The sequence below is a fragment of the Lytechinus pictus genome, chromosome 11 (assembly GCF_037042905.1).
Source record: "Lytechinus pictus isolate F3 Inbred chromosome 11, Lp3.0, whole genome shotgun sequence".
NCBI classification, from domain to species: Eukaryota; Metazoa; Echinodermata; class Echinoidea; order Temnopleuroida; family Toxopneustidae; genus Lytechinus; species Lytechinus pictus.
This window is the reverse complement of record NC_087255.1, coordinates 18,386,751-18,458,839: the sequence shown is the minus strand read 5'-3', so window position 1 is coordinate 18,458,839 and position 72,089 is coordinate 18,386,751. Positions and strand designations below refer to the sequence as shown.

At 35.8% G+C, this 72,089-nt stretch overlaps 1 protein-coding gene across 1 annotated transcript; it reads left to right on the top strand.

Annotated features, from left to right (window-relative positions):
* Positions 1-19,062: 19,062 nt before the first annotated feature.
* On the top strand, positions 19,063-64,511 carry LOC129270924 (uncharacterized). Its single transcript, XM_054908261.2, has 19 exons — positions 19,063-19,087; positions 23,223-23,577; positions 27,637-27,809; positions 30,386-30,503; positions 35,694-35,811; positions 43,124-43,290; positions 43,793-43,956; positions 45,164-45,314; positions 45,987-46,072; positions 47,421-47,550; positions 48,766-48,864; positions 53,950-54,091; positions 55,288-55,436; positions 56,597-56,782; positions 57,490-57,651; positions 59,218-59,499; positions 60,011-60,370; positions 61,615-61,760; positions 62,424-64,511. Exons 2-19 carry the CDS (start codon positions 23,283-23,285, stop codon positions 64,509-64,511), a joined length of 5,016 nt encoding a protein of 1,671 aa, XP_054764236.2. The 5' UTR covers positions 19,063-19,087; positions 23,223-23,282.
* Positions 64,512-72,089: the final 7,578 nt, after the last annotated feature.

Here is a 72,089-nt window from a genome sequence, read left to right as displayed (position 1 = left end):
ACTGATCTCAAGACCAGCTGCATACAGATGAGGGGTCTTGGAACCAATTTCGGGGGGGGGGGGTTATATTTTATGCATGTTAAGCCCTTCCCCAACTTTCAAATTCGTTCAGTGGTTCCTTCCTGTGAAGGGCGGGTGGCCGCTTAGCCCCTCCCAATGAAATTTAAAAAAAAATGTAGTGCTATAGTCAAAATATCGTATAATCATATTTTCATCATAATGAGTTTTAAGCACGGTCATTAATAGGCCTGTATGTAGATAATGGATGATTGACAAAATGATCACTAAAATCGATAATATTAATAGGCCTATATAGATCATGTAGACATTGGATGATTGACAAAATGATCACTAATCGATTACATTAATATGCTTGTATATAGATCAATCATGTAGATAATGGATGATTGATAAAATGATCACTAAAATCGATAATATCCTTCTTAAAAAAAAAGTCTGACAAGTTTGTTCAGCATCGTACATGTAAAGGTCGGTTGGAAAGTTTGTATAAATTTTGGGCGCGTCGTGGTCTAGTGGCTCTGACTCTCGCCTTCCAAACAGAGGGTCGTGGGTTCGAATCCTTGCCATGGCGTGTTTTCCTTCAGCAAGAAATTTATCCACACTATGCTGCTCTCGACCCAGGTGAGGTGAATGGGTACCCGGTAGGATTAATTCTTTGAATGCACGAGCGCTGAAAGGCAGCTCGAGCTAAAGCCGGGGTAATAATAATCATAACAATGCACCTCGGAATAGATGTTTTTAAATAGATGGCGCTATATAAATGCCTATTATTATTATTACATTTTCAGTAACTTTTTTTTTAATACAGTGTTTTCTTTTATTTTTGGGAACACATTTTTTTAAAACTGATCGTCCATTAGTAAATATTAATATAAAAAAGAAATAACTTTTTGTCAAATTCCAATCCCACTTCAATTCAATTTTTATTTGATTTATTATTTTCTTCTACATTCATATAATTCGCAGGGGGCGGATCTAAGACTTTCCAAAGGGGAGGGGGGGGGGAGCACATTTCGTCCGCAAAAAAAATTGACAAGCCAAAAAAGAGAAAAAAAGGTCCTCGCTTTCAAAAGGGGGGCACACTAGGGTTAAAATGGCATATTTCATTAAAAATTTTGATTATGACTCTCAAAGGGGGGGGGGGGGAGCACTTGCCGGATGTGTCACCCCCTGGATCCGCCAGTGATAATTTGTATAATGCATCTTTCATTACATAAGAAACAATATGTGTTGATTACTGTTCTTGAATAGTAAAACAACTGTACTATAAACATCCTTGTAAAGGAATATGATCTAATACAACATTCACAATTTGCAGGGGGGTTGTCATCATAAGACAGATTGCTTGAAAAATGACAACCTTGACCAATCTCTGGATGCTTTTATCTGAGAAGACATTCTGCAATTTTTGTGTGATTTGAAATGAAAAAAAAAAATAGCACTTACATTTTCATATCATTCCCAAATAGCCCCAAACTGACCTGGATTTTTATGAATACCCCCCAAGCCGGGCCCCAAAATACGGAAAATTTATTTCCGTGCCCCCAACAGTGCCTACTTGAATTTCTAACATTGGTCGTGAGCGGGCAGTATGACATTCTATTTAGTAGTGTCCCTGTATAGTGTCTAGTGATACAGGGACACTAACTATTTAGGGCACACACAGGTGCCACGCGCGTAAAACATTCCCCATACTCCCATATACATGTGTGTTAAAATGGCACTTAAAGGGATGGTCCGGGCTGAAAGTATTTATAGCTTAATAAATAGAGTAGAATTCACTGAGCAAAATGCCGAAAATTTCATCAAAATCGGATAACAAATAATAAAGTTATTGAAGTGTTAAGTTTAGCAATATTTTGTGAAAACAGTCGTCATGAATATTCATTAGGTGGGCTGATGATGTCACATCCCCACTTGTTCTTTTGTATTTTATTATATGAAATTAGGTTTATTAAAAATTTTTCCTCCAAGAACTACAAAAATTGGATTGACAACTCATTTGGTGCATTAGATATTTATTGCTGCAACTTATTTCATGATAAGGGAGATATATTATTCACACAAGTAAAATAATGAAAAAAATTATGATTTCATGTAATAACATAAGAAAACGGAAAGTGGAGATGTGACATCATCAGCCCACCTAATGAATATTTACGACGACTGTTTTCACAAAATATTGCTAAACTTTAAACTTCAATAACTTTATTATTTTGTTATCCGATTTTGATGAAATTTTCGGCATTTTGCTCAGTGCATTCTACTCTATGTATTAAGATATAAATATTTTCAGCCCGGACCATCCCTTCAAGATCTTTCCGATGTTTCTTATGATCATGTAATAACATAAGAAAACGGAAAGTGGAGATGTGACATCATCAGCCCACCTAATGAATATTCATGACGACTGTTTTCACAAAATATTGCTAAACTTTAAACTTTAATAACTTTATTATTTGTTAGATATGTCGTATCACGTGAATTTATAAGAAGTTGCGAGCGAGCAAATATTTTGACATTTTTATAACGAAAATTCAGTTTTGTGATAGATTTTGACAATATTCAGAAAATAATATCATATCTCACCTTTCTCTCTTTCCTTTTCCTCTGCTTATCTACCCCACTCACATGACTCATGAAGCTTAAGGCGCGTAGGATTATCCTTACAAGTTTTGTAGTAACATAAAAAATGAGAATATTGTTTTCTCGTTTCAAAGGGGGCACTCATTAACAACAAAAAAATGGGTCCTTCTCAGGTGAAAGGGGAAAAGAACACGTTCGTGTGAAGCATTTTTCTTGGGTAAAAAGGGGAACTGATACGAGATAGGGCACTTACAAGAAGGCAAGGGGGCACTTGCTCAGACATAAAACGGGTCCTTCTCAAGGGGTACAGGTCACGTTCGTGAGGAGCACTTTTCTTGGGTAAAAAGGTGCACTGATTCGAGAAAGGGTACTTACAAGAAGGCAATGCGGCACTTGCTCACACAAAAAACTGACACTTCTCAGGTGAAAGGGGCACAGAACACGTAAGAGGGGGAATTTTTGCTATAAAAATGACACTTATACGAGAAAGGGCACTTGGTAACACATAAAACGGGTCCTCCTCAGGTGAAAGGGGCACAGTACACGTTCGTGAGGGGGCATTTTTCTTGTGTAAAAAAAGGCACTTTTCAGTGCTTAAAAAGTGGGGGGCACTGTGTCCCCGCCCCCAGGATCGCTGCCCCTTGATATGATCTAACACGTGAGTGAATGGGGGTCTGAATTACTCATGTGTGGATATCGATGGTATGACATGAAACGAAAAAAAATGCAAGAACTTGCAGTAAATCCGGCAGTGAATACTCTGTTCAACGTAGAATATCAGGACCTCTCCCATCAGGAAAACTCGGCCGGATGAAATTCGCCCAGTTCTCTAGCCATGCTAGAAGAAGAGCTGTCCTTTAGCCATGATGTCATAAAAATAACCAATGCGATGGTGAATGACAAAAAATTCTTAAAATTAACCAATTTATTGGTTAGAATCTATCCGAATTTTTGTTAATATTGACCATCTTATCGGTCGGAAATTTTCACAAACTTATTTGTTACTCTGACAATGCAAGCAGTAGAGCCTATTATTCAGAATATTCTGATTTATCTTGCTAACACAAAAAAGCAAAAAAATCCGCACTTTCTGTTGTGTTATTTCATCTGAACCACGTACGCTTCGCAATTTTCGACTCTTAATCCTTTGCTCATCAATTATTTTCAGTCTGGTTATTTATTCAGGGAATTTTCTGGGTTATCATCATGAAGCATGAGGGTTGACAATAGTTTCGAAGTAATTTCTTTAATATAATACCATGAATACTGGGAATTTTCCAGTCCCAGTTTCCTATCTGTAGGAAAGTAGCATCCGAAGTTATTTAGAGAAATAAAAGCTAGCTATGATACATTAAAATAACAATAACTTATTAATAGATTTTGTTTTGTATTCTGAAAGTATTTAAGAATAAATTATGCATGCGTATTTCCTTTCATCCAATCGAAGTTCCTTGTAACGCAATAATTGTATCAGAAAATCCAGACAGAAGATTATACGCTACAACTAGGGGCAAATCCAGGATTTTTTTTAAGGGGGGGGGGGAGGCCCCGTAACATGCACCGATGCATCGGTGCGTCCTACAGCGTTTCTGAGGTCATTCACTCCATGTAAAAAATTATCGATTTCATTAGTAAAATGTGCGTTTTGATGACCTAAAGTTGACGCTCGGGGCTTGACTGAAATAGACGGGGGGGGGGGGGGGGGGGTATTGCCCCCCACTCTTTGAAGCACTGAAAAAGTGCCTTTTTGAGTAAGAAAAGAGCCCCTCACGAACGTGTTCTGTGCCCCTTTCCCCTGAGAAAGACCCGTTTTTTGGCTGAGCAAGTGCTTCCTTGCCTTCTTGTAGGTGCACTCTCTCGTATCAGTGCCCCTTCCTAAGAAAAGAGCCCCACGAACGTGTTATGTGCCCCTTTCACCTGAGATGTGTTAACGAGTGCCCCTTTGCCTTCTCATAGGTGCCTGTTCTTCGTATCAGATGAGTTGTCCTGAAAAACTACTGTTTTCGTGCCCGAGGAGCGCCCAGTTTCTTTATTTAGCGCCGTTCTGCTTTCTTCTGCAAGTGCTAGTGCATGAAAAAACTTGTGAAAATAATCATACGTGTCTTAAGTTTCATGAGTCATGTGAGTAGGGTATATACTATAATAAGTCATTTTTTCTTTGTTTTAAAGGAGAATGAAACCCTTGAAACCAGCTGAATCCATATCAAAGAGAAAAATCAAAGAAACATATTGTTGAAAGTTTGAGGAAGATTGAATGAATAATAGGAAAGTTATGAGCATTTGAATATTGAGATCACTAATGCCATGTAGATCCTCCCATTGACAATGCGACCAAGATCTGTGATGTCACACACGTACAACTCCCTCATTACTTTAGTACTTATTTCACTTAATATTCTCACTTTTATAGAGTCTATCACAAGGTGAGGTGTTCTGTTTATGAGAGGACAAGTACAGAGGTTTCACAACATTTTATCATTGATGAATCGTTTGTCATATGATTAGAATGAGCAAAAAGAGATGTTTTGGGGTATATTTTCAGTGTCCAAAAGGGGAGAGTTGTTCATCTGTGACATCATAGATCTTGGTCGCATTGCCAATGGGAGGATCTCCATAGCATTAGTGATCTCGACATTCAAATGCTCATAACTCTTCTATTGCTAGTCCTATTTTACTCAAACTTTTGTTGATCTTATTCTCTGATTTTTCTGCTTTCACAACAGCTAACTTGCTCCAAGAGTTTCATTCTCCTTTAAGGTCATGGCGGTAAGCAGCGGGGGGGGGGGGGGGGGGGGGGGGGAGCAGGGGGCAGTTGCCCCCCCCCCCCGAAATTTTGAAAACTCACATTGTTTTACTGCAGATTTTCACAAAATTCACCAAAAGTATACACAAAATTCATCAATTTCACTTAACAAAATATGCAAAGCTCTTCTGATAAGCTCGGTTGCTCACTTTTGAGTTTATTGAAAAAAGTTTAAACGTGCTGCCCCCGGCGAAAAATTTCTGCACACGGCCATGTTTAAGATAGTGCCCTTTTCGAAAGAAAAAGTGCCCTTTTTTCCCTGTGCCCCCCCCACTTTCAACTTCACTCCCGACCGGCGCCCCTGGAAATAGAAAAGTGAGATTCACGCATAACATGTAGATTCGGTAGAGTTACGTTGCGTGGTTTGCGTACATGTTTCCGGGACATGTTTTATAAACCAACGGAATGCGGTGCCACCGCAACCGCGTAGCCAGGATTTAATTTTGAAGGGGGCGGTAAGTGCACGCGAAGCGTGCCAATACTTACAGAGCGCGCGAAGCGCGCTCCCTAGGGTGCAGGGAGGGGGAGTTTCCCCCCTCCCGCGCGGAGCGCGAAGTTTTTGATATCTCGTCAAATTCAAATCAAAAGAAGGCTTCTCTAGTACCCTTATCAACTCGAATATTTACTTGCTGTGATTAAAAAAAAAATCTTTTCGAAAGAAATTATAAGCGCCCCTAAATGGGAAAAGATTGGAGAATTTGAAATAATTCCTCTTACCGCGCGAAGCGCTGAAGCTGAAAACGTTTTATTAAAATAGAGAACAGAAATGATACAATTATGCCTACCTTGGTCACATCAGATTTGAGTGTAAAAAGTTTGTCCCCATTAAATTCCGTTAACATATCGCAAAACAGAGTATATACATGAAGTAAAGAGGCCCAATTCCTTCCCGAAAATGGCGTTGAAGCTCTGATTTTTAGAAAATTCTCTGAAAGTTTAACCTGTTCTAATTTTGATATTACTTAGATTATATATAACTCGATTAAGAAGAAAAACGAGCTCAAAATGTGAAAAGGATGATGCAAGCTAGAAGATGGACATTTTTTTTCCCATGCTAGAGAAGCACGGAAACCTCTGTAATTTATTTCAGAAGAAAAAAATCGCTCATATTAAGCTCAGTAATATTCAAAATTTAAAATCAATGGCGCAAAACAAGACAGGAGATATATGTGCAGTGATATAGAATAAAGTTTAATATCGTACATACTTTTGCATATACTTTGCCAAAAATTACTTGCTGAAAAACGGAAGAAATAGCATTTGGGGACTCGGGGAGTGACGGTACTGTTTACCCGCTCCGAACAGAAGAGCCAAAATTTTGTGTCAATGCAATATAAAAAAAAAACTTTTCATACTCTTTACACGCATGTATACTTCATAATTTCTGGCAAGAATATACGATTCCCGTAGCCGGGAAGGGGAAAAGGTGTGGGGAAACAAAAGGGAATGGCAATTTTGATATTTTTCCCGTGCGGAGCGCAGAAGCAAAATTTTTAGCATGAAGAGATAAGAACGCCTCGTTTAGGTTGTTATTCTTTTGACCAAAAAGGAAGTAAAAAACAACAAAAGCTATACCTTTCTTCCCTTTTCTCCTTTCGCTTTTTCTTTTTCTCCTTTTCCCCTTCTTTTTTTTGGGGACTGTTTATTTATTTATTTATTTTTTTTTTTTTGGGGGGGGGGGGGGCGGCGACCGCCCCCACCGCCCCCCCCCTGGCTACGCGCCTGTGCCACCGCGAGAAGGCCTATGGGGTCGGGCCGGCGGTTATAACGAAGCCGTAAATTAAACATGGGTATAATACCTCTTTCTTACTTTTCTTTCTGTTTTCAAGCGTTTCTCTCGAGTTAAAAAGGACACTTTTTTTCTGCAGGTTGTCCCAAAATAGGGAGCCGGGGCCGGATAGCCCACCCCCCCCCCCTTGGATCCGCCCCTGTATACATCGAGTTTATGAAGCTGATTTCCTTGATTAGTTCTTGGAAATTTCTCCACTCCTCAATAGTATTTTTGTTACATAATACTCTCCAGAAACTGGATTCCGTAATTCGAACACGTAATGAATATGCATCAGCCTATTTACTTATGACCAATCAAGATGAACCAACAGGCTCTCGAGCTAGTCTGCTTGCACAAACTTTTGAGCGGATCAATATAAATCGGGATAATTTACTGCGTAGACACAACAAAAAGCTGCAAATTTAATCTGCCCAAATATTGAGATATTATTAGCGATTGAAAAAGCGATATGCTTTGTATCTATGTCAAGTTTTTAGGTGCTGTGGTATAATAGTAATGAGTTTATTATGTGTAAGACTAGGTTACGCGTTAGATTGCCGAATAAGAAAAAACATAGGGGGTTTCCCTGAATTTTGCACACGAGCGCAGATCAAGTTGCTTCCACCTGTACTAGCAGTGGTCCATATATCTCATGCAGAATTACCAGATTGCAGAATGTTGCATGGACTGTTATCTCGGCAAGTCCTGTTTACTAAACCACAAATTGGTGACTTCTGGTGACTGGCGTTCCGTTGTCGTAACCCAAGTAAACCAGGATCTAGTTTCATGATAGTGAACATGTGTTGAACCATGGACCTATTACATGGATGAACTGTGAAAACTTTCACTTCATAAAGTTCGAGGAGCGAGGAGGTCGAGGAGGAAAGAGTCCCCGATCTTTTTCGCCACGCGCCTGTGACCTCCTGCTGATGATGCGGAGCGGTACTCGCGTGTGATGACAAGCGGGTACTGGCCGATACATGTGGAGTCATGCTTTGCTGATATTTTGGGTTTGATGATAGGCCCACATGGCCCAGTTTCAATCTACACGCCACCACTCAGAACTTTCTCGTAATGTATTTTTACTTTAGAACTAACTTTTGTAATTTATCAATTTTGTATGAATTTGGTATTGCCTTTGTTTGACTTTGGTTTCTGGTCAATATTTTGAGTTTCCTGGACTGTTTGCGAAACAAAACATCTTTCTTCATGAATTGAGAAAGTACACGACGAGGCCGAGGAGCTAGGTGTCCACTCCAGACTCCAGAGTCGAGTCGAACATCTAATTCCAACTTCCAAGTCCAACCAAGAATAAGGGCTATTTCTAAGGTAAGTGAACAAAGTCAAAATCTCACAATAATTGAAAAAAATATGTAGATCTAGTCTACACATTTACATTTTGTTTGTTTGAGAATATGCAATGTTAAAAGAACTAGATCTAGTAGTAAGTACTACAGTTTTCATGATTTTTGTGAGTTTTTTTTACTATCTAATCTGGTGCAGGAGGGGGGGGGGGGGGGCTGGGGTTGAGAGGAAGGAGCCCCAAAGGTCTCCACCCCCAGTCTGCTTTGAGGTGTTGTTGAAGAATGAAGGGGGGTTATGTGAGTAGTGCATTGAAAAATTTCGCCAAAAACCCAAAGAAATATACAGTATATACATGTATACGATATGGATATGGAAGCTCTTGGTTCTAATAGATTTGGAGGAGGGGGGGGGGGGGGTTATCTCTCCCATCCCCTGGGATGGGCCGGGCCTCGGCCCTCTATGGACTTTGAATCCAAATCCTGTGAGAACTTTTGACTACTACATTGTACTTTATTGACCCTCTTCCCTTTCCCCTTTTAGTACTTCATTTTGTCTCATCCAATTTCCCTGTTTCTTTTCTTTTTCTTCTACTTCCCTCTAGCTCCTCTTCCTCCTCCATTCTCTTCTATCATCATGTCTATTCCTCCTCTTCCCTCCTTCCCTCCTACTTGTCCTTCCTTTCTTCTCCCTCCTTCTCCCCACCCCCTCTTATTCTTCTCTTCCACCTCCTCCTCTTCTACTTCTCCCTTTTTCCTATTTTCCTCCAGACCCTCCCAGTCACTTTCTCCATTGTTCTTTCTCTTTCTCTTTTTCATCATTATTTTGACATCAATTAATTGAATGGGTACTCCGGGCTGAAAATAATCATATCCAGAAACAATTCACCGAGCAAAATGCTTAAAATTTCATCAAAATCTGAAAACAAATAACTAAGTTATTGAATTTCATAGTTTATTTGGTGAAATGTTCAGTTATAAGCAACTAGTCATGAATATTCATTAGGTGGACTGATGATGTCACATCCCCATTTTCCCCTTTTTTATCAAATGAAATCATTTTATTTTTCATACATGTGTGAATTTCTCCCTTATGGTATAATAATTTGTAGCAATGAATATCTAATACATTAATTCATAACGTTGAGGGTTACAGTTCACCATGTGTAATGTGGAGAAGGGAAAGGAAATACAGGCAGAAAGATTGAAATTGAAAGACGAGATAGGATGAAAAGAGGAAATTAGAAGTATTCTTTTTTTGAAAGTGAGTAAAGTCCTGAAAAGGACTGTAAACCAGATGAGATGAGCTGAAAATGGCTTGAGTAGCGATGCTAGTACTATAGCAGGATCATCCTACTACTCAAACTATCGCTATACTCAAGCCATATTCAGCTCATCTCATCTGGTTTACAGTCCTTTTCAGGACTTTACTCACTTTCAAGAAAAGAATACTTCTAATTTCCTCTTTTCATCCTATCTCGTCTTTCAATTTCAATCTTTCTGCCTATAATTCCTTTCCTTCTTCATATTACACATGGTGAACCGTAAACCTCCACGTTATACACTCCACCATGCAAACCTACAAAGATCATACATTAATTCAGTTGTTAAACCAACTTCTTTAGTTCTTGGAGGAAAAAAATACAAAGCTCTAAACAGAATTTCATATAATACACAAAAGAATAAGTGGGGATCTGACATCATTTTTCTCATTGAATATTCATGAAGACATGCATAGAACTGTTTCACCGAAATAATGCAAAATTGATCTCTAAAATGTCATAACTTTGTTACTCCTTGTCCGATTTCGATAAAGTTTTCACTTCATTGTTTTGTTTGTCTGATTTTTCTTTATCTGTTCAAATCATATGTTAAAGCCTGGACTCTAGAGTACCCCTTCAAAGCAAACTTACAGAATTAAGCCAGCAGTTGTGATTAAAAAATTTCAACACCCAGATGTTAAATTTATCCCATGTGTTGAAATGACATCATATGATGAGATATTACAATTGATTAACCGACCAATAAATGGGGGATTACTAACTCCTTTTATGGTATTAAATGTTTACATTTCTTGAATATAATCTATATGTAAATGTAAGATATGATTGACTTATAGGCCTTTATAAAATATCCCACAAAGGCACACAAGTGGCATAATATCTATCTAGCTCTGGAGCAGCAAAATATCCTTAACAGTTAATGATTCAATAATTGATTTCACTTTTGGAAAAGGGCGGTTGCAAACACTTTCACTATTACACTGGATTGTAAGATCCTGTTTTGAGTAGTTATAAATCCATTAGTTTCAGGGTGTGTTTAAGCGACCCAGAATCACCGTTGTAAACATTTAATAGACCTTTTCCAAATATGATACTGCGGAAAAGCCTTTCAAAATGCCCCTTTTTCCATGATTTTATGTCTGTGATTTGAAACACCGTTTTGATCAAACCCCACCGTGATTCTGCCGAAATGTCTTCAAAGCATGATTCTACGCTTTAGAAGTGGGGTTTAAACACACCCTTAGTGTACCCCTCTAATGGCATAATGAGTCAAAAGTTTTCAGAGTGCTGAAGTCAGCATGCAAAGCAAGCAAAGAAAATATAATATAAAACAGACATTTTAAAAGAATAGATTAGTGATGGATTTGGCATTAGATATGGAAGTTCATTTGATTTTGATTTAGAAAAATTGTGTAGGGTATCTGCAAAGAAAAATAACATTGACTGGAGGTAAATCAGAACCACGTTATTGAGCAGGTGCAGTGATCATTTTGAAATTTCTTGTTCCACGACTGGAGAACTGAAGCAAATTGGTGTGGTCTCAGAGGATGAATTTCTTTTGAGAGATTGAGGAGCCGGAATTACTTCATTTACCATCAAAACTGTTTACTTGACCACATTTAGTTTTTCTGCTTTCCTGGTGCACTTTTACTACTTTATCTATCTCTGGTGACTGAAGTGATATATCACCCCACTACCAGGAGAAACTGATTATTTTGATCTGTTTCAGGGCAATGGCGGGTCATATCCGTCCCATAAGTTGAAAATCAAACGAAAATAGACATATAGTGTAACGAAACAAACGTGTGTAGCTTTCCCCAAAAATATTTTGTCTTTTCAATTGAAGTAAACATTTACTTCTTTAAATTGACATATTTCATTTGAATTCGTACAAATAATTGTAGTACGATAGAGCTATATAAGGAGAAGTCCATATTGATGTGATGTCACATTGGTTTGATATTAGCAACAAAACAAAAAAAGAATGAAACATGTGAGTGAAGGTTTATTCAAAATCACCAACTAAACAGAGCTATGTTTTTCAAGTTTTGATTTAGTGATGATGCACCTGCCCCTTGGTCATTCCATAAATTTCCATTTCTAATGGTTAATGATCACTGAATTATGAATATATTATATTTCTCATAAAATCATCTTGGCCATACAAAATAATGTGTCTGATGAAAAGCATGTGTATGCCCTAAGCGGTAAAATGATTTCCAATTTTCCCAGAAAATGGGATTTCATTAAAATAATGTAAAATACCTGTTATTTAGAAGCTGCTTGCATATATGAATTTACCAAAGTCAAAACTTAAATCAGTCTGAAACTCTGCCTCTGATGAATTTTTGCTGTCTTCATGGATCAAATGATTAAAACAGGAATCATATATATATCAAGAAGACCATTTAACATTAGCATGAACCTCCCCTTTACCTTTCTTTATATGAAACCTGAAGATGTTGAATGATGTATGTATCAAATGCTTGAAAATTTTAAGAGCACATAATCACCAGAACAAAATCATCTGTTAAATTTGAAATAATTGTGTTACTTAGCAGGTTTTAGTGTATTCATGTGGTGTGCGAGTTTCAACTTGTTCCTATTACAGCATCGTGGGTCAGGGGGGAAAAAAAAATCAATATTTTTTTTTCCACCAGCCCAATTTTGTTACATTGTATTAAAGTTTATATTGGACCCTATGGGAATTTTAAGGGCTCTTCAGTTTTCCAGGGCTCTGTAGGGTAATTTCAGGGGCAAATTCACCCAGAGCCCCATGTATTTTTATCCCTATCAATCATGTGTACCCTTTTTTCACATTTAAATTCAAATTGTGCTAGGTTTTTGAGGTATCGTGCACCTCACTGTAGGATATTTATGGCTGGATTCTTTATTTCAACCATTGACAGCCATGATCAAAGCAGGGATGGAGATATCAAAAGTCAACACACAATCACAATTTTTTCATCCTTCTCCTTATATGTTATTTTTCGTATGTTTTCTTGCTGGCTCATTGTCAACTTTTGAAGTTGGTGTTGGGAAATGAATACAAATATTGTCTGACTGCGTTTCCTTGATGCATTGTCATAGGGAATTGTACACAAGGGATTCTTTCATGAAAAGCCTGCCAATTAATAATACCTTTTGAAGATTTTGACTTCCTTCCTTTTTGAGCTAAGTAATTTTAGATTATGAATAGTATTGTTTTTCCCTGAATATGTGAATAGGGAATAGTGCCATACCGTTTGACTTAGTTTTGAGAACATGTAGGATACTAAGATATTAATTAGCTTAGGCTTTGAATTGGGTATCATAAAATGAATGAGAAATATATAAATAATCCATTCCACCTACTTAAATCGTGGAAAACTACATTCAAATTAGGTATTCTCCTGAGTTATCTTCAATCTAAGTATTTGATGTTATGCTATTAATGAAATGTGTAGGACTAGGCCATGTAATTCCAAAGAAGCAGAAGTTATCTGTATGTATACATGCCTTTTTCAGTTTCAGTTTTATTTTTTCTCATTTCCAACTAAACAGTAGACACAATCCATAAAAATACAGTTATAACATTTGAAATGTAATAAAGAAACGCAATACATATATATATATATATTCATCTTAATTACACATTTGAAACTTAATATGGATCATTAAATATTTGTTACTGAAAATAACATGCTGGAAATGGAGAGGTCCACTGTGAAGCTGTGCTTTTGTTGTGAACAAAAAGTGAAGCAATTGAGGATTTTTTTTCTAGAAATTAATATTCTGAATTAATGCATACCTTGAAAGAAGCACACCAAATATTGGAATATGATACCGTGCATGAAATAATTCATATTATTGAAGATTTATTATTTATCAAATTATATTTGCTATATTCATGTAGATTATGCCTACAAGATCAAACATCATAAAAACTGTATGTAATATGAATTAAGTCAACAATATACTTGTAGACTACATAATATAGGCCTATTCTGACAAAGCATAATTTGTTTAAATTCAGACTTTGAACTGATGAGAGCAGTGCAGGCCATCAGAGACCATGATTAGACAGCCATAGTTTATCAGCTTAGGTGCATTTGATAAGATAATGAAAACAAATATACTGGTGTAGCATAAGTCCGTAAGCAGAGAGTAAAGTTTGACACTTTAACAAATAATAACATGTCTAGGATTGAGACTACACCCCAAACCATGTCGTCTGCTGTGCAAAACCTTCTCTCGAGGTAAGGGGTCTGAAAGTGCAGCCTATAATGCCTTGTGTACTGGAATCCCTCTTGCTAATACATTAAGTTTAATGTGCTGGTCTTGTAGATCAAAGCAGGGACTGCTCTCACGTCCCTGATCAAAGATACAATCAGCTAGGGTCTGTGCCTGTAGACTAATCCATACATGTGTCAGAGAAGAAGCAGACATGTATGTTCATTAGAGAATCTAGTCTCCTACTTCAGACTCTGCATTAAACACATCGTAAAAACCAAAGGTCTGTGCTTGAAGACTACCAGTAATGCCTGACTCGAGATTTTGGAAACTTTACAAAACTTATATCTTATTTGTTGACTAAAAAGGGGTTTATCATTCGACTTAATTAGGATGACAAACTGAGAACATGGGAATACTGAAATTTACTTCAATGTCGCATTCTGGGAAAATTTGCTGGTGCCCACAAAAAATAAACATCATTTTATTTTCCCTGTCAGGAAAAGTATGAAAGCATGTGCAAGCAATCATCTCCAAATTGGAATTTTTTGTCTCTCCCTCAACTCATTAGCTATGCCCAATGCATTTCTGTAGAGTATCTAGTTGGTGTATGATTGCATTTTTCAAGAAAATTAATGCTGCCAAGACTCATCGCTTGTATTCTTGCCATAATGCTGATGAAATTGCTTTTAATGATTTCAAATTTAAATTCATTTTAGGCCTGTCCTATTCACTAAAAATGTTTAGAAAAAAACTTTAGATTTCGGTAGTTTATTCTCAGGTTTTGTTCTGTAAATATGCCTATGAATTTGAAAGTGATGTAGATGAGGAATTGACATCAATTAAATATGATTTTAATTAGGAATTTAATTGGCCTTATTTCTGGAGCAGCTTATATTCTTGGGCTTTTATGGACATCAATGAAAAAAGTGATAGTAAAACCAAGGAGATATCTCCTTGGTAAAACCAAATTTTAGAAGGCCTCAAGTTTGTTGACAGACCAATCCTTGTTTTTTGTGTTTGATATGATTCGTTTGACCTAAACAGCAGCAACAATCACAATATAGGGATCTGGCTGCCAAGTCAAGTGGCTTTTCCATATTGCTCAAGAGCATATGGAAGAGAAATAACATGAATCAACACTTGTGCTCTTATTAGAATGACCTTGAATAGAAATCCTGATTATTCCATCCATCAAAACAGGAGAAGTAGGCAAACCGGTCTTGCGAGATTTGTTATCTCCTCATGCAGGAGTCAACCCTGACCTCCGAAGGGTATTGGGGCCACTTGTCAGTTTTTACTACTCTCCATTCATTCTTCAGATCTACGCCCATCCATTGGCCATTCATTCATACCATGTTAGGTGGTTTCAGACCACCTCGAAGTTCGTCAGTTCCAGGTATTCTCTGATCGGGAAATTTACCCTGATCAGAAAATACCAGGTATTTTGGTAATGTGAATGCAAAGTTGCAAACTACGCGTAATTTCCCCGAAAGAAAATTCCCGCTAAATAGTAGGTACTTGGCGAAATTACGAGAACTTTCGCGGGGATTTTTCCAAGGTCGCAGGTATTTTGGCAATGTGAAAGCAATTTACGGGAGCTTTTAGCCCAGCGTGTCGTTGGGCGCGGGCGCCGTGGGTGGCTGCTGGGCTAGTGATTTTGAATCTCGCGCCTTGCCTGCTTATACAGACCATACTGCGCATGCTCGTAACTTCAGGAACTTATCCCGAAGGGTATGTTTCGGGGCGGTGTGAATGCAGGAATAATTAATGGGTATTTTTTAGCCTAAAAATGTTCTCGTAATTTAACGGGGATTCTTGTGATCGAGGCGGTTTGAAACCACCTGTTGATACCAACTTGTTGTAGGTGATGTTCATAGGAGAGTCTCTCAAGTCTCTTGAGGCTCATTTATGTTCATACCAGACTTGTACATCCTGTTTAAAGGACAAGTCAACCCCAACAAAAAGTTGATTTGAATAAAAAGATAGAAATCCAACAAGCACAACACTGACAATTTCATCAAAATCGGATGTAAAATAAGAAAGTTATGAGTTTTGACATTTTAAAGTCTCGCTTAATTTCACAAAACAGTTATATGCACATCTTGGTTGGTATGCAAATGAGGAGACTGATGACATCATCCACTCACTATTTCTTTTCTATGTTATTATATGAAATATTAAATATTCTGATTTTCTCCTTATTTTCAAGTGAAACAACGATTAATTCCTCCCGGTACATGTGGCATTAGCATTGTTTAATACATATGGTTCAGTCAAGTTGGTCCTTATTGTCAAATCTGTAAAAAAATGAAATATTGTATAATTCAAACAATATAAACAAAAGAAAAAAGTGAGTGATGGACATCATCGACTGTCTCATTTGCATGTCACTGAGATGTGCATATCACTGTTTTATGAAAAATAAGCGAAACTTTACAATGTCATAACTTTCTTATTTCACATCCGATTTTGATGAAATTTTCAGCATTTTTCTGGGTGGACTTGGCCTTTAACCAATACCATCACATCTTTCGTCTGACAAATAATATGTATGATTCCATATGCTTATAAAGGAAAGTTGATTTAGAAATTGTTAGGTCTGTGTCCAGATACCATTTTAAAGTTTGCCCTTCTTCTTCGCCTGTAATATGGAAATTGGAAACTGTTAGTATCGTTGAAATCGTTGTAGACCTACATCATGAAAATCAGTTAAAATTAACAGAATTAAGGAGAGTTGGTGGTTGAAGATTTGAATAAAATCTGACAAAAGTAAAGTAATAATTTGATTTACTGACTGGCATTTTTTCCTGGGGATCTCTTGCTGATGTGAAATGTGATTAGCTTTGTTACCATGGGCAGTTACCAGGATGGCAAAGTTATATACTACATGTATAAATAATCTAGTAACTTTAATGCAACCAGGCCCTGCTTTTTCTAAGCTCCTTGCCTGTATGCATATAGCCTATTTAAATGCTCTTTATACTTGGTATTTTTTAAAATAAATGTTTCTCATGTCCTGTGTCAGTGTCAGAAGCAGTGTCTACAGATAATATATATACTTTGCTCTATGCATGGAGATGGTTTCCTTTCAAACCTGATGCTCCTGTATACTTGTATGAAGGCTGAAGGACATTAGAATGTCGGGAGGGGGCTAGTCTGCAGGCTCAGACCCTGATTGAAACTTTGATCAGCATTCAGCAAGTGTGTCTCCAAGCAAAGCCTAGCACATACAAAACTTGCTGTTTCAATTCAGTACACAAGGCATGAGTAGGCTGCATATTCAGACCCTTAACTCGAGTGAATGGTTTGCACAGCAGACAAGGGGGGGGGGGGATGCATGTAATTTTAGCACAATTATTCAATTTTGGCAAACAAGATGCATTAAACAAGCTCTGCTGCAGAAAGAGTTGAAATAAATGTACAAACGTAACTCAATTGATCAGTCACAATTCAGTCTCAAATGCATGCTTCTGATTGTTTTTTAAAATCAATCAATTGATTGTTGAATTGCGCTTGATTACAACTCTCGATGCAATCTCTCCCAGGTGGATGAATTTAGAAGAAATTCAAGAAAACCAGTCAAACTTCACATGGTAATTGCGATTGATTGTTACCAAGGGATTTGATTTTGATAGGAATTTGTGAGCCACCCACCTATGACGTCAGGGATATTCGTTCACAGCCCATGCCTGGCACCAGAAGTTCATCGCTGTAAACGCTTCCTATATAAGGACTACATTAACACTCAATAGCAATAAAAGGGCATGAATGTATTAAACATTTGATCTAGCGACTGTAAAATAGGTCAACTATTTTGGGTATACGACTGCATTTTGATGAATTTATTTCATTTTGGTCTTTAAAGCTTTTAAATGTCATTTCTTTCAACAATGAATGACCAATATTAAATTGTAGAGTAAAAAGTAAATGGAAAATTCATGTGACTGCCTAGAAATCAAATATCTTGGGGCCACATAAATCTGTTTGAATTAGGGTGTGTTTAATAAATTTGTTAAAGCTTGAATAACAGATCTAAAAGTAAACACAAAACATGATTATTTCAGGAGATAAAAAGGTCATTCAAGATAAACCCAGGTAGTTTTCAAATTCACTTGAAAATGAGCATTTGCGATTTGATGATTGTTCTATAAATTTCTTTCAGAATAATCTTTTCATCTTATCCACTGAAGAGTAACATGTTTATAGCCAATGTGCCAAAAGATCAAAGGGGAGCAAACAAATGATTTCTGAATTTGATCACTGATGTAACTATTCTAGATAGTTTCCTGATCAATGCCATGTCTTTCTTTCTTAGAATTTGAATACCACCGGATGCTATGTCGGGAGAGTTTATGCAACATCTTTTTTTGAGCTCCCTCTTATGTCCCTGTTCTAATGAAAAATAACAAAGGTCATTCGAGATAAGGTGATCCCGGGGCAGATCCAGGATTTTTCAAAAGAGGGGCAGGCACATTTTCCCCAAGGAAAAATTTGACAAGCAAGCAAAAAAAAAACCAACTAAAAAGTCTTAACTTGCAAAGGGGGGGGGGGGCACACTTGTGTTTTAATGGCATTTTTACATTACAAATTTTAATTATACATGTACCTCTCAAAGGGGGGGGGGGGGGGGCATGGGCCGGCTGTGCCCTCCCCCCTGGATCCACCTAGTCTGCAGGCACAGACCCTGATTGGAACTTTGATCAATAAGTGTGCCTCCACGCAAAGACTACCACATGCAAAACTAGCCTTCAGTACACAAGGCATGAGTAGGCTGCACATTCAGACCCTTAACTCAAGTGAAGGGTTTGCCCAGCAGACTAGGATCCACCAGTGAGTTAATCATTAGATAAAACTGTGAAGCACTTATTGGAGAGGTCAACCCTGGGGAGGAGAAGCTTTTGAATAGCATTGGGCTGAGGCCCAGCTCTGGTCCCTTCTCCCCAGACATGCCTACACAATATTTGACTCATGCATGTTTGTAATGGAAGAGAAAAAAAATGTTCAATTTCTTATCTTTGCCAGTATTTTGGAGAATGTGAGATGCATTTTTCTGGTGAATTGGACCAGCTGTTACAGCTGTTACATGTAGATCTATCTATAAATCCAGGTAGGAAAGTAGATTCATGCAAAATTATTAATGGTTTGTTGATTGCCTGATATTTCATGAAAGTGGTAATTGAAGATGGAAATTGAAATCATTTTTGTTCAGTAGAGCCTGCAATTTCAATATGTCTTGTTGATTGAAGTTTGAACAATAATATAGGCCCTACTAATGACGTCGAGAAATCAAGGAAATTTTTCTCATGTGAGTGGTATTGAAAACTGGTATGCAAAGGATTCAACAAATAATTTTCTGTTCATGAAATTAGTGGGATTATGAATAAGCACTAATATGAAAGTGATTTTTGAAGATTACCAAAAATTGCATTTTCAATACATTTAATTAACGTTTTGTAATTTCAAGAAAATCTTCTTTGCACAGCCCGGCCTCTAGACTGCTTGCCTGTTTTAAATAAGTTCTCTACCTCACTTAATCTTATGAATTTATTAATGAACTGTAACTGTTGTTGTTTGTCAGTATTGTAGTAGGATTTTTTATATATGAATGAATAGGCCTATACTTGATAGCTCAGGCTTCAGAAGTATCTTTTCCTGCCATTGTTTACTCTAGTGACATCCTTTGTTTTGGTGCAGATGACCTGTGGGTCAAGTAAGGTATCTTTAAAAGTAAACTTGTGATAAAAGATGACAAAAGAAAGTTCGCATAACAGGAAATGTTTTCCACCTCCCACTTAGTCTTCTGTCCAGGTACTTGTCCACACCCCTGTAAATGACCCTTTTCTCAGTTCCCCCCCAAAAGTTTTACAGGGTATCTATTCAAATGAAGATCGAGTTTAAAGATATCAATTTATTACACAGTGAAAATGCTGTTTAAAATTTTATACAACACTGTAGTATGAGAACCTTACAGTAGTTGCTTAACAGTTGTTGTGTAAGATTTTAAACACTTGTTTAAAGATAAATTCCAGTTTTGGTAACGATCTAAAAATGACTTTTTACAGAATCTAATATAATGACCACCTAAGTGTCTGTTTGTATGAATAAAAAATATGTGCCAAAGGATTCTGGAAGAAATTGTGTGATTGCTGAGAAATAAGCAAAATAAGCGCGGATTCGGTCACTTCCGTCGGGTCTTTATTTTAGCAATAATAATACACTGTCCCACGTGTGCCTATCTGTGTTGGTGATCTTCAGTGTGAACATTTTTCAGCGTAGATTTCAAGATTTCACAAAGTTCAGTTTATGTAACTGTACCAGATCTAGATCCTCGATGATATACTGACAATTAAGCCTTGATTTACAGACTTTCTCATGAAATCAGTGTTTACTGCAAATACTGGAATTTCTCTTTAAACTGTTTAACTGTTTAAACACTTTAAAGATTAAGAAAGTTATTTTAATTTCAAGTCTTTGATTTGTGACTTCATGAACGAGCAGCTGCCCCATACAATGTATATGTTATGTAATATAAAATGCATAAATTATATTTTTTTAATGGTTCGTGATGACTTTTTATTTGTTTACTGTTTAGGAATGGGTGTGAAATGATTTCTCTATTGATATACTGAAGGCACAATAAAACTATTTTCAATTTTCTGAGAAAATGGCTTTTCATTGATTTCTCGCCATTCAATTATGTAGGAGAGCTTCTCCCATGTGATGTCACAAATCCAATAATTAGAATTTTAATAACTTTTTTAGTTCTTTGATGGATTTTCCTCAAACCTTCTCCAATATTTGATATATTTATTTTTTTACTATTTTTACAATAAACATTTTGTCAGGGTGAACTTTCCCTTTAAACTGTTTAAACAACTACTTTAAGGTTCATATAGCAAACAGTGTTGTATACAAAATTAAAAAAACATTTTTACTGTGTAGTGCATCATTTTATTATAGTGTGTATTCCCATTTATCCATGACTATTTCCATTATGAAAATTCAATGTTGAAACAAAAGATTTATTTTTAAACTGGCAGATGTGGGTCCAGGATTTCAAAATTGGAGGGGGGGGGGGCAAAGAACAAAAACATCCCTTGCATCATAGCATGGACCCACATAAAGTAATTCTGGTAGGCCCTTATGCTTGAAGTAGAAACGAACCTAATACTGAATGGCACTGAACTAAATCTTTTTTCAACCAGAAAATGAGCACAAACAGAAATGTAGAACTATATTTCTTGCTTTGGAAGTAACCCAATATTTGTCCCAAGGCTTTTTTTCCCTCCCGAGACATACTTTTCCATGAAAAGTACATCGAAGCATTGAACTTCAAAGCACAGTTAGTTGACAGAAAGTCTGTTGAATGTTGACTAAACTCACAAGGGAAAAATGTTGTTTGCCAGCAAAACGTGAGGTCGGCTGCTTCTCCCCTTGGTTTTGTATGTGAATGGATGTTGTATGATAAATATGTTCCTTTTTATTCACCCTCTTTGGGCCCTTTTTTATTGTATAATTCATTGATTTTTGAAAGACAAATATTTTATGTTTAATGAAGAGATTTTGCCCTGAGTCTGTTTGAAGTTTTAACAGAAATTTTCTTTTCATCCTGAAACAGATGAAAAAAATAGTTTTGTATGACTCATTAAAGCATTTTGTTTGCAACTGAATCAATTTGAATTATGAAAAATTAAATGAAGTATGAAAAATATTGAGTCTGACACTGGTTTGATGTAGGCTACTTTGACTCCAGAAAGTATTTCGCCTTACAGAATTATTTTTTTTCAATTCAATTCCATTTCTTTATTTAATTACAATAAAACTTGATTTCCTTTAATGAGCAAAACACACAAAGCAAAATAAACATTTTAAAAGTTTTTTAAAGGAAATTCGTGCTCAATTTTTCTTCTTCTGAAAAATGGACCTAGCAGAAAATGTTGAACGAAACCAATATGCTGGTTCTGAAATGTAGAGAATTATCTTGATTTTCATGATTAATTTACTATTTGTTTTTGTGCCACTGAATTCTAACATTGAAAGGGGAGTTGCTCTGAATGATGTTTGGTTGATTAATTTCAATAAAAGTAGAGAAAATGAGAGATGAATATTACCATGGAAATTTTTTTTTCTCTGATATTACTGAAGGCCTGCAGAAATTTCACCAAGAATAGAGTGTTGACTTGTCAAACTTTCACACATAACAGCAATATATTCTTTATAATGTCATGTTCTCAAAAATAAAAGTTGAAAATAATTTTACTAGAGCATAGGTCCATATATAATTATTTTGTTTGGAAAACACACATTGAGTATAGTCTGCTGTGCAAACCCTTCACTTGAGTAAAGGGTCTGAATTACAGCCTACTCATGCCTTGTGTACTGAAGGCCCTCTTGCTCGGAATGTTTTGTATGTGCTAGTCTTTGCGTGGAGACACACTTGTTGATCAAAGTTTCAATTAGGGTCTGTGCCTGCAGACTACATTGAGTACAGGGTAGACCTATAGGCCTATGTTTAAGAACGGCTGAATTTCATCCCCATATCAGTTTGTTATGAAATCCAGTAAAATGAAATCAATCCAATGCCCTGTTTCCAGAAGACAATGAAAGGTTGTATAATCAGGGGATTGTTCAAACCCCTTAGCTCTCACCGTGCCTGCTCAGTCACATTTGCTTTATGGCGGGCGTACGACAAGTCGAAAAAAACAGTTTTATTCAGTTTTATTCAAACCCCCTATATGTACAGTAGCTATTACAAAAAATGTTAAAAAGGCTGTTTTCGACTCGCCATACAACTGCCGCAGAGCAAATGTAACTGAGGTATCAATCTGTGAAATAAAAAGAATTAGTACCATCAAATTGTGATACAATGCTTGTTCAGCCCCCCCCCCCAAGAAAAAAACCCACAACAACCAAACTTGAACTTCGAACTTATTTTGAGTAGATCTAGGGTTATGTACTTTCCTTAGTTACATCTCTTTCCTATCATACGTTGGTCATGTGTACATTTACCATCAAAAGTCTTTGTTCCATTTATATGATCATCATATTTCTGTCAAGGACATATAACAAGACAAATTGTGAAGTTTATTTGCAATAGCTAACAGCAACAGGCTTCAGATATCACAGGCATAAACAAGGGGAATGGAACACCCTGAGGAAATTAGATCCTTATCTTCAACAACCATCTGTTACTCTACTCCAATGTATTTTTTCTTTTCCATTTTTTTTTCTTCTGTGTTTAGAAAAAAAGTTAGTAGCCACCTACACCCAAGGCCACTGGTGAGTGTGTGAAAGGGAAAGGAATGAGGAAGTGTATGGCAGGAAATCGGGCAGTGTGCCAAGACTGCCCACTGACCAATCAGCTGCGAGGAAGTGAGGCTTGTGCTGGGCTTTTGACCAATCAGATGAGAGGGATGCCACTCAGTGAGGCAAGGAATGCTGACCAGCTGGTGGTTGGGGGAGGAGCTTCCAGTCACAGTGTTGTAAGGAGGAGGAAAGCAACAATGGTGGACCAATGCCCTGGATTTTGGACTTACCTGGGATTGACCTTTGCTCTCATGACCTTTATCTCATGTCAACCAGTAATTGGAATTGATGGTAATTATTATTATTATTAAAAAACTGTGGATTGCATTAGTGCATACAAACAGATGTTTACACAAACTTTTTTTGCCTCCATAAATGGCTATATCCATGCTTTTCATGCTGAGGTATTTTGGAAGTGACCATTAGGAGCACATCCCTTGTGAAATTAAAGGTACTGCTTTTTTTATAGAGATAATCTACTTTCCAGATTCATACATAATGAAACCAACAAACAGAAATGGTTGTTTTTCAAACTAGGCTAAAATTAGATTAACACAACTTTGAATATGATAGTTAAGTATGACTACCAGATGATATGTATCACCTGGAAATTTATTTTATTTGAAAAGTCTTATGCTGTTAAATTCCCATTCATCAAAAATAGGTATACTCACACAGTACTTTGGGACATTACGATCCTGTTATATCAATATTGCTGTAATTGAAAATGTCTTTTCATATTTAAGTTAGCAAAGGCTAACAGTAGTTTTGGCAAAACAAACACTATAATAATAATAATATACTACTTCTGCTGCTGCTGCTACTACTACTACTACGATGTACGATGACGACAACTCCTACTATTACTACTACTACTACTACTACTACTACTACTACTACTACTACTAATAATAACGGCTTATTTACCCAGGGTAGCCACTTCAGTTCCGAAAACTGTTCTCCCAGCGGGCCCTGCTATTATTATTACCCTGGCTTTAGCACGGCTACCTTGATCGGGCACTCGAGCATTTGAGGAATTTCTTCCTACCGGGTACCCATTCACCTCACCTGGGTCGAGTGCAGCACTACTACTACTACTACTACTACTACTACTACTTCTACTACTACTACTACTACTACTACTGCTACTACTACTACTACTACTACTACTACCACTACTACTACTACCACTACTACTACTACTACTACTACTACTATCACTACTACTACTTCTACTACCACTACTGGTAGTACTACTACTACTACTACTACTACTACTACTGCTACTACTACTACTACTACTACTATTACTACTACTATTACTACTACTACTACTACTACTACTACTACTACTACTACTACTTCTACTACTACTACTACTACTACTACTGCTACTTCTACTACTACTACTAATACTACTGCTACTACTTATACTGTGGACCTATTACTACTAGTAATAATGATAATGGTAATAATGATGATGATAATAATAGCAATGTAAATGATATTATTTCTAAACACAATTTCTATTAGATCCAAAGAATTCTCAAGGTATTATAAGGGAAGTTACGATGTAAATTGTGTTTATTTCAATGCAAACATTTATATTAAATTCAATTCCACCCATTTATTTGTCCACTTCAATTTTTCATGTATTCACATAATTATAATAATATTTTTTTTTTGAAAAATACATATTTTACAGTTCTATGAAATATCTTGTTTTGAGTCAATCAGAAATTTGACGCAAACTTTTCTCTTTGTCATAATTATATCTTTAATTACTGTATGCTATGGGGAATGGATTTAAAACGCATTTACATATATTATTACTTATTAAAAAATGGTAAGTAAGAACAGTTTGCAATGCACATTTTTATAGTCACACAAATAAGTTATTTCTTGATTGTAAAAATATTGAAAATTTGTGACTTGGCTCATATGTATACTATATATATTCATGTACAATTACCATTCAAATCTCTTGCCAAATATTTTAATAATCTTTTCAACACAAAACCATCTTACCATCCATACTTTACGCGTCATTCAGCAGATATCCACCAAGGCACCAATATCTTTCAAAAACTAAAATAACCCAAAATTCTCTATGTTGTAGAGGAATCAAACTATGGAATGATTTTATGATATTGAAGTGAAATTCTAAATAAGTTTTAAAAACTTCTGAAAGTTGAATTTTTCTCTCAGTATGAAAATCCTGCCAAAATACACCACCCATTTTTTTTGTCATTTAATCTTATTTTGACATTGTAGTGCTTTGTTGACTGAAGATAGCATGGAGTGTTACTCCTCTTGTAAAGCTGACATTTTCAGTGCCAATATGGGGAATTCCCAACCTCTCTGACATGAAACTTATTAGGTAGCAAAAGTCAGTTTTGTTAGTGTTATTAAAGTTTCACTTTTTGCCTGAAGTGGTTTAAAATTGCAATCCAAACTTCAAATAACTTTACTGGACGGTGGAATGGAGTAACAAAATTGTGACTGTTTTGGGAAATTTTGGATGAGTGATAATATATGTTTTGAATATTTTTTTCTAATGTAAGATTGTCAAAACTAGACCTTTTTAAATTTTGCAATTTGGTTGAAGTATTTGACTAAGTCAATATGTAACATTCGTTTGCAATTCACGACAGACTATCATCAATTATGTAGCCATTGAAATAAAAACGTCTCAAATCTGATCCAATCTGATCCTAAATGCTAATAAAGCAAGTAACACTCCAATCATCATTAAACATTTACTTAGAAATAACTTGAAAAAGTTTGATGGAATATCCTCAAGTATGACAATGGCTACCATAATTAAATCAGTATAAGTTTAACAGTAAGTTTTTTCTTTTTCTTTTCTTGGTACCTTTATACACTTCGTCAGGCATATACCAGTATACTGTTTTCTCCGCTCTTAAAATTCTTCTTGTGAATTTTTTATGCTTTATAATTATATTGAAAGTGAAATTTGTGTGCAGTTTTGTTGTGGAAATATCTCTTGTATACTGGAAGGAAGTGCTTTACGAGATAAACACAAAATTAATGATTGTATTCGAAAATGGATTTTTAAAATGATTTCCTGTTATCAAAGTCGATTCAAGAATAGATTCATAGTTAAACTCTCTGGGGAATACCACAACTCTCTTATAATATATTCATTTTAAAGAAGGAAAGCAATGATGTGTCAGTTTTACAGATTTAATGAAATATGATTGAAAAATGGTTTATATTTTTTTTCAATCTTAGCATTTTCCTCTAAATTCTACAGCATTCAAAACTCACCTATTCAAATAATACTATAAAACTTTACTAGAGAGTGTATTGAGAAGCCATATCGAGTTGGTTTTCCTCTTTAGGCGATTCAATTCAATTTAATAATAGATCGATTGAAATCAGGGTCCCGTCTTACTAAGAGTTGCGATTGATAGATCGACCACAACTATGGAGGGCCAGCAGCGTCAACATCTAAAATACAAATTTGTTTAAAATACTTTCAAGGTATGATGTTTATTCATGCATTCATTGTTCTCTTGAAGATTCAGTGTGATTCTCTTTGTTTACCAAGGAGATTGTGCAAATTTCCTGTAGAATTTTTTTGGTATAGATGGATTTCCATAGAGTTGAGATTGATTGGATCAATTGTAACTCTTTGTAAGACATGGCCCAGATCTCTATTCAAGACAAGACAGGAATATGGTTAAAAAAACTTACATAAAAAAAAATTATGGTGAATGCTCTGATAAGGACAAAACCCTGAAGTTACATAACATATGTAACTTGGTGAATGAAACCAGCTGTTTTTATTAGTCGTTGAAAGTAAAGCAAACTGCAAACAGACAAAGAAATTGTTGAGCTTTGATTGTAAAAGAAATTACAAAACTTCTTGGTTGGTAAAGGCAACTTTGTGTTTCGTAGTGCATTTAATCTTTCGGGTTAGGATGTTTAGAGAACAATATGTTTTGAAAATTTATAGGGATTAGACTTTTTTCTATTTTCTCACTTTTTACTTTTCAAGTAACAAAATTTGTAATTTTGTCATTTTCAGACAGATTTAGCTTTCACTGAATGATTGTTGTTATATGTTGTTTTGATTTGATTTAAAAATAAAGTTTACAGTTTTGAAGTTGATAAGATCAACAACATTGAAATTGTGGTCCACATTCTTTCTGATAGGACTTTATCCTAGAAATGCAAAGTGTGAAATAGTTGCTCTGGGTAAGCTAGGGTAACTGTGCTGGATTATTGTTGAACGATTAAAGTCTTCTGAATAGTGTTCACCATTATATAAGCAAGTATAATTATCAACATTATTATTATGATTATTATCTTTTTTCTTTACAGCTGATATTTTCCCTGAAAGTGGTGTCATAGAAGTAGGGACAGACTTGAACATCACTTGTGTCTTGAGGAATGAGACTAGAGCTGACGGAGAAATACTAACATCAAATAATTTCACCTGGTATAAAGACCAAGAATTGATTCCATCGGAGAATTATCATACAGTTAACGATACTGTAAGTAAATATTATGTTATTTATGACTGCAATAAACATGTTGGCACATATTCTGAAGTCAGGTTTAATTTAGGCCATGGTCTAACTTTGTGCTAAAATTAGGCCTGAGTCATGTCAGAATTTCTTTAAAACAAGCAATCATTAAAAAAAAATGAGAAAAATATTATGAGAAGACGGGAAGAAACTTGCCGATGTTTACGTGGCCATCTTGTTCTCTTTGTTAGTAGCTAAGCTACGAGACGCATATAGAGTCCGCCACCCTCCATATGCATCTTGTAGCTTAGCTACTAACAAAGAGAACAAGATGGCCACATAAACATCCGCAATTTTTTTTCCCCATCTTCTCATCATATTTTTCTCGGTGGTCACCTAAAATGTAACAAAGAAACCTGGGTTATGATTGGTATAAAGACTGAATAAAACCTACCTGATAATTATGTTAAGATATTCAGAAAAAGAAAATGTTTAACTATTTGTTATGTTTTACATTGTTTTATCGGAATCCCGGAACAGAAAAACAAAACCGGAACCCGCACACATTGCATGGATTCCGGTATTCCATCCGTTCCATCCCAGGCCTAGCTAAAATTGTTGGAAGCCCCAATTTTTTTTTTTTAACAATCTATCTTTCTTATGATCACTGTGCTTTAATAATAATAATAATGATAATAATAATAATAAATGATAATTATAATGATTAATGATAATAGATTAATAATAATAATAGTAATGATAATAATAATAATCATAAAATAATAATAACAATAAAATAATAATAATAATGAAATAATAATAATAATAATAATAATAATAAATAATAATGTTATTAAAGGAGAATGAAACTCTTGGAGCAAGTTAGCTTTTGTGAAAGCAGAAAAATCAAAGAATAAGATCAACAAAACTTTGAGTAAAATAGGACTAGCAATAAAAGAGTTATGAGCATTTGAATGTCGAGATCACTAATGCTATGGAGATCCTCCTATTGGCAATGCGACCAAGATCTGTGATGTCACACGCGTACAACTCTCCCATTTGGACACTGAAAATATACCCCAAAACATCTCTTTTTGCTCATTCTAATCATATGACAAACGATTCATCAATGATATAATGTTGTGAAACCTCTGTACTTGTCATCTCATAAAGAGAACACCTCACCTTGTGATAGACTCTATAAAAGTGAGAATATAAGTGAAATAAGTACTAAAGTAATGAGGGAGTTGTACGTGTGTGATATCACAGATCTTGGTCGCTTTGCCGATGGGAGGATCTATATGGCACTAGTGATTTCAATATTCAAATGCTCATAACTTTCTTATTATTCATTCAATCTTCCTCAAACTTTCAACAATATGTTTCTTTGATTTTTCTCTTTGATATGGATTCAGCTGGTTTCAAGGGTTTCATTCTCCTTTAATGATAAAGATTGATTTATTAAGTGCATTATACCAAAAAGCTCTCTCTATGCGCTTTACAGTGTAAGACATAAATTTTAATTAATTCAGTTATTACTCCCAGACAGATATAAATGATCTGAGTGTGAAATGAGCTGATAATTTGGACCTGTACTGTTCTCGATTTTTGTCGCAATTGGCCATCCATAGTTAAAACACAACTTCAGACCAGAGTTTAAATCAAACTCGAGTTCAGATTATGGGCCTTAGAGTTTGCTTGAGTATAACATGTATTGTTGTTTTTGTCAATAATTGTCTAAAAGTGCTCAAACATCTTGGCTCCGTCTTACAAAGAGTTACGATTGATCCGATCAATCTCAAGTATATGGAAATCCATCAATGTCAAATTTTTCTTTAGGAAATTTGCTCAACGTTCTTTGAAAACAAAGAGAATCATACTGAATTGTCAAGAAAACAGTGAATGTATGAAAATACATCATTTCTAGAAAATATTTTGAACAAACATGGAATTTTAGATGTTGACGTTGCTGGCTTTCCATAGTTGCGATTGATTGGATCAATTATAACTCTTTGTAAGACGGGGCCCTGATTCAGATGGAAAGAACACTACTTTATCATTAGAAAGTATTTATAGTGTAATGTATTTGCATGTTAGAATGAGTATTGCACATGCACACTAATTCTTTCACTTTAACCCTGTGGTTGCTATTTCTTAGTATATCTCTTCTCTCTCCTCCAAGGTCCAAATACTAGTAGTGGAATTCCATTATTACAAGTCATTCTTCTCTATTCTTCTGAATTTCTGCTCACTCCTCTCTGACTCATCATTATTATATGTACATGTATAGTAGCTTGTAATAGAGAAAGTACGCTGATTGTTGTGGAATAACACTTCTTGTTTAGACATCCACTAGTGAAGTCGCACCTTTTCTCTGTGCGGTCTGAAGTTCTTCAAATATACAACCTTAATCTATAACATTATGGCTATTTCATATTTGAATATGAATACAAATATAATGCAGAGAGATAGCCATTGATGTGCACCACCAGAGGGAGTAAAATTAATAAAAAGAATATCTAAAGTTTAACACTTTTAGCCTACCTGTCAACCTATTTTATTTTTTTTATTAATGTCAAATTTCTGCCCTGTTATGTTTTTAGACCTCACTTCTTGCCATTGTAAATGGTAGCTTGGAGGATACAGCTACTTATCACTGTGCTTTGCCTTCAGACGCTGGCGATGTTGGTGAAGCCAGGAGTTCCTTCGTTCAGGTTGGATGTAAGTATGAGATAGTTTATGCCAGCTCATGTCAGTATTATTCCTTATTTTACAGGTTTTGTTATCGTTATTGTTGTAGTTGTTCTGTTTTTGCTGATATTATCACTACTACTCCTTCTATGACTACTACTACTACTACTACTCCTTCTATGACTACTACTACTACTACTACTACTACTACTACTACTACTACTACTACTACTACTACTACTACTACTACTACTACTCCTTCTATGACTACTACTACTACTACTACTTCTACTACTACTACTACTACTACTACTACTACTACTACTACTACTACTACTACTACTACTACTACTACTACTACTACTACTACTACTACTACTACTTCTACTACTACTCCTTCTATGACTTCTACTACTACTACTACTACTACTACTACTGCTACTACTACTACTACTACTACTACTACTACTACTACTACTACTACTCCTTCTATGACTACTACTACTACTACTACTACTACTACTACTACTACTACTACTACTACTACTACTTCTACTACTACTCCTTCTATGACTTCTACTACTACTACTACTACTACTACTACTACTACTACTACTACTACTACTACTACTACTACTACTACTACTACTACTCCTTCTATGACTACTACTACTACTACTACTTCTACTACTACTACTACTACTTCTACTACTACTACTACTACTACTACTACTACTACTACTACTACTACTACTACTACTACTTCTACTACTACTCCTTCTATGACTTCTACTACTACTACTACTACTACTACTACTACTACTACTACTACTACTACTACTACTACTACTACTACTACTACTTCTACTACTACTCCTTCTATGACTTCTACTACTACTACTACTACTACTACTACTACTACTACTGCTGCTACTACTACTACTACTACTACTACTACTACTACTACTACTACTACTCCTTCTATGACTACTACTACTACTACTACTACTACTACTACTACTACTACTACTACTACTACTACTACTTCTACTACTACTCCTTCTATGACTTCTACTACTACTACTACTACTACTACTACTACTACTACTACTACTACTACTACTACTACTACTACTACTACTACTACTCCTTCTATGACTTCTACTACTACTACTACTACTACTACTACTACTACTACTACTACTACTACTACTACTACTACTACTACTCCTTCTATGACTACTACTACTACTACTACTACTACTACTACTACTACTACTACTACTACTACTACTACTACTACTTCTACTACTACTCCTTCTATGACTTCTACTACTACTACTACTACTACTACTACTACTACTACTACTACTACTACTACTACTACTACTACTTCTACTACTACTCCTTCTATGACTTCTACTACTACTACTACTACTACTACTAGTACTACTACTGCTACTACTACTACTACTACTACTACTACTACTACTACTCCTTCTATGACTACTACTACTACTACTACTACTACTACTACTACTACTACTACTACTACTTCTACTACTACTCCTTCTATGACTTCTACTACTACTACTACTACTACTACTACTACTACTACTACTACTACTACTACTACTACTACTACTACTACTCCTTCTATGACTTCTACTACTACTACTACTACTACTACTACTACTACTACTACTACTACTCCTTCTATGACTTCTACTACTACTACTACTACTACTACTACTACTACTACTACTACTACTACTACTCCTTCTATGACTACTACTACTACTACTACTACTACTACTACTACTACTACTACTACTACTACTACTTCTACTACTACTCCTTCTATGACTTCTACTACTACTACTACTACTACTACTACTACTACTACTACTACTACTACTACTACTACTACTACTACTCCTTCTATGACTTCTACTACTACTACTACTACTACTACTACTACTACTACTACTACTACTACTACTACTACTACTCCTTCTATGACTACTACTACTACTACTACTACTACTACTACTACTACTACTACTACTACTACTACTACTCCTTCTATGACTACTACTACTACTACTACTACTACTACTACTACTACTCCTTCTATGACTTCTACTACTACTACTACTACTACTACTACTCCTTCTATGACTACTACTACTACTACTACTACTACTACTCCTTCTATGACTTCTACTACTACTACTACTACTACTACTACTACTACTACTACTACTACTACTCCTTCTATGACTACTACTACTACTACTACTACTACTACTACTACTACTACTACTACTACTACTACTCCTTCTATGACTTCTACTACTACTACTACTACTACTACTACTACTACTACTACTACTTCTACTACTACTACTACTACTACTACTACTACTACTACTACTCCTTCTATGACTTCTACTACTACTACTACTACTACTACTACTACTACTACTACTACTACTACTACTACTACTACTACTACTACTACTTCTACTACTACTACTACTACTACTACTACTACTACTACTCCTTCTATGACTTCTACTACTACTACTACTACTACTACTACTACTACTACTACTCCTTCTATGACTTCTACTACTACTACTACTACTACTACTACTACTACTACTACTACTACTACTCCTTCTATGACTACTACTACTACTACTACTACTACTACTACTACTACTACTACTACTACTCCTTCTATGACTACTACTACTACTACTACTACTACTACTACTACTACTACTACTACTCCTTCTATGACTTCTACTACTACTACTACTACTACTACTACTCCTTCTATGACTTCTACTACTACTACTACTACTACTACTACTACTACTACTACTACTACTACTACTCCTTCTATGACTACTACTACTACTACTACTACTACTACTACTACTACTACTACTACTACTACTACTCCTTCTATGACTACTACTACTACTACTACTACTACTACTACTACTACTACTACTACTACTCCTTCTATGACTACTACTACTACTACTACTACTACTACTACTACTACTCCTTCTATGACTACTACTACTACTACTACTACTACTACTACTACTACTACTACTACTACTACTACTCCTTCTATGACTTCTACTACTACTACTACTACTACTACTCCTTCTATGACTTCTACTACTACTACTACTACTACTACTACTACTACTACTACTACTACTACTACTACTACTTCTTCTATGACTTCTACTACTACTACTACTACTACTACTACTACTACTACTACTACTACTACTCCTTCTATGACTACTACTACTACTACTCCTTCTATGACTTCTACTACTACTACTACTACTACTACTACTACTCCTTCTATGACTACTACTACTACTACTACTACTACTCCTTCTATGACTTCTACTACTACTACTACTACTACTACTACTCCTTCTATGACTTCTACTACTACTACTACTACTACTACTACTACTACTACTACTACTACTACTCCTTCTATGACTACTACTACTACTACTACTACTACTACTACTACTACTACTACTACTACTACTACTCCTTCTATGACTTCTACTACTACTACTACTACTACTACTACTACTCCTTCTATGACTTCTACTACTACTACTACTACTACTACTACTACTACTACTACTACTACTACTACTCCTTCTATGACTACTACTACTACTACTACTACTACTACTCCTTCTATGACTACTACTACTACTACTACTACTCCTTCTATGACTTCTACTACTACTACTACTACTACTACTACTACTCCTTCTATGACTTCTACTACTACTACTACTACTTTTACTGCTGCTACTACTGCTTCTAGTATACTGTTCTATTTCTAATAAAGTCCACTCCAACAAAATGTTGATTTAAATAAAAAGAGAAAGATGCAACAAGCAAAACACTGAAAATTTCATCAAATTTTGATGAAAAATAAGTAAGCTATGACGTTTTTAAGTTTCGCTTTATTACACAAACAGTTATATGCACATGCTAATGAGAAGACTTATGACATCACTCACTCACTATTTCTTTTGTATTTTATTACATGATATATGAAATAATCTAATTTTCTCCTCATTGTCCTTCATAAAAAGTTTTATTCCTCACCGAACATGTGGATTACTATTGTTTTCACATTATGGTTCAGTCAAGTTGGTCATTATTGTCAAATCTGTAAAAATGGAAATATTGTGTGATTCAAACAATAAAGAGCAAAAAGGAAATATTGAATGAGAGACATCATTGGCTTTCTCATTTGCATGTTACTGAATTGTGCATAGAACTGTTTTGTGAAAAATAAACAAAACTATAAGATCAGTTTAAGATGTCATAACTTTCTTATTTTACATCCGATTTTGATGAAATTTTTAGTGTTAGGCTTGTTTGATTTTTCTCTATTGATTCAAGTCAACATTGTTCTGGGGTGGACTTGACCTTTAAGTTATTTATTAAATCATTATGATCATTATATTAATTGATTAAAGAATTGATAAAGATTCATAGGAAATCAGAAAAACAAACAAACTGACGTAACTTGAATTTAATTAAGCAGACAAGGTATAGTGCCTGATTTAAAATAAAATTTTTCCAAATGGCTGAATGAATAATAACCTAATCAGTTCCCAATTATTGCAATGCTCTTGATACAAAATCGGTTTAAGAAAAACCCAGTTGCAAAAATGTTTTGACAAAAATTATAACTAAATATGACATTGGGATAAAATTACAATTTGTCCACCCTCGCTCCCTCTATTTATGTTACCATCTGTGGCATGCCATTTGCCCGCTAATTCCAGTAAGCACTGTTTATTATCGATAGACACTGTTTACATAGATAATCATAGTTTCCCTCGATAAACTGCGATTTTTGCTTGATAAACATAGTTTATCTCAATAAACTGTGTTTTTTGGTGATAAAACAGTGTTTATCAGCGATAAACCGTTTTATTGGAATTACTGGGCTCGCCATACCCATCTCCCCTCTTCCTCTCTCATATCTTATCTATTCCATCTACTTTCTCTGTCTCACTCACGAGCATTCTTTCTCTCTGTCTTTCCTTGTCTTTTTCTCTATGTAATTCTTTGTTAAGTTATTTTTTGGTAAAAGGTGTGATTCTCTTGCTCTGACTCTGTTCTTATTCATTTTATTTTCAGATTACCCCCAGCCTGCCAAATCACTGACATGCTTCAGCCATAATTCAAAGGACTTTCAATGTGAATGGGAACCCGTACCTACACATATCGCCGACGAGACACATGTATTTCAATACTAGTAAGTGGTGTTTCTCATATTGCAAATATCAAGAGCAAATATTGAAAATTTGCTCGGTAGCTCAAGCTTTAAAGCCAACATTCCAAAGCCACTTCAAACATCCCCCAAAGATTCACATTTTTCCAATTAAGAAGAAAATATCATATTTTCTAAACAAAGATTCACAAATTATTTCAGATTTTTAGAGGAAAGGGTTCATTTCTCAAAACAATCCTAATGTATATGTTGGCTTATATAGCAGAATATTCATTGTGTGTTTTATTAGGTGATCTGTCAATAGACAGATCAACTATTAATTTCGTACGAATTTTATTTTTTATTCATTTATTTATTTCTTTATTTTTATTTTTCCACCCTTTTCTTGTTCCACTAAAATCTCAAAATCTACATCTTCAATTTTTTTCAAAATATTATCAGTTATGGGGACATATCATGTCATGTGTACGAAACAGGTTCAAGGTCAAAAGGTCATCATGGCGTCATCTAGACGCCATTTTGTAAAATCACATTACCAATCATATCTTCATTAAAAATTAACCATATTAACATCACATCAACTTCAGGTCAAGGGTCAACTGTCCATGTCATCAAAGGTCATGTAAAGGTCACGACGTGCACGTACGCGCGCGTCAAAATTTTAAAATGCTCAAAATCACTTTTTGACCGAAGTAGAGTATGAATCAGGTCAATTTAAGCATTTCAAAAATTTGAGCTTGCGCACGGTTACGCGCGTTCTCGCGTGTAACGGCACTATAAAACATAAAATTGCGATTTTTTTCATATCATTGCATCGATAACATAATTCTGGGTACTTTGATACCTTGATCAACCTTCTACGACAAGTAATAACGGAATTAGCCTCCATAAAAGTTTGCAGCACGCGCATGTGCGCTAACCATAGACAATATATGTGCAAAAACATGCCTATACAAAATTCATTATAGCTCTTCAGGAAATCCGTTGACCCCCATTTTTTTTTCATATTCGAATAGAAAATGGATGGGAGATATGATTTCATGTCACATTTGACCCTAAATTTCATCATGACGTCATCAAAATGGCGTCGGAACTCAAAATTTCCATTTTGCTTCTAATGACGTCATCATAATTATGCAAAGTTGACTCTAACTCCGTTAATATTGATCAATTATCACTCAGTTTCTTATATGTTGTAGCTGAGGACTTACATTTTCTGATGTGTTGGCTTTTTTTACATTTTAGGGGATGAATCATCCTAAAAAATGGCAATTTTTAGGGGTATGTCATTTTCGCTAATTTTGTGTGCAATCTCTATGGGAAATGACTTTTTCTCAAAACTGGATTCTACATTTATCTATTTCGTGAGCCATATCTCCACCATTTCTTGTCGGTTTTCCCTGAGCTTTAAGTATGTTGTAGCTGAGATTCTAAGCTATTGGAAATGTGGTCTCCATTTTCCGATCAGATGCCGGGATCATGCCCGTATTTCACTTGCAAAATTGGATTTGAGATCCTCTTAATTTGCTTATGTGTAAAGTCTATGGGAAAACAGTGCAGCTCAATTGGTAAGGCATCAGACTTGCGTCCCCGGGGGGGGGGGGGGCACTCAGTATATAATGCATAGTGGGTATGTGCCGCGGAGGGGACCCCCATTTTCACACTCAAATTTCCGTTCCGAGGCATAGCATTTTTGTCTTATTGAGACAAAAAACAAAGAAAGCCGCTCCAAGGCATAGCAATTTGTTCTTATCGAGAAAAAAAAAAGAAAGAAATCCGCTCCAAAGCTTCGCATATTTTTCGTTACGCCGTTCCGGTCGCATTGATCCGCTGCAATTTTGGTAAAAAGCGGCCGCCGAGCGCTGTCCGACCATCGTCTCTGCGCTAGCGCACCCGGCGAAGGCCGCGCTGGATGCATATCATGCACGCATACCCGTTCCATAGGGGTACATACGCATGTACTCGCACGCTGGCGATCCGTTCCAAGGACCCCCGTTTTCACAAAATTGTAGTTCCGAATTCCGTTCCGAGGACCCTCCTTTTTACAATAAGCCCGCTCCAAGGCCCCCGTTTTTTGTCTCGCCCGCGGCACACCCCTACCACTTTTTTGGTCGAGTGCCCCCCCCCGGGCTTGCGTCCTTAGGGTCCACGGTTCAAACCCAGGGGTGAACATGATAATTTTTTTTTTTTTTTCAAAATTCCACCAACGGTCCTTTATGACCATTACAATGTATATGAAATAAAACATTGGACAATAAAAGAGATTAAAATCCCTTTTAATGTATGTACATGTACAATATGTGTATGACCTACACTTTTTCACACTACTTTCTCATTTCCCTCTTTTTCAAGAGTATTCAACACATTCTTTTCGTAAGAGAAGTTCAGTTTTCATCATGATGATCATATTGATCTCAATAAACATGCTGATTGTCTTCGTGATCATGAAATCAGAGACAGATCACCTAATTCGTCCTCATGACGAATTAAAATTCTAGTCTCAAAGTTGAATTCTCCTTTGATTTCTTGTCAATTTGATTAGATTTTCTTGCACCATACTCTGATTTATAAACAATGACACCGTTTTAATTACAATTCTAAAAACTAGTTTGCTGGAAACAGGTTAAGGAAACCAGTTTGGAAGATCGCTTTCCTAGTGTTCCTATTTGATCACCCATAAGTGATTTTCAAAACCACTTCACGGCCGCTTCAAGGAGAGCGATCTTGTTGCTTTGGGTACGCTCTCAGTTTCCTGCAAAATTTGAAACTGCAGGGTAGGCATTCCGCACACAACATGTGTGAAGATCGCTCCCCGAAGAACCATTGTGTCCTTGACCACTAACGCTAAAACCAGTTTAACAAGGCAAAGCAATCTTGAACCCTGCAGCGCAAAGTGGTTTTCCAAACCGGTTTGGAGGATTGCCTCCAAGAACGCTTCGACAAGTCTCATTACACATTTAATAAACTAACTAGTTTTAGGACAGTAATGAGAACAGGGTCTATATGTATGACGGTTACACTTCGTAATTCCGAAGGTTCATAATTCCGAAGGTTCTTTATTCCAACGGTTCGTAATTCCGAAACACGTAAATTGCCTATACCTCGATGTTCGTTAATCCGAAAACGTAAAAGGGTTTGTTAATCCGAACATTTGTGGCGTTATTCCGAAGGTTCGATAATCCGAAAACGAAATAAGGTTCGATGTTCCGAAGGTTCGTCAATCCGAAAACGAAATAAGGTTCGTTGTTCCGAAGGTTCGTTAGTCCGAAAACGAAATAAGGTTCGTTAATCATTAGTTTTCGGACTAACGAACCTTCAGAATTACGAACCTCATTTCGTTTTTGGATTAACGAACCTTCGGAATTACGAACCTCACTTCGTTTTCGGACTAACGAACCTTCGGAATTACGAACCTTTTTTCTTTTTTGGACTAACGAACCTTCGGAATTACGAACCTTCGGAAATACGAACCTTCGGAATAACGAACCTTCGGAATATCCGAACCTTCGGAATAACGAAGCTTCGGAATTACGAATGTATGCGATGTATGACTTGGTCCATTAAGAGATTCATAACTGTGCATGTTCTATTCAAGAGGTGTTGGGGTAATGCATGTACTTTTTAAAGACTTGTTTGTTTCTTCATTAAATAAGGGTGTGTTCAATGTCGATTTTCAAATATAAACAGCAACATGAATCATGATTGAAAATGCAAATACAAAATACAGAATGCACACACAAGAGAAAATTTAAAGACATTTCAAAACTCAACAGTGTTAAGTTTCGCATTCGCGATGCTGAAGGTCATGAATTCAGAGCTGGCCGCGTTTCCAAATGTAGCGTTTAAATTTTCTTCTGAATTGTGATCTGAAAGACGTTTACTTTTACGACCGGGAATGGGGGATATTGAGCACAGGCTTTTTTCATCATTATATCCATGTTTTGTCATTGCATTTTCAATCATGATTCATGTTACAGTTTAGATTTAAAAATTGACATACGGAATGCACCCATAGTCTCACAATGATAAAAAATTAATAATCTATAATCACTGTATATAATGACCAAATTTGGAATAGTGGAAAATTGTGATGAGTTTTTCAACAATATGTTTTTGAACAATATAGCATACGTGATAAGTGTTGATAAAATACAAAATTATCTGTTAAAAGGGAAGGCTTCTTAAGGCACATGGACAATAATCATGCTTTTTATTATAGAAACACTAGAAGCTCTCCTTATACATATATTCATAAAGAGCATAAAATGAATAAACAGTCCCTGAAGTCAGCAAGTCAGCAAACTATGGGTCATTGGTTGTGACGTGGGCCATTCATGCACTTGTACCACTTTCCTGTTTGCCAGAGGAACTCCTTTTTTCATAGGAATACAGGAAGCTTTAAGTTGACTTTCTCTGTTTTAAAGATCAATCCCAAACATGGATTATTTCGCTACACTTCCGAGGTTAGGTCAGACAGGAAGTGCACTCTTGAAGTCACATCGATATCCGGGTCAAAGAAGGCATATATATGCTCCCCATTTTATTGAGAACCATCATATGCATTCAAATATCATGAAACACATGAGATATGAATGAATATTTGTGTTCTATCATGGCCCGGGATCTATAAGAAAATACAAAAAAAAAAAAACACAACCTATAAAAGTGTCTACCACGCTTGAGCTTGAGTGTGGATAATCCCGGGGGGGGGGGGGGGGGGGGCACTCAGTATATAATGCATAGTGGGTATGTGCCGCGGAGGGGACCCCCATTTTTACACTCAAATTTCCGTTCCAAGGCATTTTTGCCTTTTTGCCTAGCATTTTTGTCTTATTGAGAAAAAGAACAAAGAAAGCCGCTCCAAAGCATAGCATTTTCATCTTATCGAGAAAAAAGAAGAAAGAAATCCGCTTCAAAGCTTCGCATATTTTTTCGCTACGCCGTTCCGGTCGCATTGATCTGCTACAAGGAGCTGCAATTTTGGTGAAAAGCGGCCGCAGAGCGCTGTCCGACCATCGCCTCTGCGCGAGCGCACCCGGCGGAGGCCGCGCTAGCTGCATCATGCACGCATGCCCGTTCCATAGGGATGCATACGCACTCATCACACGCTGGCGATCTGTTCCAAGGACCCCCGTTTTCACAAGCATTTGTAGTTCCGAAGCCCGTCCCGAGGACCCTCCTTTTTACAATTAGCCCGCTCCAAGGCCCCCGTTTTTTGTCTCTCCCGCGGCACACCCCTACCACTTTTTTGGTCGAGTGCACCCCCCCCCCCCGGGGGATAAATGCTCTCAAGATGTTTGTTTTTATTAAGAACCATCATATGCATTCAAATATCATAAAAGACATGAGATATGAATGAATATTTGTGTTCTATTATAACCCGGGATTTAAAAAAAACCACAAAAAAACACCACCTATGAAAGTGTGTACCACGATTAAAGGACAAGTCCACTCCAACAAAAAGTTGATTTGAATAAAAAGAGAAAAATCCAACAAGCATAACACTGAAAATTTCATCAAAATCGGATGTAAAATAAGAAAGTTATGACATTTGAAAGTCACAAAACAGTTATATGTACATCCTGGCTGGAATGCAAATGAGGAGACTATGACGTCATCCACTCACTATTTCTTTTGTATTTTATTACATGAAATGTGAAATATCTTTATTTTCTCCTCATTGTCAAGTGATGCAATGATTAATTCCTCCCTGAACATGTGGAATTAGCATTCTTTAATACTATATGGTTCAGTCAAGTTGGTCTTTATTGTCAAATCTATAAAAAATGAAATATTGTATAATTCAAACAATAAAAAACAAAAGAAATAGTGAGTGATGGACATCATCGACTGGCTCACCTAGTTGTGCATATCACTGTTTTGTGAAAATAAGCAAAACTTTAAAATGTCATAACTTTCTTATTTTACCTCCGATTTTGATGAAATTTTCAGCACTATGCTAGTTTGATCTTTCTCTATTTATTCTAGTCAGCATTTTCCTGGGGTGCCCTAGACCTTTAAGCTTGGGTGTGGATAAATGCTCTCAATATGTTTGTTTGATTGAGAAACATCATGCATTCAAATATCATAAAACACATGAGATATGAATGAATATTTGTGTTCTATTATGGCCCGGGATTAACAAAACAAACATAAAAGTGTGTACTACATTGAACTTGGGTGTGGATAAATGATCTCAATATGTTTATTATTATTGAGAAACATCATGCATTCAAATATCATAAAGAACATGAGATATGAATGGAAGTTTGTGTTCTATCATGGCCCAGTAGCTAAAAATCACCACCTGTAAATGTGTGCACCACTCTTGAGCTTGAGTGTGGATGAATGCTCTCAATATGTATTGTTTTTATTGAGAACCATCATGCATTCAAATATCATAAAGAACATGAGATATGAATGGAAGTTTGTGTTCTATCATGGCCCAGTAGCTAAAAATCACCACCTCTCTTGCACCACTCTTGAGCTTTAGTGTACAGATATGCTCTCAATATGTATTGTTTTTATTGAGAAACATCATGCATTCAAGTATCATAAAACACATGAGATATCAATCAAAATTTCTGTTTCATCATGGACTAAGATCTAAATAAAAACCATCAACCTCTGCAACTGAGTGCCACTCTTGAGCTTGAGTGTAGGTTAATGCTGTCAAGAGGGAGCGAGTCAACTAGTCTCACTTCATGTATAATCGAAAGAGTCGCGTTAAAAAGAATGATAAACGACAATAATTACAGGTTATTGCAGATTTCAATCTGGCCATACAATTGCCCTTGAAAAGCCACTTCAAAAGGCGTTTTGGTGTGTTTTCTTTAATAATCAAGGAAAGGATAGGGAGTTTGAGATTTACAAGTGGGCATTGGGGGCTGATTACATCATCTCAAGGCATTGCGTAGGTGCCACGCCCTCTTTCTTTTCCACTATCAAACGTACTTGAGAACATGAAAAAACGTAATTCCCATGTCCAGAATCTATTGACATTGCAAGCCGCCCTTCATGTGCCTGTAAAGTATGCATTCAGTATGGTCTGAAAGATTGTTATCTGTAGCAAGTAGTGATCCCACTCAACTACATTTAGAATCGTTATGATAATTGGAATAGGATGCTAATCTTGTTTTACAAAATTTAAAACTGCCTTGACGCGCTGTATATGGCAACTTTTTTTTCCACCGACTCTCTTCTGGCCCTACCCTCCCACCTCAATTACCCAAGTAACCTGGCCCATAATTAGGTTTTAAGTTTCGTAAGTAAATGTTGAATAACTGGTAGTTCAGCAGATGTATATTACCTTTCAATATTGTTGCTACCTTTGCAGTTACCGCCGAGAATATATGGAATGTCCAGAACTGATTTCCCCCACCAAGTGTTTCGTTGCGTACGAGCATCACACTGGGTCAAGCCAAGAGATTCGTGTCAGGTCATCGAATGCTCTTTTTCCTGATGGAGTCTATTCGTCAGTAAGGTTCAATCCAGACACGGAGAGTGAGTCATTATGAAACAATTATTTTTGAAACTTTTTCAATGTTGTAAAGAAAATTCAATTTTATAAGTTGAATCTGTAGTAGTATACTCAGCTTGAATTATGAAAGTAGTCATGATCATGGCCATGGTAGAGTATATCTGTAATATACATATACATGTATATATATATATATATATATATATATACATATATTTATGTGTGAAATTATACATGTACAACAACTTTGGCAACTCTTTTATTTAAATATTTTGTGAAAGGAATGGATGAAGAGAACAATGGTAGGCGTAGCTTAAATCAAAGTTCCCCAGAGCTATATATATATATATACATGTATATGTATGATACTTGTTTATATTTGTTATGTTTATGATCTAAATGATAACAACCTGAATGATTTAGTCCTTATCATTTTGTTCATGTCAGCCTATCAGTGATATAATATACCTCCTACGCGGTTGTACGAATCATGTCCTATAAATTTTGTCTCCAATTTGTTGTCAGCTATCCCTCTACCTCCTCGAAATCTTAGCCTGACATCAAGGAGTGCAACAGTTCTCCATGCATCCTGGGAGTTGCCAGCCACTTGGGATCCTGATTTTAAGTTTATGTTGGAATATCGTCTCCATTGGGCTGTCGAGTCCGACCCACAAAATTGGCTTGGAGAGGTTAGTGCTCGGAGCTAGATCACACTGTTGTGTCTGTAAATTTTATTGAAGAACGATATGATGATGATAGTTGGATAAAAGTTGGATGTATATAGCGTTCTTTTGCTGGAGGATACATAGTGCCACTATTATTACCACAGCTTTGACTGCCGCTTGGTCAGCTGCGCTCAGCAAATGAAAAGAATTAATCCCATTCACCTCACCTGGGTTGAGTGCAGCAGAATATGTATGAATTTCTTGCAGAGAGGAAAACACGCCATGGCTTTGATTTAAACCCAATGACCATCTTATTTGAAAGATGAGAATCAGACAGGCATACTACATACTTGGTTGAAATGATATCATGATTAGAAAATGTGAAATTGCTACTTGTTATTATATTTTTAGAAAATACTTATGCTGATGAGGTACTAAGTGCTACTTGTTATTATATTTTTAGAAAATACTTATGCTGATGAGGTACTAAGATTATTTAATGCTACTTTGTAATAAAAGAATATCATTTCAATTTAATAATAGACAACAAAAAATTAAATTTTTAACCACAAAGACATTTGTCATCATAATGCTCAAAGTGTATTTTTAGGAATACATTAGCTTTACAAACATCAACTAGAATAATGAATCAAAAATATACTGAAAGGTGTGATACAAGTGAGTTTTTATGTTTTTTATGTAAAAGACAAGCTGTAGCGTATTAGCGCCAGAACATATTACCAAAATATTGATTCCATTGCCAATTTTGAGAATACTTCTGTCACAGATCTTTTCAGCTCTTATCATTATGATATTATTCTTTATGAGTTCCATTGTTACGAGAGTCAGATGTAAGCTATTTAGTAGGCCTTGAAAAAATATTAATGTTGCCCTCATCTGACCATCTGTAAAATGAAAAAAAAAAAAACATAACCCCCCCGGGTCATTATTATTTTTTTGCAGACCCGAAATATTTAACAAATCTTTTTGTGATAAAATGTCAGTTTTGAGTGAAGAATTTGCTCAATATTCTATTCAATCGCCTAAAAAACACTTTAATATACGTTTTGAATGCATGAATAAATCATCCCATATATGTGACTTTCCAAATCGACACACTGACCCAACTTTTCTTTATTTTGGACTTATGAGGGCAACATTATATTTATTTTTAGGGCCTTATTTTTTCATGCAGTCTTTAAAAAAATATTTGATGTAATTTTTTTTTCAGTTACGTGTTCCTACTGGTTCATCATATGATATTCATCAATTAGAGCCCTACACTAATTATTTTGTTGAAGTGGCCGGCCGACATAAATATAACTTTGATCAAGAGTGGTCAGATTGGACCAACCCCGAACAGTGCAGAACTGAAGAGTCTGGTAAGCAAAATTATTCACTAAAATGATATTATAGCTGTAGGGAAGATGAAATAAACTATTTTAGCTTTCATGCCATTTAAATCTAAAAGAATACTAGGGAAGGGGGGGGGGTGGTGCTCAATTCATCTCCAAAGAACTTGGCTAATCATCAACAGAATAACTTATCAGATATTCTTTTTTATTCATCTCACTCTTCCCCTCCAATTCCTTTTTTCAATTCTTCTTCATATTCTTCTTCTTCTCCTCCTTCTTTTTCTTTTTCTTCTTCTTGTTGTTCTTCTTCATATTCTTCTCCTTCACCTTCTTCTGCTTCTTCTTCATTGTCGTTTTCTTCTACGTCTTCTTCTATTCTTCTTGTTCATATTCTTCTCCTTCACCTTCTTCTTTTTCTTTTCTTCTTTGTTGTTTTCTTCTTCTTCATATTATTCTCCTTCACCTTCTTCTTTTTCTTTGTCATTTTCTTCTTTGTCTTTTTCTTCTTCTCCTTTTTTTCATCTTCTCATTTCATCATCTTCTTATTCTCCTGCTTCTTTTCCTCCTCCTCCTCACTAACCCTTTTTAAAAGCCTAAATAAAAAATATGACAGGGCTTTAATCTGCTTTTAGAAAACAGCTTTCAGGACACTTTGAGTGACATTTAAGCTGTTCACATGTTTTAACATTTCCTTCACAGCACCCGTTGGAGTTGTCCAGAACGTTCAAACCATCGACTCAAATGGGACTAATGACTACGAGAGAAACGTTTTCATCTCATGGGAGGTAATATTTTGTTTAATATTGAATTATTTTGATTTGGGTCCAATTTCAATTTTATTTTATTTTTTAACATTCATTGAATTTGTTTGATTTTATTTTTTTATTCTATTTAAGTTGATTTTGGCTTTATTTTACTTTGATTTGGATATAAGTTTCATTTGACTTTGATTTACATTTTAAATTGATTTTGTTTTTAATATGACTTTGATTTGATTTGGTTTTTATTGTCTCACCTGCATAGCAGAGTGAGACTATAGGCGCCGCTTTTCCGACGGCGGCGGCGTCAACACCAAATCTTAACCTGAGGTTAAGTTTTTGAAATGACAGCATAACTTAGAAAGTATATGGACCTAGTTCATGAAACTTGGCCATAAGGTTAATCAAGTATTACTGAACATCCTGCCTGAGTTTCATGTCACATGACCTAGGTCAAAGGTCATTTAGGGTCAATGAACTTAGACCATGTTGGGGGAATCAACATCAAAATCTTAACCTAAGGTTAAGTTTTTGAAATGTCATCATAACTTAGAAAATATATGGACCTAGTTCATGAAACTTATACATAAGGTTAATCAAGTATCACTGAACATCCTGCATGAGTTTCACGTCACATGACCAAGGTCAAAGGTCATTTAGGGTCAATGAACTTTGGCCGAATTGGGGGTATCTGTTGAATTACCATCATAACTTTGAAAGTTTATGGATCTGATTCATGAAACTTGGACATAATAGTAATCAAGTATTACTGAACATCCTGTGCAAGTTACAGGTCACATGATCAAGGTCAAAGGTCATTTAGGGTCAATGAACTTTGGCCAAATTGGGGTATTTGTTGAATTACAGCCATAAATTTGAAAGTGTGTTGGTCTAGTTCATAAAACTTGGACATAATAATAATCAAGTATCACTGAACATCCTGTGCGAGTTTCAGGTCACATGATCAAGGTCAAAGGTCATGTAAGGTCAAAGAACTTTGGCCACGTTGGGGGTATTTGTTGAATTGCCATCATATCTCTATAAGTGTATTGGTCTAGTTCATAAAACGTGGAAATAAGAGTAACCAAGTATCACTGAACATCTTGTGCGAGTTATAGTAGTTTTCAAAATCAGCACTGCTGCTATATTGAATCGCGTGATGCAGGTGAGACGGCCAGAGGCATTCCACTTGTCTGATTTTGATTTCTATTTTTGATTTTGGATTCCAGATTTGAACTTGAATTACATTTTGGATTATAATACCAAGTTAGACATCTAATTATTCTGATTTTTTTTTCTACTCCATGGGTAGAGATTGTCAACATTAATGAATTGTAGCAATTTAAATCATTTTATATATCTCCTCCCTTTTCAGTCTGTGGAAGAGGGTAAAGCGAATGGTCTGATCCTTGGATACTTTATTAAAATCATCCCTCATCCTTTGCACTGTGTAGAACAACAGATCTTCAGTGACACCCTCAACGACACACAGATCATTGTGGAAGGTATGTGCTTGGGACTTATAAAAAGGAGAAGTTCACCCTGACATAAGTTTGTTGTAAAAATACCCCCCAAACATTGGCGAAGGTTTGAGAAAAATCCATCGAAGATTAAGAAAGTTTCAAGTTTTCGATTTGTGATGTCATAAACGAGCAGCTGCGCCTTGTGTTATGTAGTATAAAAAGAATGAATTTCAATTTGTTAATAGTTCATGACTTAATTTTTTTTTCTTACAGGAGCGGGTGTGAAATTATTTGTCTCTTGACAATTTTTCTTTTTAGAAAATGGCATTTCATTGATTTGTTTTTATTCATGATACATGGAAAGCTGCTTGCATATGACATCACAAATCACAAAATTAAACTTCTAATAACTTTTTCAATATTTGATAGATTTTCCTCAAGCTTTCACCAATATTTTATATTATTTTTCTGCTATTTTTACAAAAAAAAATTGTCAGGGTGAACTCCTCCTCTAAAGAGGTGATATGGTATGTTGGATTATGACTAATAATGAACAACATTTTTTATGTGCTAGTTCCCAAAGCAGGTGACAATGCCTTTCAGTCATGTGCCCAAAGATGCTTGAACAAGCTTCCAGCATATATGCGCCTTTCTCCATCTTTGAAAGTATTTAAGAAAAATCTAATAACTGCCAATCTTTGCACGTATTATTATCTTTTGCAGTTCTAAGTCACTGTGTAGAGCACTGTGAAACATTGTCGTTTTGTATTATCGCTCTATTAATGATCATTTTTTGCACAATTCGTCTGAAAAATTACATCGACTGTGGTGATTAATATGACTTAAAGAAAGGTTGATGGAACTGTATATTTTTACACTTTTAGAAAAGTGTTTTTCTGATATGTTATTTGTTTGTTGCTATTATTGTTTTTTGTTGAATTTTATGGTGGGGAGTTGGGACACAAATTGATTTAATCTAATAATGATGATGGTGGATTAGTTAATCAGGGCATGCAACATGTATCACAAAAGGTCTCTTCATTTTGTACAGCAGATAAAGAAAAAAAAAGATAGTACCTCTATGTGTTGCACAACAGATAAAGAAAAAAATAATGATAGTACCTTAAGAAAAACATGCTTCCTCTCTTTGATAAAAAAATATATATGAATGTATTTTATTTTCTAACACTATTTTCCATGGTTTATTATTCTACATTGTCATGAGAAGTATTCTAACCACCAGTATTTAATTGATAGGTCTGGAGAAGTTCTGTTCCTATACTGTGGAGATAATTGCATTCAACGTCATTGGACCTGGGCCTGTCAAACAGAAAGATATCCCTGATGTGACAACAAGTAAGTTTATTTTTTTAATGAAGATATCATCTGTGAAGCTATTTCTTTTTAAACATTTCATTGGACAAGTTCATTATTTTTAAGGGGAATGGAAATACTTTTTGATAAAATATTCAGATCAGGTAGCGATGTTTCTTGTATGATTAAAGATATGAAGAATTTAAATGCTTTGTGTTTTTGTTGAAAATAGAGTTACAGATCCTGAACAAAACAAAGTGGAGCTTTAGCAGACATGCCAACTTTTCCTGTTCAAGTTGGAAAGCTTCTAATTTGTTACATAAATCAATCAGTAAAACCCTAGACTCCTCAATTTTCTAAAATGTTTGTATGCATTATCCAATTTAAAATTCCCTTTTCTTATTTCATTTGAATTAAGATGTTTTCAGATATGATTCATTCAGATTTTACATTACACAACTATATACTATGTATATAGTTACTTGCGTCGCAAAGAATGATAACAAAGTTTTGGTGTTGATATATTGTGACTGCATTAAAGATTCAGAATGCCCTATTCGAACCTTTGCATACCTCTGGCAATTTTATAGCCTTTTTTACCTACGTGAAGATAATTTTTTTATTTTTATTCCACTTCCTCGAACAAGGATGTATCTTGGAATTATAGAACATTATTTCCTCAATTTACAGGGCACCATAACAAAATTACTTTGATTTGAATGAAAGTCTACTGTGAATCAACTTTCATATTAATTTATCATTATTATCTCATAACTTTAGACATATATATTTATATAATGTAAATATGTTGAATGAACCACAGCAAATTACCATACTTTCTTATTAGTGTGTTGCATGTTAATGTAGAACCAATTACCAGTGCCGATATTGGTTATTTTGAGAGAGAAAATGATGCAAATTTTTGACAAAAGCAACAAGTTAATCTGTAGAAATATATAATTCATTTTTTCTTCATTGAGAAAATGAAGAAAAGGGTCTTTGTGAAGAGTATTACATCAGATAAGAAGTCAACCAATGAAATCTGTGTCACTGTAAAAAGCTTCCATTTCAGATTTTCCCCCTCTTTTCTTCCACAGAGTAGTTCACCTGTTTGAACTCCTTTTTAATGTAAATGAACATGTATGCTATACTGTGCAAATGAAAGCGGATGATTGTTTTTTTTTAGCAGTGATGTGCGTGACAAATTCACACTTAAAACAGATAATTGTAGGGCATTATCAAGGTTCAACATGTTTAGTGTTTGTTCTGCGTACAATAAACGTCATCATCATGCCATACCCGGGGTTGTAATGTCAGTGTTTGAACAAGAAGATCTTTAGGCTCGAGATCAAACTTTTTTTAGACAAGTATTTCATGTTAATAGTATTTGATGCTGCTTTGATGTTTTGAAATATATCAAGGCTTTAAATCTCTGATTTTCTGAAGAAATTATGAGATGGAAAGAAGAAATTTAGAGATCGAAATTTGCTAATTCTTCAATAATACATTTGAAAAATATTAAGTGGTCTTAATACTCAGCCTGCTGGGCCTGAATGGAACTGTGTAACAAACCCTCACAAATCTCTTCATTGGTTGTGAGTGTGTGTATTTGAGTTTTGTCAGACGTGTATCAATCAGATATGATTATTTACGTCTGGGACCGACCTTTAACGTCACCATCCGAAAGACGTAACCAGGGCTCGAACCTCTGCATCAATTTGTAACTTCCCACATTGCTTGGATTACAGGCGCATGCCACAACGCCCAGTTGGAGTATGTGCTAGCCTTCTTTCAAGGCCCTATTAATTGAAGTGTCAGACAAGGCCTGTGTATGTAGACTAAGACTATGTGACATTGTGTCACTCAGTAGATGATGATGACATACAAAGTACACTTGGCTCAAATTTTGTGCACAATTAATGTAGATGAGAAAATAGATCCAAAAGGGCTGTTAAAGTGTTTACCCGACATTTTTGTTTGATGAAAGATGATATCATAAGATCTTGATAGGGAGGTCTTTGTTCCTTATCCTTTGTATCATTAAATACAATAAAACCTTTTAGCTGCAACTCTAATGTATATTGAAAACACATGCAAGATATGGGACAGATAAAAGACTTGAGTACTGATCATACCATTATAGATTGGTAGATTTTATGTCCCATAGTGACTCCTATACATACAGAGTTTGCCGGGTCCACTTTCCGTGATCAGAGAGCTTTGAAGTTTATTTTATTATTTGTTATATTTTTATTCATTTATTCAAACAGGACTGCCTCTTTTGATAAAAAATACTATTTGATGACCCTCTGTGAATTTATCCCTACAAAGGGATTTAGAGAAGTGGCGTTTCATTAAAAAAAAGAATGAGTGAACTAAGATATTGAAACTCCAGTCCACATGTATTATTTGTTGCTATGTCTTGCCTGCTTTCTTATTTATTACGCTTTATGATACCACATTGATTGTTTGGATTTCATCACCAATTTATTCACTGTTCCCCATACTTTGTTGATATAGCTCAATATGATATATTGAAAGGGGGGGGGGTGTGAAGAATGAGGACAAAGTAACAATTCTGTTATCGCTGTTACCTCTTGCATTACTCAAACATAAACTGAGTCAATTGTCGTCACATGACAACACATCATTATATTTATGTGATATAGGTTAAGATATTGTGTACAGATGTGTATTTATCAAACAATTTTGGTCAATGTCCAAAGGTTATAAAGTATAGGCTTTTCTACAATCGCTACAAAACCAATTTTAAAAGTGAATATATTAAAACGGTGAAATTGGAAGACAGTTCATGGTATGACCCAAGAAACAGGTTGTTGTTGTCTGTTAATTTTGTTTCAGTCGCATGATCTGTTTATGTTCTAGAATAAAAGCCCACTGATAAGAACGCTAATGTTGCAAGAAAAATGTTAGCGTGACAGTTGTTTTAATGATCAGCTCCAGATAGATTTTTGGATTTTTGCCATTGTTTTTAAGGTTAGTTGCGTTGTAATCTGCAACAAAAATAAAGAATATTGAAACAGGAAGAAAATGGAAAGTCTCTGGTTCTGTAGGGTTTCTGTAGGGTAATTCCCTTAAAAAATCACTCCATTGACCCAATATGAGTGTGAAAAAACAGATTATGGTCACCATGGTAGATTGACGGAGTACGTTTGCATACAAAGACCCTCTCAAAGAAAATGGCTCTGCATGATCATGACCAAAGTCCAAACGTCTCAGTTACAAAGAGGTGCTACATAGCTGTAGCATGGTACTTTGCCATTTTGGGCAGTTTTACAACTTGGCAAGTACTTCTTGTACCATAATGAACTAAGTCTAGGCAAATAAAAGTTTTAATTAGGTGTGGGACTTTTTATTTTCTCCTCTGAACCACATTTGTTGAAAGTATGGGAACATCGAGAGCAAAATAAAACTGGTTCTGCTGTCATGTTATGCAACCCTTTTAATGATACTGTTTCTCGCTATGAATATGTTTACTACTTCTTGATTTTGATAACCCATTAGAATATTTTTTGTTACTGGTGGATATACTGTAAGTTCCTCTCTTTTTGTTCTTTTGCCATGTTCTGATGGAGAAGAAAAAAAATATAGTGATTTTTGGTTGTAGACAACAAGTTGCAGATAAATTGATCATCTAATGGGACTATGTTAAAATTATCATCCCATTTTGGCTTCCTGTAGATTAGATGACCTAATAATTCAAACCCAACAGCAGACTATCGGTCATTGAATCAGATTATATATTCAGTGATATGTTAACAACCTATAACTTATTAAGTGTTTGTTTGCGTGGACTGTCTTATCTTGAAATGGACAAACATCGAACAGTTGGCAATTGCTGTCTTGGGCTGTAATTATTCTAAGAAAGATAAGATGGCATGAGAGGCCCTTAATGGCATGAGAGGCCCTTCATATGTGTCATCAGCAACCTTACGAAAGACTGGTGATCCTTTCTTAGGAACTATACTCCAACACCAATGAAAATCTGGTATGTGTCATTTACCACAACAAAGGATCACTAGTCATTTGTAAAAAGTCACTCCTAATTTACAAACAGCTTTATGAAACACCCACCAGGACCTTGATGATATAAAGTCTATTCAAGAACTTTTTCTGGAAGAACGATGATTATTTTCAAGATCTGTATTCCGTATATCTTAGAGAATTAGAATCGCTTTCTTCAATTTTTATTTCGAATGATTGTGAACGCTCCAGATATACATCTTCTGCAGTTTGTCCAAATCCTTTTTTGTTCCTGGGATTAATTATTGTTTTTGTTCCATGCTTCGGAGACAATTGCTCTGAGGGAAAATCTGCACGTTAAGCCAAACATAAAAGCTCCGAAACTAAATAAACCCTAATCCTTATTTTTACATTATTCTTAACCAAAAACTTTATTACAATCCTACCTATGTGCTCTGAGATATTAAGACTAGAGTAAATGTTGCAGCAGCAAATGTTGTGTGACTTGTGTCACATTTTTAATGAATTCACCAAAAAGAAATTGTAAAATCATCAAAGCTAATGCATGAGATTTACTGATGTGCATGTTATGAATTCGCTTTAACCTTTTAAGTAAAAAGTTGGTATCATCAAGTTCGTAGTTTCTGTAGATGTGCTATTTAGAATAGACTAGAAAAGTGAAAAGCAGAACATAAGAGTTTTAACTCCTTACACGCTGAACTAATTTTTTTGGGATAATAATGACAATTGTTTCCATGTTATTTTCTTTGATTTTTTGGGGATAATAATGACAATTGTTTCCATGTTATTTTCTTTGATTCAAGATTTCAATTTTGACCATTGATACTGATGATTATTCTTTAGAGGATGTCCAACTCCCTTTTGCCGTTTATTTGTTTTTTTTATATGAAGTTAGGGGAGAAAACTTAATTATTACGATTGTTGAATTTAATTGTACGAATGTGCAAAAGTGCAACATCAGCGTTGAAAGGGTTAAGATCATTTCATTCCTCTTTTCCAGGTGCTTTTTCCTACATGATATTTGAATCATTAAACTTCATTTAACATGTAATCTGCCTGCCCATAATACCATGTAAGCGCAATGTAACAATACAGGTGTCAAATTAAATTTCTCTTGTGCAGATCCCTTGCCACCTAGTGTTGTGACGGCAGAGACGCTATCTTACCAATCTGTGTTGGTGAGCTGGGATGAACCAAAACCTGCCAAGGGTTACATCAATAATTACACTGTCTCCTGGATACAGTCTAGAGGGCAAGACACAGGGTGAGACTATAGGGATTTGAACCTCTAACCTGCAATCATGTACTGTTATATGATGACTGCATGTCATGTTATTTAGAATTATGGATGGAAACACACAACTCTTCACTAGGTTTTTGTGATTTCTTTGTTTGGCTCGTATTGGGCCTAATCTGCTATGTCAGGAAAAGTTGTTATACATAATCTGAATGCAGACAAAATCGGGAAGCTGCATCAAATAAAGGGGAAATAAAGTATGGCAAAATCTAGTCCATAACTGTAGATTTCATCAATTCCAAGTTTGCAGCAAAGGATATTTGTGATATCTCCATGTGATAGAAGTGAGGAAAATAAATGCACAATCCGAAAAGCAGAAATATCACCCAATTTTTGTGTGTACAAACCTAATGAATCACAATGTTTCTAACACAATACAACGTCATGGTATTGTGGCCGCTGAAAAGCACAAGAAATCATGTTTTTGAAGCCCGATAATTGGAGCTATTCTGAAGCGAAATATTCAGCTGGTAAGCGGTGAAAATAGATAAAGCTTGCTTTGCTTTAAGTAGTTTATATTATTATAAGCTTTCGATTGGTTTATGATTTGTCAATTTCCCTTTTTGGTCCAGTCTGTGTCTTCAAGACATTCTTCTCACACAAAAGGCCAAGAAATATGAAGATTCAATTCCTGATAAAATTTAGCTTGGTTATGGAAGTGACAGGGTCACATCCCACCTCTGCCACCATATATGTCATATCCTTTTTATAGAATATTCCAAAAATTTCAGTAGAAAATAACCAATGTGAGTTGAAATAGCCAACTAGTTGAACACCATTCATTGGTCAGAATACTTTACAAAATAATTTCTCAACATATTACTATACATCAAATCTTGGTTTATAAACGGTGTGTTGGCTCAATAGGTAGAGCGTCTGCCTCACAACCAGAAGGTAGGGAGTTCGAACCCCTGCTGCATCAGACCAATAATCGTTAAAAGAGGGGAGTTGCTGCTACCCTGTTTGGCGTTCAAAGATTCAAGGGATAGAGCTACATTGATCTGGCGCTGCACAGTGGCTGCTTGGCCCACGATCAATTGGGCAGAACAAATTTTCAGAGTATTTCTGTTTCAGATTCCTATTTCGAACAATACATTATGGATTTTACAGTTTAAATTCATTATAAAGTAATGCTCCATACATCATGTCTCCATTGTCAACAGGCAATCCAGGGATGTTCCTGCTTCCAGTCTATCTTTCGTCATCGATGGTCTAGAAGGCTACACCCTCTACAGTTTCAAAGTGTCCGTCACCAATAAGATAGGGGTCAGCGGTTGGTCTACAGACGTACAGGCTAAAACAGAAGAATATGGTGAGTTGATTTATTTGCCATTCCTGTGAGTGTGATAATTTTTCAGCTTTTACTATGTAATTTCACAAAGTACAGTTTATGTTAGTGACCAGATCTGGATCTATGATGATACTTTAAATTAATATTGGTTTAATAGACCTTCCCATGAATTTCATGAAATAAATTTTGAATGCATCTGTATTTGATTATCTTCTTGTGTCCAAAAGTAAACAATTGTAAAGAAAAGATGTGTAATAGAGGAGATGTTTAAAAAATTAAAGGAGAATTAAACTCTTGGAGCAAGTTAGCTTTTGTGAAAGCAGAAAAATCAAAGAATAAGATCAACAAAAGTTTGAGTAAAATAGGACTAGCAATAGAAGAGTTATGAGCATTTGAATGTCGAGATCACTAATGCTATGGAGATCCTCCCATTGGCAACGCAACCAAGATCTATGATATCACAGATGAACAACTCTCCCCTTTTGGACACTGAAAATATACCTCAAAACATCTCTTTTTGCTCATTCTAATCATATGACAAACGATTGATCAATGATATAATGTTGTGAAACCTCTGTACTTGTCCTCTCATAAAGAGAACACCTCACCTTGTGATAGATTCTATAAAAGTGAGAATATAAGTGAAATAAGTACTAAAGCAATGAGGGAGTTGTACGTGTGTGACATCACAGATCTTGGTCGCATTGCCAATGGGAAGATCTACATGGCATTAGTGATCTCAATATTCAAATGCTCATAACTTTCTTATTATTCATTCAATCTTCCTCAAACTTTCAACAATATGTTTCTTTGATTTTTCTCTTTGATATGGATTCAGCTGGTTTCAAGGGTTTCATTCTCCTTTAATTATTATACATCATGATTAACCTCACTAACCAGTGTCAAGCTCCCTATCATAAAAGCTCATATTTGGTTGGAAAAATTGTCTACGCGTTCCAAAAGTTAAATGAACTGAATTCTAAGATATAGGTTTTATCAACATGTGGACAAATGACATGATTATGTTTGCTGATCTGGTCGATGGAATGAAATTCTTGAATCCTGACGAGACCTTTGTTAAGAATTACTTTCAACCAGCTATTGCAGCTAAAAAACTGAATAATGTAATGTTTTGTGCTGATTTAAAGTAATTATACCGTCCTTTCTTGACACAATTGCAGTCCCAGAGGCATCTCCGACCAACGTTACCGTCGAGCCAATCATCGACAACCCCACCGGTCTCCAAGTAAACTGGATAGATGTACCTGAAGAGGTGGCTCATGGCCACATACGGGGCCACCACCTTTACTATTGTCATGTCGCCGAGGATAGTCTCTCGGATCCATCGTGTCAGCTGAAATGTCTTGGTAAGTTTACAGAAAAAGATCTGTGGATCACGAGATGTGTCAAATGTGTGGTAGGAGGTCGCATGAAAGGGATGAATTTACTTTTTGAATGTAGAGAAAAGTGAGGCTGATTGAACAAGAGGTGTATGTGATTTAGCATCATTAGCTGCTGATCGAATTGGTCATGTGAGAGGACAAAAAAATGGCCTTGACTATGCACCCTTTACTTGTGATTACTTACATCAGGTAATGTCCCATTTTTTGCTGCAATTCTATATCACGGACATGCATACATTTATCACTTTTCCTGCAGCTGTTTTGAGAGTGTATGCGAGTATTTGCCATATTGCTAAAAAAACTGTCGTTATGCAGTATAAGGACGATTCCTTGTCTTAATTACTGCTTCTTACCAAGGAGATACCCAGTTACTTTTACCCGCCCCCCAAAAAAAACAGTACACACACAACATAATGAGAGCCATTTCTAAATTTTAGAAAGCCATTTATTGTGATGCCAGAGTCATTTCTATAATTTACAAAAGAGAAGAAAATATCATTTGTATCAGCTTGATATATTTTTTACTGGTCATGTTGGACTAGTAAATCCGGCTTTTTCTGAAAAATTACTGGCCCGACAGCAATTTCTACCTGTCTGGGCCCGTCGAACCGGTGCCAGTGTTGCGCACTGTTGAATGGAAGTATTCTTTACTGTCTTTTTATTCGTAATAGACAAGCAAGAAAGGCAGACTTTCTTGGAGACTGTTCCCAAGCCAGTGACACTGAGTGGTTTAGATCCCTTCTCACACTATCTCATCTGGGTTTCTGCATACACCAATGTTGGAGAAGGACCAACAACCGGATGTCCTTCGACTGGACGTACAAGTGAAGGAAGTGAGTGATTCAAAGTCTGCCCACAGTAAACTTTTGCTCATTCTCCTGAAGATGACAAGAACACACTTGTCAAAACGTCTAGTTTAGGTGGTCCTTTTCAGGACCAACACATGCCCAAAAAAGATATATGGTGTACCATGAAACCACTACACTCTGTCCGTCCATAGTTTTAATAGCTAATGATAAAGGACCAGGGGGCGTTTCATAAAGCTGTTCGTAAGTTAAGAGCGACATTAAGAACGACTGGTGAACTTTTCTTACGCGCTTAACCATCGCCAATTCACAAGAAATGATCACCAGTCGTTCTTAAAGGGGAATGAAACCTTTGGAACAAGTAGGCGTGTGTCAAAACAGAAAAATCAAAGAATAAGAACAAAGAAAGTTTGAGATAAATCGGACAAATAATGAGAAAGTTATGAGCATTTGAATATTGCAATCACTAATGCTATGGAGATCCTCCCATTGGCAATGCGACAAGGATGTGTGATGTCACATGTGAACAACTTTCCCTTTGACGGACTATAAAATACCCTCAAAATGTCTCTTTTTGCTTTTTCTTATTGTGATACAAACTCTTTATCCATGATGTATCCTTTAAAAATCTGTATTACATGCCCTCCTCTAGAAAGAACACATGATCTACAGATAGATGTGATAAAAGAGGCAATTTAAGTGAAATATATACTAAAGTAATGGGGAGAGTTGTTCACAAGTGACATCACACATCTTTGTCGCATTGTCAATTTGAGGATCTCCATAACATTAGTGATTGCAATATTCAAATGCTCATAACTTTCTCATTATTTGTCAGATTTTCTCAAACTTTCATTGATCTGTTTCTTTGATTTTTCTGTTTTCACATAAGCTATCTTGTTCCAAAGGTTTCATTCTCCTTTAAAGTCGCTCTTAACTTACGAACAGCTTTATGAAACACCCACCAGTTTTCTTAATTATACTCAACCATAATCTGTAATTCTTACAAATTATTGTGACCATTGAATCTCTTTTCAGCTGTTGGGTCCCTGAAAACTTGAATTTTGTTGAATTTAAGATAGCTATATAGTGCCTACTCTTGGCAATAAGTTTTTTTCTTTACAAAGGACTCTTTGAACATGTATCCTACAAAATTATTAATCAGATATGATAAAGTTACATATCATTTATAGTTTGGGACTAAATATTCATTTTCATGCAAACAAAATACAAATTAATTAAAATAAAATACAGATGTTAAAATAAAATCCATGAGTTTTTTTTACCCATTCTATACTTCAGAATTGGTTTTGTATAAAAAAGAAAAAAAGTATGTGCAGATATTTGAATTTTAATCAGTTATATAGTCAGAATACATGTTCCTGTAAAATTGTTAAATAATTTCCTTAAACTAAAACAAAGGTTTATAGTACATATCATCCATAGTATATCTAGTTTTAGGGCTTAGGTGTTCATATAATGGAATAATGAACTAAAACAGTTAGAGTTACTTCTAGAGGTTTTACAAAAAACTTGAGAGGCTTTAAAATAATTGCAATGCTAATATTTTTTTCATATATTTCTCCCATGTAGCACCCAATGAACCTGTGAATGTAACCATCATAGGGTCAAACGCTACATCGATAGGTCTGACATGGTCACCCCCTCTGGAACAAAATGGAATCATCCGCAATTACTCAATTTTGGTGAAGAGCAATTCTACCTCAGATCAACAGGAATTCTTTTCCGGGGGAGTACAGACCTTTTTCGTGGAGGGACTTTATGGATATGTCCACTATTCCCTTCAGGTGCGAGCCTGTACGACCAAGTGTGGAGCTCCCTCTGATGAAGTATACCAAAAAACAAAAATAGGAGGTATATTATTTCTTATTCCATCATTGGAATTTTACCCCCTCTCCTCCCCATGTAAAAGAAAGAAAGAAAGGTCATCAGTAAATTTATTTGAGTATAAGAAAAGATTGTCTAAAAGGTTTTGCATGGTAGTATTGGAATATTAAAATATATATATATTATTCATGGAGGAAAAAGAGAGGATCAATGGTTGATCCTTGTGGTACAGTAATTGGGATAGAAAGAACTTAATTTAACAGGTGGGTTTTGTGTTCAGTATATTTTAACAATACATTTGTATATCTAACAAAAAATAATGCAATAATGATGAGAAATACTGTCACTTTCTCCTGTAAAGACTCTGCTATCCTGTCAGAGAGCAAACAGAGTTTACATGCTTGAAATTTCAAGAACAGCAGTTCTTCTAAGAACTATATTCTGGAAGATAACCCAACAGTCCTCTTTCAGGACTTCTTTACGGGGTGAAACAGAATGCTTAATAATCTAGTCTTACCACCATTTTTTTTCTCAATAGTTCCACAACAGCCTGGAAGCCTGATGGTCCAACCACTATCTCACAACAAAGTCCAGTTGAGCTGGGAGCCACCTGCTCATCCCAATGGACCGATAGACCACTATCTGGTGTCCTACCACCACGTAGAACCATCAACTCCCAGCCCTAATGTCCATCGACGGTCGGCACCACTGATCACCACCACCCTGGCCAACAGCATCAATCACTGGCACAAGACAACAGACTTAACAATCGACATGGAAGTTGACTGTAACCAGGCTCCATTCTTGTTCCAAGTTCTGGCGGTGAATGTCATCGATGGACCTACACTAGTTGGAGAAGCAGCAGAGTTTGAGCTTTCTGAATGTATTGCACTTGAAAGTAAGTACACAAAGGCTTTTCATGATTTGCTAGAGGGCTTCTCAAAGTTGTCACTATATTTGTCTGTTTGAGAAATTGAAGTCACCAAATATCTTGTGAGCTATCAACACTCTTCACAAATTTTTGTAAGGGAAATTAAGCCATGTAATGTAAATATCATACAGAATAGAATATATAGGCCTATTTGGCAGTACGACAATAGTCAAGATTTTCTTCTATTAATTTTGTATTCATTTACATGTTGGAAAGAACACAGTATCCCACAGTGTGTTCAAAGTATGGAACACAATGTGAAATCATCTCCACACTGATACGCTTTAGCATTCAAAAAGGTGAATCCCATTTTTACTTAGTCTGATATTTGAACACACTGTAAACACTCGCACTGTATACATGGAGGTGTCCAAAGTGTGAAAGTATCATCACATTATTAAATTTGTGCTCTTTAGCAGTGTGAATCTCATCACATGGTCCACTATGTGAACACACTGAACACACTAAACACTCTGTGAACACATTGTGAACACACTGAACATACTGAGAACACTATGAACTTTCTGTGAACATATAGTGAACACACTTTGTTAACACTCTGTGAACACACTTAACTCTCTGTGAACACACTTTGAGCACAATGAACACACTTAACAATGTGAACACACTGAACAATCAGAACACACTGAACACTCTATGAACATACTGAACACACTGAACACTCTAAACACACTGAACAGTCTGTGAACACTGAAAACAATGAACACACTATGAACATACTTTAAACACATCTTTAACACACTGAATACACTGAACACACTCTGAACACACTCTGAACAGACTGTGAACCTTCTGTGAACACACTTTTAATACAATGAACACACTGAACATACTCTGATCACTCAGTGAAGACAGTGTGAACACTCTGAACATACTGTGAAAATATTGTGAACACTGGACACTGAACACAGTGAATACACTGTGAACACACTGTAGGCCTACACACTTTGAATTATCTGTGAGTGCACTTTGAACACTGAACACTCTTTTAACACACTGAACACACTGTAAACATACTGTGAGCACTCTGGACACACTGAACACACTGTGAACTCACTGTGAACACTCTGTGAACACTCTCTAAACATTCTGTGAACTTACTGTGTGAAACTGATCTTTCCAGTGGTTTTGTTTTGTAAAGTAACAAACAAAATTTAATTTGCTTCTAAACCATTTCTCTGTCTCCATAGCAACTTTGTCACCACTGATCTGGCTGATTCTGCCTGGGGGTGCCATTCTTCTCTTTTCGCTGTTGACCAGTTTGTACTATGTCCAGAGTAAGCTCGGCAAGTCTTGGCCAGACCCAGTTTACACAGACATGGTGAAAAATAAAAAGGTAACTGAAATATCAAATCTGTATTTAAAAACCTGCATATTTAAATTTATATGAAATCATGTTTTTTGTTGAAGATTCAGGCAATTCAGGTCGAAAAAGTGCTTTCCAAATGTGAAGTACGTTTTATTCTTGAGTCATATTATGTCTGTCTTGAAATAATATTTGCCATCGATTGGTTTAAAGCTTGTCTTGTGATTAGCCTCATACAAATCAGCAAATTTTCAATTGAGGGAGGCATCCTATGTCATGATCCATAAATTGGTCTACTATTTATTAAAATTATTTTCAGCATATCCATGGCACACATAAATGCATCTGTTCAGATGACTGGTATTGTCATTATAAAATTGAGGTTATACAATTGACTGTTTGTTGCATGCATTTTTGATGGACTTAATTAAGGGTCTATAAACTCCAGATTTGGCCATGATAAGTATTGCTTAAATTAGGGTGCCTTCAGTGACACAAATGCAACCATTTTCCTTTGAGTTTTCCCCTGCCGGCAGAATAGTTGCATTCATGTAACTTCAGGTACTATAGTTTCCACTCAGATTTTTTCTCAGACATATTTAGTTGCATACATTAACGGTAGTTAATGATAGAAGACTCTCTCTAGTGAAACAAAATTTCAGAAGAGATTATAATTTTTTTTTTTCTTTCCAGGACATACAGTCGTTCCCTCGACCAAAAACAGCTGAAGGGGAAGATTTTGACACAATCCATACTAGCTGTCCATCAGACCTAGACGTAGTTGTAGTGGCTGAGGAATATCCGTCCCAACCGTATCAGTGTCCCATCCAGAGATCCCTGACGGACCAACTGACGGACTCACTGGACATCAAAGGCGGTGGGGGTAAGGAAGCCTATTCGAGAACTCTAAGCACTGATAGCGGAGTCCCACCCTCCCCACAGGATCACATGGACTTCTCCAGCTCGGATGATGTCTTTCATGCTGATGACTACGATGGTGTCATTCAGGACACCTACTCATTTAGCAACCCCAAGGTGATCATCTGCCAGACAGGCTTGGGACCAAAAGGAGGGCATTTTCCCAGGAGGTCCATGTCTCTGAGCAGCTGTGATGGAGGTCTTCCAGCGATTGAAGAAGACAAACACTTGAACCCAATTTTGGAGAAGCTTCCGGGGAAAGAGACTGCTGTCATCGGTGAAGCTTCTGGAACTACTCTAAAAGGATGGTCAGATGCTGATGAGGAAGAAGAGGCAACAGACTACATGCGCATCTCAATGCTGTCTTCCCCTCTGAAGAAGCCTCAAGTTCAAGTTGAAGACAAGTCTTTGCCGCTCAGCCATAACAAACTTGATGGCACTGCAGAAGCACCTATGGATTGTAAGATTGAACGAGTGGGATCTGACAGTGGTTATCGCAGCATGGCTTCAGATTCAGGGTATGTCAGAAATGACATGGCATATATGACATTTGGAGTAAATAAAGTAACCCTGGAGACATCATTCAAGTCAACACCTGATGACGACTATGTTCCTGGTCCAATTAACTACTCAGTTCTGGCAATTTCGCAAGCAGGACAGCAGCATGATCATTCTTTAGAACAGTCTTTGACAAGTGACCATGTGAGCGAGGAGAATCTTTCATATTCAAAATTGGGTATGGCTTCAAATAATGTTGGCAAAGGGAGTGACACTCTACCTTTAGGTGGGCAACTCTCTTCTCCACCAGGTGATCAGAAAGACATCATAGGTTACGTCAAGCTAGGAGAAAACTCAACTGATGACAAACACCACAATGATGCAGGAACAGACGTGGGCTTGCAGTCCACCTGGACTGACTTCACCTCACCGGCTCCGTCTTCATTTTTGTCTGATTATGTAAAAGGAGTCGATTTGCATAAAGTGTTACAAAACACTGGTGAATTGTCTAAATCTTCTGTATTGCCTGAACCACCCAACAGCAACCTTGGAGGTTTAAGTAAAGATTTGCCAGAAATTACATTGGAAGAGACAAAAGCTAAACAAAAACGAAGAGCGGTCAGATCCAGGACCGACTCATCATCTTCGTCTTCGGGTTATGGAAGCGACCACAAAGGCCAGGTTTCTGGTTATGTTGTTGTCTCGACTCTGCCTGAGAAACAGTCTGACAATTACGCTAATCTTGCTTTCACTTCGTCCGAGTCGGACACAGATTCTGATGATGTTGCAACTAAATCGCCAAAATCAACCCATCTTCGGGATGGGCATAAACTTGATAGCCCTTCCCAATCTCTAGGTGAAGATGAAGAAAGTGGAGAATGTGATAAGTCCTTTGTTGAGTACATCAGGAACGACAGCTTTGGGATTGGATTTGTGAATGATTACCCAAGTCATTCAAAGGGCAATGATAATCTTGGATTTACAGGCTGCAGGACAACTCCAAGTTCATCCTCGAAAGGACAGCACTCATGTCTACCAGGACACCAGTCAAGAAGCAGCAAAGACATTCCTGGATATGTTTCCCACAGTGCAGTTCTTGGAGAAGAAGCCAAAGGCATCTCGACCAGGGCTGAAGGATTATCTACAGCAAAGACATGTGATATCTATCAAATCCCCAACAGGGAATCTCGCAAACTAGAAAGTACTGGGGCTGAATTGGTTGATGGGGATGATGAGTATGTCCAGTTTGGTGGAGACTCTGGATATGTTCTTCAGGTATTTGATGAAAATAGGACAAAAGAAGAATACATGCCCATGTCTCCCATTTCAAAATCTCAATGTGGTATCCAAGAAGATTGCTTATAACCTCATGTTGGCATTTACCAATGGGGTGATTCGGTTTTTCATCAACCTTTGTCATCAAATGAGCTTTCAGATCTTAAGTTCTTTGTGACATCATTGACAACTCGTATAGACCTTATAGGTATGACATCATAATCTGATAGCGCCCTCCCTCAGAGGATATAGGAATACATGTAAACGTAGTTGTCAGAGATGCGCCAGCTGGAGATCACCAACGCATGTAAGGCAATGGCTTCATCCTCTAGGATGGTGGCGTGATTACTTCAATGCATAAATTCTATAGCTTTTCGTTGGCCGAAAAATGGTCTGTTTCTTTGACAACCATCAGACATTGTCATCTTCTCAGTGCTGACAAGCTTCATGAAGCGATGCCCTGAGTTCGCGAGAGTACTGTACGGTCAAGTTTATCTGAGACATATAATTTAATTGACTGTAAATATTTTTACCATTAGTCTTTTATCTACAATAATAGAAAAGTAATGTATGTTATTACCTTTTCTACAGATTATTATGTTCTCTAATGTTTGCATCTGTACAGTTTCATGTAAACAGTAGAGGTGTTGTGGCTCAGTGGATAAGTCTTCGGACTTTGAACCACAAGGTCCGGGGTTCTAATCCCACCGCAGCACTAGCGTCCTTTGGCAAGGCGTTTATCTACATTTGCCACTCTCGACCCAGGTGTAGTAAATGGGTGCCCGGTAGGAAGGAATTCCTTGAATGCTCGAGCGCCCGTTCAGGGTAGCCGTGATAAAGCCGGGGTAATAGTATGCAGCGCTTAGAAACATTTGTCTTAAGCGATATGAAAATGTTGCATATTATTATTATTATTAAATGAAAAGTAATTTCTTTGTACTTTTGTGGAAGCCTTGAAGTATTTTCATCATTAATATTTGCAGATAAATCTGTTTCTAAATTTTATGACCAAGTGATAATTTTAAGATGAGTAGCAATGTGAACATGGCAATTAAATTGTGGTTAACGGTATCTATAGAGATTATACTGTGTGGCTGCTGCTGGTTTGAACTTAACCCTAACTAGGCCGGGCTTTTTTGGCTGTTCTGTGGCCGGGGGGGGGGGGGGGTTGATTCAACCCCCCCATGAGATCTTGGACGCCGATCGCGCGAGCGCCGCAAAAATTTGCATGCTGGTAGTGTGCGATGTAATCTACAAGGCTGTATGGTAAAATTTTCAAAAATAATGAGATTTTATTTTATATGAATTAATTATGCTAATTTATGCATAAATCATACTTTTTGCTCTAATTCACTAAATAAAGCTCCTAGAATGCTAATTTTTGGTAAAAATATTCTTTGTAGCATTCTTAACAATGGCAATGGAAAAAAACTTCGGTTTGAAAATAAATTTCTTATGTATTTTATTGTTTTATGAATTTCTTATGTATTTCTTTGTTTTTCAACCTTTTGTTTTTCTTTGTTTTTTTCACCAGATTTATTGCACAACCTTTTTGAAGCATAATTATGCTAAAATCAATTGCTTTCAGCTGTTTAAAGTAAAAATAATCATATCTTTATGAATAAGATGAGAAAACTCAATTTGCATTGACTTTGTACACAAAATCACGTTTTGGAACAATTTTTGGTCTGACATGCACTTACAAAATGTTGCGTAATTTCGGAACCGCGTACCCGGGCATCGTAAATTTGGTCTCAAAAGATGCGCGAGACTTAAAAGTATAAACTCTGCGAGTGGCGCGCTCAAAAAATTTCGCGCGTCAGAATGATCGCAGAAAATGTTGAGGGGGGGGTTGATTCAACCCTCCCCCCCGGCCATTTTAGGGTTAAGACACCAAAATAGATTTAAAAAAACATTGAGCTATCACAAAAGATTAAATGTAGAATGTGTTTTAAGGGTTTTGGGTGACTTAAATTAAGGAAAACATGACAAGATTGACTTTGAATCATGCGAATAAAGTCAGTGGTTTCAGTACTAACAAAAAGGCAGTACTAGCTACATGTACATCAAAAACTTCCATTGTAGTACCAGTCTGTCAGTTAACTATGTGATTTTTTTATTAGGGCACTTTTGATTAAACATATTGATAAAATTTGAGAAACAGTATTTGCTATGAACTACTGAAAACCTTGAATTTTTATTGGTTTATAGTCATAAGATTATGACATGTAACTGTTTGCCACAGTTAATTTTTTAAACAAGTCCTAGATTTATTTGTATATAGATTTGATATATTTTCAGGATTTTGTTTTGCAAAGTTTCTGATTATATTATTAAATTTTTGATATATACTTTTTATTTTTTTTCGTCAAATTGCTCGTCTCACTTCATAGCAACTAATTTCATGAGTATTGAATAATATGAGCCTGATCACTAAGACCATTACATTGAAGAAAATAAAAGTTGTTGTATATACATTGTATTTTGTACATATTTTCATATCATGTTTATGGTGACTCGGGTAGAAAGTATATTTTTTTCAAAATATGACCTCTTGATATTTGGCCAGTTAAGTATTTTGTTGGAGTTCTGATTTCTTTGAGGTACTTAAAAATCTTTCCCGACAGTACTATCATCTTTGATTCAATCATTATAAGAAAATGGGAAAAAGGTAGGCTAATTAATAAAAGTATGTTGCACCTGTGCTATGTTGTGCATAGATGTGTATGTAACATGTGTACATGAATTTCATTAGTGCGCAGATTGTGTACATCTGTACAATGTACATAGACATATATCTTTGAATTGGACGGTGATTTTTTTTCATCAGTCACTGCGATTATCTTATGCAATCTCATTGTATATGACATGTTATAAGCTACCCAAATCCTTACATTTGATTGGCTGAGGGGAAGTTTGTCTGTGAAAGCCACCAATAAAATGCCACATCACAACGCTCCCCCATGTAGGGCGGATAGGATATCTCACCCAAGCTTCATTTCAGTAAGAATATTTTGAAGAAAAAAAATAGTCTGAATGATTACATTATTTAAGCATAGATGAAAGTCTTTATTTGAAAAAATGTACATTAAAAATAAAATGCATTTTACATTAGACTGACTGTTATTTTTGTATATGAATATTGTAGTACTATACTTTCTGTGCCTTTGAATGTTCAAATACATTTTTTAAGATTTCATGTATATATATATTTTCATTTATGGTAAAAGATATATATATATATATATATATATATATGCATACATCCTATGAAAGGGTGAAGTCTATGAATGGGTTTGTTCCGTCATAATACACATATACAGTGCGTCCCAGAAAAAACGAAACCGAGATTTAGCGATGATTTATCATAACTTAATCACAAATACAATAGACAAATGACCTACCAATGTAAAGCTTAGAATCTCCTCTTTCATCTGATATTACTTAGATTATTCCTCATTCACGCATGAGTGAGCAAAAACATTTTGAAGAAAGGATACCAAAAACTCATTTGGCGGGGGGTATCTGAATTTTAAAAAGAAAATCACATGCCTAAAAAGTTCAATATCTGCTCTTTAATTTGATACCTTAATCACAAAAAATGGTGAAGAAGTAAAAAAGTTACGTTCCCTCGAAACAATGCTTGTATTTCCATAATTTCATTAAATAAGCGTGTTTTCACCGGTATCCCACAGATGCTATCGCATGGTTAACAAAAGACTTCACGCATGGCTGATCGTCAACAAAACGGAGTGTCGAGTGAGTTTGAACGCTAGCCTGTAAAACCTCTTCATTTTATGAAATTATTGAAATTCAAGCCTTATTTCAAATAACCAGAACTTTCTTATTTCTTGACCATTTTCTGTAATTGAGGTATCAAATTAAAGAGCAGATATTGAACTTTTTTAAAATGTGGTTTTCTTTTTGAAACCCAGATACAGCCCGCCAAATGACATTTTGGTATCCCCTCTTCAAATTGTTTTTGCTCACTCATGCGTGAGTGAGAAATAATCTAAGTAATTTCAGATGAAAGAGGAGATTCTACGCTTTACAATGGTAGGTCATTTGTCTATTGTATTTGTGATTAAGTTATGATAAATCATCAATAAATCTCGGTTTTGTTTTTGTGGGACGCACTGTAGACGTAAAGACAAAGGTAGAGGGCGTTAAGGGGCACTATGAATATTGAAAGAAGACCAAAAAAATTCGCCTTGAACACAGATGTAGAGAAATGTATATATATATATCTTTTACCATGAATGTCTTTAAAGGTATGAGATTATATATTGTGTCACTATGAAAATTTGGAATGTACCTCGTCTAGCCGGCACTAAGGACTTTTCTAGTAGTCATTAAGATTTATGAAACATTAGAGAGAAAAAGTTTGATACATGTATTTAGTACAAAGTTCAACAAACTTTTGTTGGATATAGTTAGTACACAGTGCACTATACTAGTTTGTTAATCAATTCACTACTGAATCCATTAAATGTTAATCACCATGCACTACATTTACCTCATTTACGTATGCGCCTACGTCTTTAAAGAAGTGTAATTTCATAGCCTACTCAAAAACATTTTCCCAATAGATTTATACCATTTAAAGGGGAATCCAGCCTTGGCCATAAAATGTTGTTTTGGGAAGGAGAAAAATAGATTAAACAGAATAGTGAAAGTTTGAAAGAAATCGGACAAGCAATAAGAAAGTTATAGCTGCTTTAAAATTGAGATCGCTAATACTATGTAGATTTCAAATTGGCAACTGGGTAAGTAAATTATGACAAGGGGCAAGGACAACTTTCCCATAGGCCATGTACTTTATTGTCAGGGATTTGTGGTACCCATTCCCCTGGGGCAGTAATCTAAATATAACCCAGGTAGTATATTGTTTTATGTCCTCATGAAAGAAAAATATAATTTGAAATCAAACTTTTGGGAAAAATGACATTTTAGCCATAATATGTATTGGAGTACATGTACATGAAAGAGTAGTCCTTGCCTTAAATACATCACTATGACATCCCATATGCGGCCAATTTGAAGTCTCCATGGGTATAGTGATTACCAATATTTACAACTTTTAAAAATTCATATTTTTCTTGTTGTTTGTCCAATATTGTTCAAATTTTTAACCTATCAACTTGTCTGATTTTTCTTTTCCTTATAAAAACAAGTTTTTATTTGGGTTGGATTCCCCTTTAATTGGTGCCTTTAGCTTCTATTTCTTCCTGTTTACCCTGTATCCATTTAGTTCCCTTTCTTATGTCATGCATATTCTAGCTTATGCATACTCCTTTGATGGTAATGGAATTAAAAACCAACAACTCACAGATATATTGGATTGTTTCTACAATTTCAAATCACTACGGTAATCTCTTTAGATTATTGTTCCTGGTATAAAGTGCAATTGATAATTACAGATGTATTTCTTTTTAGATGATACACATTTATGAATGGCAATACTTAATCATAATATTTTAAGATCATGTGATTTTCCCCCATTTGATCGGCACTAAAAGTAAAAACTGGATATATTCTACCCTATCTTATACCTAAGAGACATGTTATGATTAACTGTTTTCATGAATTCCATGAAGGAAATATTGACCGTTTTTTGTGAAATTTTATGAAGAATATGGTTGATTTGTAATCATTGAATGGAATGAAGTAATTATTGAACAATATCAATGTGAGATTTTATACCAAAATTCACCTTGAATCATCTACTAGTAACCCGGGGGCCGGGGCAGTGCTATATGTACATTTATATGTACATTTATATGATGGCAATATTTGAGAATGCTTTTGAGCCCTTCAGGAAAAAGAGGCCATACGTTTTAATTTGGCTCAATAAATGTTGATTAAGTGTCTTTAAAAATCTTTAAAAGATAAATTGTGACCTCTTGATTTATGCATTTTCAATGCATTGGTACTTTTGGTTAACTGTTAAAAGAAGGGAGAGGAAAAACTTGTATGCTTTTCATATATTTAATCCATCTCAAATCTATCTTTACTCCACTGATATTAAATCAACCTTTAATCCATCTACAATTCATTTAATGTTAAAAGATTGGCTTAAATATATTTAAATCATAACTAAACTTCCCGAAATCTGAGGCTCAACCTCAAATTCGCCTATTGTTGACTTCTGAGGACATTCTATAAAAATATAACATACTGATATTTTATTATCTGAAGAGAGAGTGGTACGCAGCTGCTGTCATTTCGCCCTCTCCTCTTTAACATCCCCCCCCCCGGCACTGCCCCTGTCTTTACCCTTTGCCAAATACAGTATATTTAATCTTGTATCCTCGCATAAAATGTCCAGAAATTATTTTGTGAGAAATAAAAGTGAACAAGATATCAAAGATGATGGCATTTTGTGCATTGTTCTTCTGTCAAAAGTTTACCTGTTAGGTGTTTCATAAAGCGGTTTGTGAGCTACGAGCGACTATAAGAACGACCGGTGATCCTTTCTTGGGAACTTCATCAACACCTAAGAAAATATAGGGTTTGTCGTTTGCAACAAGAAAGGATTATCAGTCGTCCTTACAGTCGCTCGTAACTTATGGACTGCTTTGTGAGACACTCACCTATTAGTACTTCGGTGTGCCGTTATGGTATTATCGTATGGTTGGTATGTCATATTTCTGATAAATCAAATCTTGTTATGTGATGCATTATAAAGACACACCAATCCGTTGCCTTGTAATTTACAAGAAGGTATTGCCCACTATTGATACTTTGTCATATTTGATGAAAACTCAATATCACGATATTTCTAACGTGACGATGTAATACACATACCAATGTTGCAATTCTTCAAAATGTTGTAGTTATCATGGTAGGATTAAAAAAAAAGTTTTTCTATCCATTTTATTATTTCATTTATTCATTCTTTTTTATTTTATTAATTTTTCTTCTGCATAGCATTATAATAATGGTGACACAAATATTTTATTTTGACAATAAATCAGAAATATACATCATTGAACGTAAAATAAGCACTTGCGGAAGACGGATTGTCATTGTAAGCAAATATGCTTGAGGATATGACCAACCAAAACATATCAAAAATATAATCATATTTGAAGAGCAGAACTGAAGGCAAAGAACAATCGAAATACTAACTTGAAAGAGACAGAGAGAAAAAAAACAAAACAAAAAAACTGTGATAATATACATTTGGTAATCATGGTGAAAATCGACGATTATGATGATGAATATGACAATGATGAGATGATGATGACGACAATGAGGATGATTGTGATGATGGTGATGGTGGTGGTGATGATGATGGTGATGATGATTTGAGAATGTGAAAAAATTATACCAAGTTTTTAGCCATTTTTAAAGACCGCTAATGGGTAGTCTGCAAGCACAGACTCGTATTTGACACTTAAACCAATAACAGGTCTAGAGTAAAGACTAGACGCGAAAGGCTTGCAACAGTATATAGTGAATCTAGTCTTACTACTTCAGACTCTGCATTATGCACTATACGAATTGCGAAAACCAAAGGTCTGTGCCTGCAGACTAGCTAGGAAAATTATTAAACCTGTCCTGAGAAGAGGGGGAGGTGGGGGTGGGGGTAGATGAGGTGGAGAAAGACTAACGGACGATTACATAGGAAAATTACGGAAATGTTCTGGACCAATTGCGGAAGAA

Coding starts and splice junctions, on each gene's coding strand:
- LOC129270924 (XM_054908261.2), top strand. CDS start 23,283: ATGAGGAAGTGTATGGCAGGAAATCGGGCAGTGTGCCAAGACTGCCCA. Junction 30,504..35,693: donor TTCCTTCGTTCAGGTTGGAT/GTAAGTATGAGA, acceptor TTTTATTTTCAG/ATTACCCCCAGCCTGCCAAA. Junction 35,812..43,123: donor ACACATGTATTTCAATACTA/GTAAGTGGTGTT, acceptor CTACCTTTGCAG/TTACCGCCGAGAATATATGG.